A 68,645-nucleotide genomic window follows, 5' to 3' on the forward strand; every position below is an offset into this window, starting at 1 on the left:
CATTGCCAATAAAGACACATTCGTCATATTGAAGGAAACGGATCGGGTGTGTAGGGGCCTACACATGGCTTGCGAAACGCACGCAGGTAATTCCAAATAATGGTGTATACAAATTCAGGGAAATTCCCGCGCCAACCCTGGGCGTGGCGGTGATCTCTATTCCAACAGCAAATCTGGCGTAATAATGACCCTTTGCTGACGTCAGAACAACGTTGAATATCATCTACGTAATAATCGTGTATTGAGAGGGCGCAACGTGAAAAAAAAAATGGTAATATCTTATCAGAACAAACAAGCTTAATTGCCAGGGTCAATGTACATGCACATATATATTGCTAATACTGGTTAACAAACATCCGTACAAATAGAGTATCTGACGGACAGACGGACACACAGACACAGATTATGGGTTGGTTTACGTTTCTATATTTCAATACAGACTTTGAATACAGTTACGCGAACATTTTTAAAACGAAGAAAAGAAAAACGAGATCATTGTAGAAGGGTGATTGGTCGTGAAATGGGAGTAACCTGTTGAAAAGAAGAGTTAATGTGCTACTCTCATGGGGAAGCATTAGAGGAGAAAAATACAGAAATGATATTGTTTGCTCCGAATAAAAAAAATAACAGAAACGGAAAGGAACAGGACAGGAGTACAAAAAGATTTATATATTATGAGAAGGCACTGCAAGTTGAGTTTCCCCACAAAGGATCCGGATACCATAGATCGGAACAGAATTCAGCATCTTAATTAGCCTAGTACTGAATGTACCTTCAAAATGAGGTAATATAAAGCTTTTGTGGTTAAAGGAGACCTACTGATGATTTTTATTTTTAGGTTTCTTGCATCTGAGCGTCTATAGGTTGGTTATAGGGCCTACAGAGTACAGAGCTTCAGAATGTATCGTGATTGGGATGAGAAATAAGAATGTTTTCAAAATTCGTTGCAAATCGCAACGAATAGACGAATGAGGATGATGACGTAGCAGCTTCACATAAGAATGCGTAATTGGGTGCTCTAGGAAGCAGAACAAAAGAAGGTATGCATAATTTTAGGCCTTCATACGTGAACTTGTTATAACTTTGCAAGTGATATTGCAATGGAATGACTTTGCTACATTACTGGAATTATGAGCCTCCTATGCCATAATCTTTGTTTAGCGTATCATGTGTTCTGTTTTTCAAAGTATTGGCTTATTTGCTCAAGGACCACAATAAATTAAACAAATCTTTGCATTGCACTGTATCCATTTATATAATACATGATGTGAAATTCCATAAATGCTCAATTATATATATGCATGTGTATATAATAATAATAATAATAATACATATTTATATATATATATATATATATATATATATATATATATATATATATACCTGCGTGTCCTCTGTTGATCATTCTTATTCTATGTCCACGTGGTTGTCTGGCTGGCTGTCTGTCTGCCTGCCAATCTGTCCGTAGAATGTAGCTCCATTATCATATGGTCTGTATTTGTTTGTTTGTTTGTTTGTTTGTTGTTGTTGTTGTTTTGTTTTGTTTGTTTGTTGTTGTTTTTTTTTTGCTGTGTGGTTGTGTGACTAAATGGCTTTTTGTGTCTTTGTCGAGGGCGATGGTGGTGGTTTTGTTTTTCTATGCTGTGTACATGCAGTTCATCCGCTTAACAATAAGTTTCCCACACTTTTGCACTTGCCTTCATGTGGGTGGCGCATGGTCGACGCCAGTCTGCTCGGACATGGTCAATGAACCCGACTCAAAAGGATTCATGACTGCTGACGAGAGAGATTGTCATGTTTGTGGCGATTGCTGGTATCATTTTAATACCATTTGCTGATGAAACAAAAACCCGGCTTTGGTACTTGAAAATAGCTCTGAAATGTAAGTTAGGGATAGAAACACCCAATGTAAAAATTTTAATCATGTATGATTACTGTTAAGTATTATTAAAGGCTCGGTCACAAATGCCTTTACGAACTGCTACGAACGCCGTACGAACGATTTTTAGACAATTTCGTAAGATCTTCTTAAGAAGACCATACGAAACCAGCGTTCGTAGACCGTTCGTAGACCGTTCGTAACTTCGTAGCCTGGTCGATGGTCTTGTCCAAGATTTTTTTTAACTTCGTACGAAACCCTCTCTTCGCAAGGCGGATGCACGAACGTCGTGCGAACATCGTAAGAACTACGCAAGATTTTGCAGGGTCGAGAGACAATTCTAGAAGCCTTAAATTCTTACGATGATTGTAAGAACGCCTTCAAGCCCTGGTCACAACTCGCCGTGCGTGCTTTTAGTCTGTACGTCTTTGGCGGATGCTACGGCATTCACGTTTTTACTGAAAACGTGGGGAGGGAGTGACTAGAGCAGGGAGTAAGTACGCCAACGCACAACACTCGCACTGTTGCGCAGGGTGTAAGTACGTGGCCCGCACGCCACGTCTGGCTGTGAGGGGTTACGTGCATCGTACGTTGTGCACGTGGTAAGTGAGTTGTACGTGCTTACAACGTACAATCTCCGTGCGATTGCCATGTTATCTTGCGGCGGCTGTAATTACACGTGCTGCTCACGTATGGTATCCCTACTCTCTCGCATGTTGTAAGTGCGTGCAAGTGCGATTATTTTCTTTTTCCGTCAGATGTTGGGGATAGGCCTATAGGACCACCTTCCGAGGTTCTTCAGATGTGTAATCATACGTCTTCTTCATACGTTTACATGGCAGTTTAACCTTCTGTGTGTCATATTTATTTCATGTCCATAGGTTTATGTATGTATATTTGATTCAATGACAGAGAAAGAGTTAATACATCAGATATAAATACAGAGTGTTTACAATGACATTCTATAACATAATTTTGGTTTAGATATATCGCCTAATACATTGTCACTGGAAATGAGCTGAGAATTGACTTTTGTTATTTCAGATGCATATGATTTGCTGTTATGAAGTCTGCCATCTTTACAACCCCTTGGATAGGACATAAAATGGAGGTCCCGTGTATGAGAGAGCAACAACTCATGCACGCAAAAGATCCCGCTTCATTCATTCATCGCAAAGAGCAGGGTGTTTAACCCGGTGGAGTGGTCCCACCTCACATCCAACTGGACCCCATGGAAGACCAGCTTAACGTAGCTGAATATGGGCTATCCAGCCATCTTCTCAGATGGAAAATGAACAAACAAGCATGACATTTTGGTTTGTAGAGATTTGAAAGCTCTTTCATATGATTAAACAATCATTTTTGTGTATGCAATTTTTTCGAGCCCACAATCCTTATAGGGCATTTCTGCCCGGCAGGTGAAGTATATAGAACAGTTCGAAAACCTAATTGCCAACATCTTGGAGACGAAATGATGACACTAGCTCCTCCGTCGGCTCGGCTTGTGTACATCGCATAAATGAGTGCGCACAACCTGCGTTGTAAGTGCGGAGCAGGTGCTTATTCGGTACGATCTGCGTGCTCTAATGAAGAGTTGAACTCACGAAGTGCCGAATAAGCACGGACTACGCACTTATCACGTGCTCAACACGCACGCGCTACGGTGCACAGTCCGTCGAGCAAGTGACGGTGGAAAAAATTTAAAAGACGCTCGGAGTCAGTGCGTTGTATGCACGTTTACTGTATAGAGGGCACGAACGTTGCCCGTACTTAAGGCCGTGTCACACCTTTCCGGGCAAGCCTTGCGTGCGACTTGCAAAGAGCATTTTTGACTACCCAGAGGTCCCCGTAGATGATCCGCTCATGACAGTACCTAGCATGTATCTCAACCGTAGTCGCCCGGAGGTGCGCACGCATATATTTTTACCCGCAACCGTGTTTAGGCCCTGTCACACCTTTCCGGGCAAGCTACTCGGGCTTGTTACGTGTAGGGATTTTCTAGTATACCGGACATTCCTGAGGGCGGAAAAGGATTTGAGCGAGTCAGCGCATGTGTCTTACTTGCTGGACGCGTTCTACTTAAATCATACGTGCGAGTATACTGTGTGACCTTTGTACCAGTCGCGTGGGGGCTGACAACTCAGTGAAGGAATTCCTCTGATGGAATGGCTAAAATCCCACAGAATTTCATTATCTTGGCTGCATACGGGACTGCGAAGTACCTGCGTGGGAGTTGCCTGGGAAGTGCTGCCGCTAAGGGCCTCCTACTGGCGTTCTGCGTGGACTTCTACGGGCATTCCCGCGACTCACCCGGAAAAAGTTTTGGTCATGCTCAAAACTTGGCTGCGGTTAAATCGGACTTGCGTGAGCACCTCCGGGCAACTACGCGCTAGATACTGTCAGGTGCGGACCAACTGCGGAGAGCTCCGGGGAGTAAATTTGTTTCCCCGCAAGTCAAGCCTCAAAACTTCCCCCGTACGGTATGACAAGGCATGAATGAAAATTGCAAACATTCTTGTTCGCCCGCTAAAAATCTTCTACGTGCTGGAAACTACCTCCTCGCCACAAGCCCGCGTAGCTTGCCCGCAATGGTGTGACACGGCCTTTAGGGTGAATCCGTAGCCCGAACGCAGCGAAAGTTCCTCGTGTCCTAAAAGGGCTACGGCGTGTCTGCGTGCTCCAAAATCCGTACTGAGGAGGTACTTACTACGTACGGATCCCCAAATTTTGCCCACGTTTTTGCAAGTAGACAGCACGCACTTGCAAGTACGGCGAGTTGTGACCACGGCTTAAGTCGTTCATAGAGGGCTCTTACGTCTTTCGTAACAATGCCTACGAACGGAGATTCGTACGGCGTTCTTACGAACAACTCTTGTAAGGCGTTCGTAAGGGACTCGTAAGGCGTAGATACACAATATATATGTGCAACTGTTGAGTTTTAGGGGTATAAAGCCACACGTGCGAAGTTCAAATCCTCACTTTGTTCTAGGTGTTCGACCAGAAAGCATTTCTGATGAATATGGGACCAAAAGGGAAGGCAATCAAATGGAAAAGAGGGAAGTAGAAGAAAAGAAAAGAGGGAGATGAAGAGGAAGGAGCGAGAGGGGGAGAGTTGGAGCAACAACCTCCTCCTCCTCTACTTGTAGATGCAGCTGCAGTTGTAGTCTCCTTGGCACTACTGCCATCTTGAAGTATAAAACCTTCAACTGTTACAGAATTTTTCGACAGGACACGGCAGCATCTTTTAAACACCTCGACAAAATATACAAAAGATCGTAAATCTTCTTACGAATGACTTAAGAGTGCCATGAGTTGCACGTACGAAATCGTAAGATGGCCGTAAGTCTGACGAAAGAATAACTCAAGGCATTCTTACGAAAAACGTACGAATTCTATTTCGTTTCTCTAAAAGATCTTAAGTTCTTCTTGCGAATTAAACAGCGTTCGGAATTTCGTAAGAAGGCCGTATAAGAATCTGTGCCCCATCTACGAATCTCTACGAACTCCAGAATTCGTACGAACGCATCGTTCGTACGAACCTTTGTGACCGTAGCTTAAGGCGTTCGTAAGGGACTCGTAAGACGTAGGTACACTTTGTGCAACTGTTGAGTTTTAGGGGGTGTAAAGCCAAACGCGAGAAGTTCAGATCCTCACTCTCTTCTATAAGTGTTCGACCAGAAATCATCTCTGTTAAATATGGGCACAAAAGGGAAGGCAATCAAAGGGAAAGGGGGGAAGGGGAAGAAAAGAAAGGAGGGAGATGAGGGGGAAGGAGTGACAACAAACTCCTCCTCTCTACTTTCAGATGCAGCTGTAGTTATAGTCTCCTTGGCACTACTGCCACCTTGAAGTATGAAACTTTCAACTGTTACAGAATTTTCGACAGGACACGGCAGCGTCTTTTTAAGAACCCGACAAAATATACAGAAAAAAAAAATCGTAAAATCTTCTTACGAATGACTTGAAAGTGCCGTGAGTTGACCACCTTACCACAAAAAGAAATCGTAAGATGGCCATAAGTCTGACGAAAGAATAACTCAAAGCATTCTTACGAAAAACGTACGAATTCTAGAGCCATTGTATAACTGAAAATCATTTCGTTTCTCTAAAAGGTCTTAAGTTGTTCTTGCGAATTTAACAGTGTTCGTCCGAAATTCGTAAGAAGGCCGTAAGAATCTGTGCCTCATCTACGAATCTATACGAACTCCAGAATTCGTACGAACAATGACATTCGTACGAACGTATCGTTCGTACGAACCTTTGTGACCGTAGCCTAAATATTCAAAATGTGAACAATAGTTATAATAGAATTGTTTCTAGAAAAAAAAAAAAAAAAAACCGTCAACAGCTATGGCTTATGGAGAAAAATAGTGACGTCTCCTTATATTCTATAGGCTTTAGTGTGAAATTCTTTATATGGTACGATGTTTTGTGATACAACTGACCTACTCACATGCACCAAATAGATAACTCGAACATTCTTTGAATCACTTCTCTCAATGGAAAACAAGCCATACCTTTAACACACCCCACCTTTAACGTCACCCCCAGAGAAGAATTGGGTGACAATGTTGCAGGTATAGGAGCTGTCAGTCATTAGCTGTCTGCAGCGATTCCCGTACAATGTCATTATGATCTCATTCGTCTTCATAACTTGTATTCCTTGAAAATATTTTTCTATATAGCTGTTTTGTCTTGAGGAAAGGGCTGTCATCTCATCAAGCACCATTACATACGTTTATTGTGACATCCCCTGCGCCGTGGAAGAGAAAATGCACCAATTTACTGTATATTGTATGAGATTGATTTATTGATTTTTTTTTAAAATAAAATGTGCTTTCCTTAGAAATCTTACTTTAATCAGTCTCTAAATCTATGTGTTATAGTTTTATTTTCGTTTGTAAATTACGTTCTTGAAAAAAAAAACAGAAATATATTGAAATTGAAAACGAAACGTTAGTTTATTCCACATGCAGCGTTTATCAAGAATCAGTGCGAACAATATAATTGATCTCGGGTAATGTCGGGTTTCAACTAATCACTGTTTCTTTTTAGGTTCTAAATTGTACAGGAAAGTTGGTAATCTTATACATACATGTAATCCGTTGTGAATCTCATTTCTCATACATTACTTTCAACCCAAATGGACTTGTGGGGTTTTTTCTTTTGTCAGCTTCTTTGACCAACCTCAAATTTTGTTTTCGTTAATGGATAAAACAAGCACAGTCTGCCAGGTCTAACCAGTTAATGTAAGCCGCAATTTTCAGGAGCTAGTGGCAAGAGATTGGTGGGTATAGAGGTAATTTCTAGGATGAACGGATATGGAGAAGACAATGTGTGCTGTGCTCATTTCCTTTTCCATGTCCTTTATTTCATGTACAACGTTCTAATGATTTCTAATAGACAATGTCTTTCTGCAGACAATATAGCGAGTTTCAGATTTGCGACGCGAACGCTAAACAAAGGCAACGCAGCCTCCCGTCTTGCACAATGAATTAACAATATTGTCTCGCGCATGTGCGGAACACCGATTTTTGCCTAATTAACGTCGTCGTGGCGTCGCAGATCTAAAAATCTCCATTATTATTATTATTATTATTATTATCATTATTATTATTATTATTATTATTATTATTATTTCTATCATTATTGTTTTTATCATCATAATTATTATCATTATTGCAAATAATACTGTCAAATAAATAACCCTACTCAGAGAATGATCTGCCACCAGATTGAGTCTTCAGTAGACTGGATCAATGACATAGATTTGTGACATCAGATTGCTCAAACCGACGCGTCGCCCCGAAGTCTCTCTGGACCATTATATTCTCATCCTGGCAAAGGTGTTCCTGCTCGATTACCAGTGACACGGTTTTAATGATAGACAGGATGCAATGATCCAACAGGAGCAATTAAGGTATGTCTCACATCTGACCTGATTTCAATCATTACGCCCATCAAACAGAATGTGAGGCGATTGCTTGTTTTTAAAGGTATTATTTACCATTTGAAGATGAAACAAAAACACATCTTTAGTGCTTCAAAGTAGCTCTGAAATGTGAGTTAAGGATAAAAACAACCAAGGTAAAAGCATTAGACATGTGTAATCAATGTTAAATATTTGTAAGTATACAAAATGTGAACTAGAGTAATAATAGAATGATATCTAGAAAAAAAATCGCGTCTACAGTTTAGGTTTATTGAGGAAAATAATGACATCTCCTTATATTTTAGGCTTTATTTTCGTATGGTAGGATGTTTTGTGATACAACTGACCTACACACATGCATCAAATAAGATAACTTGAACATTTTTTGAATGTCATTGCTCCCAGTGGAAAAGATGCGGCACCTTTAATACATCCCCACCTTACGTCACCCCCAGAGAAGAATCGGGTGACACTGTTGCAGGTATAGGAGCTGTCAGTCATTAGCTGTCTGCAGCGATTCCCGTACAGTGTCATTTATGATCTCATTCGTCTTCATAACTTGTACCCCTCCCCCGCACTTTTACCTAATTCCCCACCCCCTCCTCCTTTGTGAGTAAACCCTTGAGAATATTCTTTTCAAGTTGTTTTGTTACAAGGAAAAATCTCTCATCTCATCTAGCTCCATTACATAATTATGTTTATCGCACAATTATAGATTAACAAAGTCAGGCTGTCTCGCAAATGCGCAGAACACCAATTTTTGCATAATTAACGTCGTCTTGGCGTTCGCGACGCAGAGCTAAAGCTTGCCATCATTATGTTGTCAAATACATGTACGTTAACTGTTAAACACTAAATGGCCCTACTCAGAGAATGATCTGCCACCAGATTGAGTCGTCAGTAGACTGGATCAATGACATAGATTTGTGACATCAACTTGCTCAAACTGACGCCCCGAAGTCTCTCTGGACCGTCATTTTCTCATAAATGCTGGCAAAGATGTAATTCTGCTCGATTACCAATGACACAGCTTTTATCACAGAACGTGCAGGAGCAATTAAGGTGGTATGTCTTACAACTGACCTGATTTCAGTCATTACGTTTTAATATCAAACAGGGTTCTCAAACCCACGTCATTCAGGGTTCAAATGTCACTAATTCGGAGGAGTACCAGACAAAGACTAATTTTTTCTTCCTGAGCTTTATAACGATTATATCAGACTAATAAATATGTGATTGTTGCTGGTACTTGAGGAAAGAGCAAATATTGACGGTTCACATGTATATACCATGGCAGAGCATGATTAGGAAGTGAACACAGAATTCTATCAAGGTGTTTGTACAGCCAAGTTGCCTCGCTAGACTCAGAGTCGAAGGTTCATGCTTTTAAAGGGGAAATCATTCCCTTTGAAGGCATTTATTCACCAGTGTGTTTTCTATTTTTGATCATTGATCATCGATCATAGCAGTACCTATACTGTATTATGTATTTAGGGTTAACCGCAGAGATTTCGGCGCGTCTGCCCGTTTTCTATAGATTTATACAGAGACCATCTCCAACAAATTGTAGAATAGAAGTGCATGGTCGGTAGATTTTCAACGAAATCAGCCAGACGTCACGTCCGTGATACTACTATGTGAAATATTTAACTAATTCAACATTCCCATAGAATTTATATTTTGTTCTCAATAGTTTTCGTGCTGTATCAAATATACCACATCATCACTCTTGTTTGTTCATTGTTGTTGCTGCTGCTGCTGCTGTTCAAATCAAAAGACGTTATTTCCAGCAAAGGAAGTTGAGTAAAATCCTCAATCAACCTTGATAAGTAGGGTTCATGCAGCATGTTTAAAGTATCAAGAATGGGCAAGTAAAATTACGGTTATGGTGGTATCATAAGAGCGTGTAATCCTGAAATGTTTTTGTGAAATGTCTTCTTTGTAGACGTTCATGTAATAGAATTATCTTTAATCCATTAAAGCCAGATAGTTTCTTTCCCATGTGAACATAGGACAGCAGGTTCCAGTGAGCAAAAAGGCTAACATTCTTCATGTTTGTCCTGGACGTCGTTAAATTCTACTGCATTTAATTTCATCAATGTATGAGTTGATCGTAATGGCAACAAGAACAGCAAATAGCTTGACAAGTACGATATATAGGATATAAAAAAATAGGCCCTATATACCTATTTTCCCTTGACCGCGATGATGCGAGAAGCGCGCTTCCATGATTATAAAAATGAGCGCATGATACCAAAGCGACTGTGTTTTAACTTTTAATCTTTTCACATGAACTTGGTGTCCGGTAATGTGAGATAGTAAGGACATATGTATATATTTATACATATTACCATTTTTTAAATTTGATTTGTCTGATTTGGTTTATTTGTTCTTTGTGTATGCTTCAAAATTTCATCACCTTTCGGCGATTTCTTCAAAATTTATACTCATACATTGTGTACTGTGTTTGAAAATAGATTCTAGTATTACTATTTTGTATAGATTTCAACAATACACTATTCAGTTACCATTGTGACAACACTGTACATCTCTTAAGTGTATTAGTCTACATGAAAATTGTCGCAAATTCGTCGTTCCCATTCGAGAATGTGGGTCTGTTTCTTCTAAAACATCAACGCTTTGACGGATTCAAGAACTGTGGCTTTCGTTGCACATTGGTTGGTCCCTTAAAGGGATAATATAGTTTTGGTTGAGACCTAATTTCAGATTTCTAACTTTTTTGGTGAGATGAGAAACCTTTTATGAAATATGAAAAAAAAAGCATGTAATTCTATGAGGAATTCAACGTTTATTTGATGAAAATTGGTTTTGAAATGGCTGAGATATAAAGAAGAAAAAAGAACGATTCTTATAAAATGTGGGACCCACACTTTATTACGATCGCTTTGTTTTACTTTGTTTTTGGATGTTTCAGACATTTCAAACCCGATATTCATCAAATAAATTTTGAATTCCTCTTAAAATGGTATGCTCTGTACTATATCATAAGTGTTTTCTTGCTATCTTGCAAAAAGTTAAAAGCCCAATTCTTATCTCCACCAATACTGTACCATCCCTTTCACTTCAGCCATTAGAGTGCATGGATGCGATGGCACGAAGGCGCGTTTGTGCGTCGGTATATAGGCATACTTGAAAGACCAGGTAAGGTAACCAATTTATTATCAATATTTGCTCACGTAATCTACAAGGAGTGTGACATACATCCTGTTTGCAGGGGCGCTTTCCAAACTTGGTCCTTTGCCAACCCTTCCCATATTATAATGTATGTGTGTGACACCGAGAGGAAAAAAGCAAGCAAATTTGCCAAGAAAGAGACACAGAACATTATTTCATGTTAGATTGTTTTATCATATACACGTAGTTATAATATATTTTATTATGCATATATAGTGTGAAAGGTGTGTTTTCAGTTGTTAAACCCCTGGGCCGTCGCATCTTAGTCGTGTGTAGGTGAGAGAAAGGATGAGACGATAGACGTAGCTTGAATCCTCACAGTTTGATTTTTATTCTCATGCTTTCGGGCCCTGTCAAGACTGAGGATCAAAGAAATCGGACAAAATAATGATGATGACATACATTATATATGTAATACATATTCTTTCGTTCGCACATATTGTATGAAAACTTTATGGTCTAGCTGCATTACTTGACTTAAAACGTGTTAGCAATAATAGATTTTTAATGTTTAGACCCGCTTTGTATTAATACTACCTTTCTGTTGAGAGAAAATGAAAAACACTAACGAACTGAATTGCAAACATACACACATGCAGTGTGTACACATACTGCACATAAGAAACGACAGTAATATTGGTAATGAACAACTCTGGAGATAAAAACGATCATGGCAAGGCATCGGCATACGATGTATTCAGCTTGTACATTGTAACTGTGCCAAAATGTGGGGGAAAACCAGAGCCTCGTTTCATAGAAAAAAAAAAAAACGGCCATCAAAGAGGCTTGCATTAACAGGTTGATATTTTCCATCCTTTCGTCAACACCAAAGGCTTGATCACCTCTGATCAGACGCCATTTAGCTGTTGAAGCGGGTATGTCTGGTTATAGCATGTGACAGGCAATTTGTACAGTCAATGCGTAGGTATACATGTTATCACAACGAGTAAATACTTACATCAAAGTATATAGATTATGCAGGTAAGTTAAGTATGCACACTCAGAAGGTTTATGATACACCGCTTGGAACTATGTTCCACCGGGTCAAATGGACCATGCGCAATTAGTATGTAAGATTTTAACAAAGATGAAAAAAAAAAAAAAACTAACCTGAAACAACATTGTGGTTTTGAAAAGGAACACGCTCTCGACCTCATCCTTCCATTTTCATGAGATGTTAAACTGCACCTAGACAAATATTTAGGTGCCGAACTTAGGTACCTTGGACATCCTTACCGTTACTCTGAAATCTGTTCTGGATGGCATATCCGAAGGTTCAGAATCCGAAAATAAATAAGGTTCGTTATTCCGAAGGTTCGTTAATCGAAAATGAAACAACACTCGTTATTCCGAAGGTTCGTTATGGACCCTATTTCATTTCTAACCAAAGAACTTTCGAAATAACGAACCCCATTTCATTTTCGGATTAAGGAACCTTCGGAATAACGAACCCTATTTCATTTTCGGATAAACGAGCCTTCGGAATAACGAACCCTATTTCATTTTCGGATTAAGGAACCTTCGGAATAAGGAACCCTATTTCATTTTCGGATAAACGAGCCTTCGGAATAGCGAACCCTATTTCATTTTCGGATTAACGAACCTTCGGAATAACGCCACAAAATGTTCAGATTAACGAACCCTTTTTCATTTTCGGATTAACGAACCTCTAGGTATAAAGAACTTCTGTCCTTCGGATTAACAAACCTTCGAAATGACGAACCTTCGGAATAACGAACAGCATCCAGGAATACGTATAACCGTACATCAAGCACCCAGGAAACATAAGCCTCTGCCAGCATGAATATTTCCAGTTGTGCTGATCAGTTACTACTCCTCCTACCTCCCCCCCCCCCCATCGTAAAGAAGAAGATGAAGAAAAAGAAGAAGAAGAAGAAGTGGAAGGAGAAGATGAAGAGTAAACAATGTGGAAGAGGGGTTTTAGTTACCCGGAGATATAAGAGAGGAGTTCGAGGGAAGCTATGGGTGCGATCAAGGTGCAATATTTTCAAGTGGGTCATAATCTTTCACTTTGGTCGGGGTTTCATTTTTTTTTTTTAATCTCAGTGCAAACACAGATATCATACCACTTCCGATCACCTCATCCAATAACGATAATGATAATAAACGCATATCACAAAACATGAATTAGTGTCCCCATATACATTGAATGTTTAGGAAAGGAACCATAGAAATAAAGGAAGATAGACATGAGATAGTAGAGGAGACGAGACGAGATGAAAACTGATAAAGCCTTGATGTACAGCACAGAGTTTATTTCATTGTTATTAAAGAAACACATTTTCAAAAGAGGATCTTGAAACTACTTTTGTATTAGCCTGCTTAAGATTACAAGGTAGTTTGCTCTATAACTCTGCGGCTGCCGGTTGGAAAAATCTTGCTTTGTAAGTAAAACTTTGCCAATATTACTGGGGTGGCAAAAGAAAAGAAAAAACAAAACAAAACAAAACAAAACAAAACAAAACAAAAAGCATTTTGAGAGTCAAGGTTTCTTGGCGGACTATAGTTTGTTATTGCTGTAGAGAAACATGACCACGTACATTAAAGGCCCTGTTTACCTTTGGTAGCAGTGATTTCAAAAATGTTCAAGATATCACATTTGATGCATATGTGTAGGTCTGTTGTGTCACAAAACATCCTACCATATAAAATTTTTGCAATGAAGCCTAAAATATAAGGAGATATCAGTGTTTTTCTCAATAAACCGTAACTGTAGACAGTTTAGTCTTATTATAACTATTGTTAACATTTTGTGTATTTAACAACACTTAACGTCGATTATACAGATTCAAATTTTTACAGTGGTTGTTTCTATCCCTGACTCACATTTTAGAACTATTTTAAAGCACTAATGCTGGGTTTTTGTTTCATCTGCAAATGGTAAATTATGCCTTTAACAACTGTGTTAAAATCTATAACAGTAAAAGGCGAAGTTGTTGTTGTTGTCGGGGCCTTATGTATTTCCTGTTTTATTCCGGCGTTGCTGGTTTGTCTATCTCCTCCCGAGCCGTCGGCTCCGGGCCCCCGAGACCGGTGCCGTCGGCAGCGGGAGGGTCTCCTACGTGCCTTGGACCGGGTTTCGTCCGCGCTCCGCCTCCGTGTCGACGTCGAGGACGACAAAGAGAAATTAATTAGATAGATGCATAATGCATTTTTGTGCGTGACGTCAGAGCCGAGCGTTTTAATATTCACCGATCCTGCGCTGGACTCCTGCCTTTCTCGATCGTCCATATTTTAGCTTGCAGAGACAGTGGGGATACTAAAGTCAAAAAGATGATGGCGTGCAGCGAAATCTCTGTCATATTCCGGCGGACACGCACGCACGCACACAATGTACTCTCGGGTACGGTATGCCAGTGTGTGGCCTGCGCCTGTGTATGTATTGACGATGATTACACGAAACACTATCTGCGTGCGCGTGATATGGACACTCATAATGGTACAATACACGGCGCGGTCATTGTTAGTACAAGGGCATTTACGTACAGCGACGTTCGCCATTGGCGCGCCCAAATGAAAACAACGAATGCTGTTATTTTATTGTATTTTGCACAACTGCAGGATACTATGTAGCTCAGGTACGTCATTTAGTTTGCATTCAAGTCGGGTATCATTGCACTCGGACTGTTCAGGACGGCTAAATATCCACTTCAATTTTGTCCTTGCCGATCGTACCATTCCATATCAGAGTACACGCGCCTCTGTTCATTCGTTTACTGCATGGCTGCTGTAAACATGAATATTAATGAGACGAGCGGACGCGGGGGAAACCCTCGCTTTGATGACCGCCAATTTTTGAAGTTACAAGTGGACATCAAATGGGTGATTCTATAGTGCATCAAACCAAGTTTTGATGATAAAAATAAAAAAGAGGGAGCAAATGACGACAAAAATATTCTTCTTTCTCCCATAACGTGGGAAAAGAAATATCAAAGAAAAAATACGAGGCCCTGAGACTCATGGATTCCCACGGATGCCTACTTATTAAAGCTATAATGACTATCATCTCCCCTCCCAAAATAATTTTATTAAATGATGATGTAATAATAGTATTCATAATAATAACAATAATGATAATGTACAGTCTGAAGCAGATAAACGGGTGAGGATTATGTAAACATTTTGTCGTTGTGTGGGATTTTTTTTTTAATGATGTGTTAAAAAATAAGTATTATTCATGACATACGCCATTTTTTTTTTTTTAGCTTTTTCATGAAGAGAAAAGATGTGTACGTGCGTTGGGGCCAGAAAGGGCTCATGTATTTTTTTTTTTCCAACGGGCGTCGAGACTGAGGGTAAATGGCATGGGGGAGGTGAGATATGCAGGGCAAAATGTCAATGGCACCCCCTTCCCCCGTGCTTCGACGGGAAGAATCTTTGGGCAAAGAAGACAATCCTCGAATTTCCACGGGTGCTGCTAAGTTGATCTGTGATAACAGCAAGCGAGGTTATTTTAAAGTCCCATTCCATGGACCGGCTCCTCAGCTCATGTTTTAGGAGGGGATGGCCATGGGTAGAAGAGGGTGCAAAAGAAGGAAGGAGAAAATAATAAAGTTCTTTCTTTCTGACTACTAAAAACGCGGCGAAAAATAATATGAATAAATACCCACGGATGCCTACTTATTAAACCTGTAATGACTATGGGATCTCCCCTCCCAAAATAATATTTATTAAATGATGATACAATAATAGTATTCATAAAATAATGATAATAATGATAATGTACAGTCTGAAGCAGATAAACGGGCGAGGATATGTAAACATATTGTCGTTGTGTGGGTTGTATTTTTTTTTATGACGTACATGGTAAAATGAATATTATTCATGACATACGCCACTTTTCAGCTTTTTCATGAAGAGAAAAGATGTGTGTGCGTTGGGGACAGATAGGGCTCATGTATTGTTTTGTTGTTTTTTTTTCAACGGGCGTCGAGACTAAGGGCGAATGGCATGGGGAAGGGGGAGATATGCAGGGCAAAATGTCAATGGCACCCCCCCCCCCCCCCGTGCTTCGACGGGAAGAATCTTTGGGCAAAGAAGACAATCCTCAAATTTCCACGGGTGCTGCTAAGTTGATCTGTGATAACAGCAAGTGGGGTTATTTTAAAGTCCCATTCCATGGACCGGCTCCTCAGCTCAGGTGTTAGGAGGGGATGGCCATGGGTATATAGAAGAGGGTGCAAAAGAAGAAAGGAGAAAATAGTAAAATTCTTTCTTTTTGACTACTAAAAACGCGACGAATATAAATAAATTCAAAAGAATAAGAGGCCCTCAGACCCGTGGATTTCCACGGGTGCTGCTAGTTTTGAAGTAAATTCGCTCCTTGACTGGCAGCCGATCTAACACCCCCGCCATCAAAGAAGAAGAAGAAGAAGAAGAAGAAGAAGAAGAAGAAGAAACGATCAAAACAGGCAAGCAACAACAAAATCCAGGTAGCAACTAGCAACAATTCTATTTACTGACTGTTAATCAATTATTGATCGATCTTTTTATAGATGCATTTCCGGGCATGCTGTCTACTGAGGTATATGTCAGTTTACCCAAGACTCGCCTAGGACTTCCTTAGTTTAACCACACGTGGTACTGAAGACGGTCTATTTATGACGTAATTATGACATCAGAATTTTATTACTCAATGCTCATGCAGGTTGGCGAAGGGAAAAACAGTGAAGGCGGTGTGTGGTGGGGCATGTGTTGGAGTTGGCGGCTATGGTATTGTTCTTCCTGTGCAGATTATGCCTGTGTAGATACTTACGTAGGCCTATGTCTGTTATCTTAAAGAGAGATCCGTGTTTGGGATGCGGTTTGGTCGGTGCATGGTTGTCTCCGCCGATAACGAGGAGCTAATAGAATTAGCGCCCTCTACGACAGAAAAAGAACAACCGCCTTGCTTGCCGAAGTATGATCCTGCGAGCATAAAAAGAACCGCGCCAATAGGGATCCAGCAGAGATTGTCACGAAGTTCACGGAGCAGAGAGGGGAGGTCAGCAGTTCCTTCTACCCGAAAATCAATAGGGAGCCACCAAGCATTCGAGAGTACCGTTACCGTGTGAGCCTGGGAGTGTGAGGATCTTTCTTTCTCATTCTGAATCCACGAAAAAAAAAAAACATATAACGCACCGGTTCTGCCAAAATATCACTTTGTCGGCACAACTTGGCGTAGAACTTCTCTACTCATACTCTGACTGATACGGCCCCACTGATACGCGTTCATCTCCTCTTCACGTCTGTACTGCATAGAGTGGACTTATAAGTTGTTCATATTCCATCCATTTCAGCCAGAAGAAGAAGAAGAAATAATTAGAATGGAGTCCATAAAGGAGGCTATGATTTCGCAGATGATCATTTCGATGTCACACCTGGAATGTCAGGACAGCAATAAGACGGATTGTGGAAAAGACGCTAATGACAATACCGAGGTAAGAAACTATTTCCGACAAAATCTTTCCTTTATTCGAATCAGTGTCCCCCTGTTCTTATTTATCTTTCTGTCTGATTAAGATCTGATGTCTGTGCGGAGAAACATTAAATCTCATTTTCTATAAAAAAAGTGAAGAGTTTGAATGCAGAAACAGATAAATGCCATTTCAAAAGCTTTTTGTTAAGATTAGATCATCAAAGTAATAGAGAAAACTCACATTGTTTCAATAATACCGCACTCGTCACATAACAAATATATTTTGAAGATTTCATGAAAATCATCTTTATAATAGGCCTAAATATTAATCTTTTTTTGTTGTTGTTTTTTTCAGCCTCTTGAATCTCACATATCTCAGGTTGATAAAAATGGATGTATCCGCTTTAGCATTTTAAACTCTTTCCTCCTCTTCTCTCTCTCTCGTCTGCGCTGTTATGCCATGCAAAGAGACTTTACGCTATCAAACGCGCACCATTGACTCTCAAAGCACAATATCGTCAACAAAAGGCGCTAAAAAGTGGCATGAAGCTTACCTTTCTCATTTTATGATACAATGTGTTGTCATGACGCAGGCCTTTTTTTTTCAAATATATATTTCAACCATGGAGCCTTTGTAGCTCCATGTTTCAGCCATCAGTCAATGCAGGCGTGTGTGCGAAAAACCCGCGGCGCACAGTAAAGAGGTTCACGGGTCATGGCGCATTGGTGTAAAAGGCAATTCTTCCTTTTTTATTTCCTCTCTACCTCGCTCGCTCGCTCTTTCTTCTCTAGGAAAAAAAAAAGTCGAAACAATCCAAACTCGAACTTCAGAAGATTCATTGTAACAGGTGCATCTCTCAGGCAAGAAATCGATACATTATTTCTTTTCCCTTGGCATTGATCCTTTTATCTATCCCGATTATAGATTATCTCCATCTCCACCAACCAAGTTAGTATGTAGGCACAGTATGGTAAGTGTGTGAGTTTAGTTTGCGAGCTCCTTTTAAGTCACTTATCGGCCATTTCCAGATGAAATCCCATAAACGACTTCAAATCGGCAACTCCGTGTTGTTGCTTTTTTTTTCGCGCCATGACTGTCACAGTAATACATGTTTTCCTTTTAGCGCATGTTATCATACAAATTCGAATTATGCCTTGTTAGAAGAAATAGTCATAGTAATAAAATCTGTCAGCCCAACGGGAAGGAGAAATCTAAAACCCAAATACAACAATTAAGAATAACTGTGAAATGTGAAAAAGTACAGCTAGGCCACATGATCTGAACTTGCTGAGCTCGAAGCTTGAATAGAAAAATCTATATTTTACCCGATCATGGCATTGCACGTGATAACAATAGCAAATCTCTTTGTACGAATGTTGAATACTTTTCTTATACTCTTATCTATTCATCTCTTCTACTCCCCTCCATCGAGACACATTGTGCGCTGCGAACAATACGTGTCGGTTTCTGAATGGAAAGGCAGGCTAAAATATTGATGGGATGCATGAGATGAGAGCCACATAAAAATATATATCATATTTATTCAATCAGTCAAGCGAACGTGTGTGCATCCTGACCGCATTCACAAAGAGAGCGGGAGAGAGGGAGGGAGAGAGAGAGAGAAAGCATAGGAGAGATGGATAATATACCTAGAATTAGTGCGCGAACAATAATCAATTGGAATCGGGATATTTATGTGCGTGTCATGAAAAACCCAAACATAACTCAAAAGTGATCGAAGACCTGCGATCAATGTAGAGTTTTTTGAGGCTGTGCCGTTAATAACTCAGAGAGTAAGATGTCTTGTTAAGTGTATGTTTGCCGCATTCATTCTGAAATGATATAATGCTATCCGCCTTCCTTACTTTAATACATTGCTGGTAATGACACAATGGGAACATGTTCTTCCTTTTCACATGACCCAAACGCAAGTGTACCGTGTCAAATTGCTCGGATAGACATCCCATCCATGAAGTAATTACCGGATCTACCCTGGGTAATCTATTTAATCCCCGATCCAATCCTAGGCTCCAGGCTCCGTCAAATCCTCACGTCGGACCCCGCCGTTCCTCAGGTAAAACATTCCACACCGCGCTACCTACTCAAAACTAGAAAATCACTCGGAGAGTGCAACCTCCTCCAAGCAGCTTTATGTCACTTCCTCCTATTATCATCCTATACAAAGACGTTGACTCGGATCACTATCAACATTTCAAAGTCTGTTCTTTGTGTCATCAAAAAGTGTATCCAAAAATTTCAACCAAATCCGTTCATATATATTGAGAAGTTCTGCAAACAAACAAACAAATAAAAAACAAACAAACAAACAAACAAAAAACAAACAAACAAACAACAAACAAACAAACGCCGAAACAAACAAACGCCGGAAAAGACATAACATCCACGACGGAGATGATAGTGACGAGTCCGCCAGGGCAGGCTGGTGAGCGTCTCACCTCTACCCTTCCAGGTAGAGGGCTGGAACGCGCATCGCATTCCCCAGCAAACTCAGCACGAGCAGACGATATAACCCCAAAGGTTCTGCCGTGTCTTGCCAAGAAGGTACCAGGCTGGTCTGCTAGCCTTCTCTCTCGTCAGTAATGGTCCTCAGACAAAGTAGACAGCACAAATACGAATGAAAGATGGGGCGAAAATCCTACGAGACTGCCTTCTTTAGAGAAGATTCGGGCGAGTTTATTAATATGCTTGCAGTACATGTAATACAAAAGCAGAAGGTTTCATTTTGTCTCGAGATATTTTGAATATTGAGCCTGCAAATTAGTTTGTCATGCATATTCTATCTTTGGTACAACCGTGAAAACCACATTGCCATAAACATTTCGGTTTGAATGACACTGTGAAAATCTCCTTCAGTGCGGTATCAAAAAATGGTTCTCACGAATCGATTCATTCACGGTTAAGTGGTATTCTAGCTAAGAACTTCAAGAGCATCAGGAATGTAGGTATGTATGGCGTCTACGTGGAATGGATCAGTGGTTTCAGTCTTGGCAATAATAAAAGAACCTGCCTACGAAGTCTTTACAGTGTTTAAAAGCGCAGACACAAATGCCTCTATTCATAACCAAATTAATGATGACATATTGGAAAAGAGGGTACATAAAAAAGGGGGACAACCATCCCTCTGCCTCATCCACCCCCCCCCCCCCCCAAAGAAAAAAAAATCGATAAGTTTTATCGAAGAGGGGGAGGTATTAGTGAATGGAAAGCAAGCTTGTGATGGAGTGGTGTAGGAGTAATACGTCAGAGCCCCTACGCGGTGAATGGATTGACAAGTCACTGTCTATCGCGTGACAACAAAACATGTGTAGCCGCGACTCAACGCTATCGCACATGCTTCAAATAATAATAGTCCCTCTCACCCTCCCTCCCGCTCTCCCCTTCCACTGTCTCCTCCCCTCCCCTCATCCGTTCTGTTCTCCCCCGTTTCCGTATGTTCGTACCCCCTCCCACTTAATTTTTAAAGGGACTGTACAGTATTGGATGAGGTGGGGATTCATGTTTTGAACATTCCTAAGTGCGATAATGAGAAACCTCTTATGAAATATGAAAGAGCAGGTAATTGTAAGAGGGATTCAACGTTTATTTGATGAAAATTGGTTTTCAAATGGCTGAGATATCAAAAAAAAAATGATAATAAAAGGCGACAGGCCACGCCTTTTATTAGGATATCTTTGTTTCACCTTTTTTTTTGGATATCTCAACCATTTCAAAACCGATTTTCATCAAGTAAAGTTTTGATACCCCTTTTAAGAATTGCATACTCTTTGACATCTCATAGAGTGGTTTCTGGGTATCTCGCCAAACGTTAAAAGCTAAATCCTCACCTCTACCAGAACTGTACACACCCTTTAAAGGCCATACTCTGCATGAGGCAGGCTTTGCGCTTAATTAAAATGACGATATTCGGCTTTGTCAGCTTTGGCTTTGTAAGCTAGAAGTCAGGTTGTATGATTCACCCAAACAGTGTCTACCCAATAAACGCATTAGTGTGTAAACGGTAGCTGCTCATTCATGACAGTTTTCAGGCTTCCTCCATCTTTACACCCCTCCCCGATCCTTCGTCTCCCTTCTCTCCCCCTCCCTGTCTCTCTTGTAAGTTGTATTAACTATTATGTAATTTCTTATTCCTGTGACATTTTACAGTAAAAAAAAAAAAATGTCAAGCTTTACTCTAAGCTCAAATTACAAACAAGTTTATCCAATAGCAAATAGGGGCATATACCCAGATTTGAATTGATTTGATTTCGATTGTAGTGTAGTATGTATTTATGTATGTATGTATGTATGTGTGTGTGTGTCTCACACTCTCTGTGAGTGTCTTATCCATATACGCATTCTTTTGCCTCCACACAGAAGACAAGTTGTATCATTTTGTCTCCCCGTTATACTTCATAAACGATGAATAAGTAGACAGTGTGGGATGTGTTTCTTCTCGCCTCCCTGGTTCCACGCAAGGCCTCGATTTGATTTGTTTTATACGCGATGAGGAGCAGAGTTGATTTCGATGCGGACTACCTACAATACATTGCAAGAGACCCGCTATTCCCCCTTCCAAAACATCGCGATGAACTTAACGGGAAACATTGTTGCCCCACATTAACTTTTAATTGAAGTACAGATATCCTATAGGCCTACCTAATATTTCCTCTACTGCAGCGTGGGATTCGTGGGTGGTTCATTCGCTGCCCTGGGGTAGGCCTACATTAAAAAAAAAACAAAACAAAACAAAAAAAAACCACGTATTTTAGCACCGGTCAGCGAATGTTACGTATATGCTTCGAAGCGTACGCTCATCGGTAACGGTCGACTCTTTGGCTGTGTGTGTGTGTGTGTGCTTTATCTTTACACAGAGATCAGTAATAAGCCTTTACACAATTTGTCAAAGGGATTCTCGAATATATCCGAACCAGGCCGGGCCGGGCCAGCCTTCTCACTCCACGAATCCCCACTCTTTAGGGTCTTTGACATTTGGAGTGGAAAGGAGACACTGAAACAGGATTGGAAGGCGACCGAGTGACGCTCTGTGTCCTCCAGAGGGTCAACGCACATTTTTGAATGTTACACGGGTCGAACCAGAGCTGCAGCTTGAATTGTGAATGTGACACCTGCAATTTATATGACCATTTGGATCTCTTGCCGAAATTCAATGAAAATCGGTTCGGCGCGCCAGAATCACCATTGTGGCGCGCCCCGCTCTCCTCTACAATTGTGGGGTCAAATCCCTTCAGTTTGACAACGGCAAAGCTGAAGTAGACATAATTATCAGAATAAATTCAGCGGCGTCATCTCGCCTTTGGCGGGTGCATTCTTTAGCAAACAGTTCCAATCTATTCATGAAAATATAAACCATTTGTAGCGTCACAATTTCGTGCGTCAAAGTTGCGTCCAAAACTGGCAGGATTTGCAAAGAGGAATCCTGAAAAAAAAAAATCATGCCTTTGTCCCGACTTCTTGACACATCTATGAGTGACCGAGAAACTGCAATGATTTGACTTGCCCGGTACGTACTAGATGAAAAACTCCCTTTATTTACCATGCTGTCATGCTTGCGAATGAAAAGAAATGATGGCGACTTATGTCGATGGAACTCGAAAGGGCAAATGAGGTTGTGGTGGGGAGAAAAGGGGGTAAGGGATAGGGAGATGTGAGTGGATTGGGTCTGTGAAATAAGTGATACTGACGGGGGGGGGGGGGGGAATCATCGTTGCTTGTTATAGTTGTGTTTCTTTCTCGCTAGAATACGATCAACATCCACAAGTCATATTTCAGATTGCAAGCAGGCATTGCTCTCAGAGCTCGACCTGATCAGTCCACACACTGCTGTGCATCATCTTGACTGAGGCTATAGCTCCCACCCCATCCCGATGCATTTCCTCGCCTCCCCCCCCCCAATAAAAAAGAACTAAGGATGTGAAGGCAAAACGGATAGAGGACCACATGCCTTTCTCTTCATTGTTATTTTACACGGGCAAATTTTGATAGAATGCAGTGATTGTAAAGACCAGCGAGAAGTTATAGGATTGCTCACTTTCTTTTTGCAAAACTTGTGAATTCAAACAGTTCTTTGGAGATTTACGAGTTCGTTCCTATAGTTAATTCCGGTGAGTAATCACGAGTAATCCACTAAAACCAGAAGTGCCTAGACACTGGCATTCTTAACTCACGAATGCGGTCGTGGTTTTTTCACCTGCTGATCATCTCGGACAGGAAGTCAGGATAAGTAAATATTGCCGGATCGGCCAGAAATAGCATCAGTTCAATATAAAAGACAAGTGAAGACATTGAGAGATTGTTGAGTCCAGTGACATCCCTGCTGGAAAGAACACAGTGTCCCACAGTGGACGTGAGAAACACAGTGTGAACACAATGTGAACACAATGTGAACACATTGTGAACACAGTGTGAAATCTCTTCACACTGTTAAATTCGAGCGTTTTAAACATTGTGAACACATTGTGAATCATCAATTCACAGTGTGACGCGGAACATTGCCATGTGAACACTCTGTGAAAACCAAACCACTGTGTGAAATCATCTCCGTTTCTCAAAGTCGACTGTGTGACCACACTGTGAACACACTGTGGGACACTGTGTTCTTTCCAGTAGGGATCGCATGCTCATAGGCTAGGTGATGTTGTCAGCGTAGCTATATATGATGTGGAAGACGATCACACAGCTAGGGGAACCTAGATGAAATACAATCAACCTGGAAATTGAACGAATGTATTTTATAATACTTCGGAAACAGTGCGATTTGAAGTTTCTACAATCTTAGATCGAGGAGATCGAGGTCATGTGCCTGTGAAATTTTTTACCAGGGTCGGAAAGTCGTGAAATATTATTTTCTCGTCTTTGGTTACTTTTAAGTACTTTGATATTGCAAACTTTCCAATGCCTGCAAAACAAACCCTCCTTCTTCTCATGTTTGTATACCAGGCTGACTCAAAAAATTATGCTGGAAGGAAAAATCGATGTTCGTTCTCACAACAACACCCTTGACACGAAATCAAGACTTTTTTTAGTGAACACGATGCCAATGGAATTGAGGAAGATTTTGCTGTTCATTCGATTCCATTTCTTTATAAATCCAATACGTGTATATTGGTTTATCACGTGCAGAACCGTTGTATAGCTTTATCGTATGTCATGGCTCTGGTGATAGCATTACCCTGTCAGTCGCTGATTCACCTTTGCAACCCCTGTGAATACATTTTCAGTTTCTGTTTAAGATCATGAAGACACAAGGATACGGTTTCATATGTGACTTACAGCATGCGATCCAATATAGTAGGCCTACACGAGTTTTTCGTCTCAGATATGATGCCTGCTCTTATTCTAACCTTGTAGCAAACGCCCGTTTTGTCACCTGTTCAATTCATTTGAAGTAATATTGACTATAGGAATGCATGCATATTGCGTGCAGAAGTATTTGTAAGGTAGGGCTACCCCCTTTTCCTCCCCTCCCCCTCCCCTTCCCTCCGGTAGTCATTGTAACGGATATAATATGACTGATATTTTGAGCGCATTGCGTGAATGTCTATACATGCATAGCCCAACTTGTGACTGTTAAAATGCCAAATTTGACCTTTATTATAATAATAATAATGATAATAATAATAATAATAATAATAATAATAATAATAATAATAATAATAATAATAATAATAATATTAATATCAATATTAATAATGATAATATTAATATCAATATTAATAATAATAATAATAATAATGATAATAATTATAATTATAATAATAATAACTATTATTATTACTATTACTACTACTATTATTATTATTGTTATTTGATAATAATAACAAAGGACGTCTATATTGCGCAGCTACTATAATAATATACTCTACTGTATGCACATTACAACACAACACAATTATAACGTCATTTCGTTCAAAAATATGATTTTGATTTCAGATTTTTGCCCCGCCACACTTTCTCACTGCCCTTCCAACTCACAAGGTTGGACAGCAACCCTGACAAGCAGCTGATGAGACATTGGTTGCTCTGATAATAGTATCCCTGAAGGATATTTTTGCGATGTACAACAATGATCTCGAGAACTTCGAAAGTCTCATCATATGTCTTCGTATGTCTCATCAAGTAGTTCCAGATTAGGTTAACTAACGAAGAAAACCTGCCTACTGCACTGTGCTTTGTAGTTACTTGATCCAAGGCCCAGGCGTGGAGAACTACCAGGGAGGTCCCTGGAACTACGTTTGCTGAAAACCAGTTTATTCATCGAACTAATAGTTCACCCTACGTGTACTTTGCGTTCCCTTATGGAGTTCAGCGTCTTCAAGATACAAGCGCTCATGTTGGTATATTTATCTATCTATTTATATCTTTGTATATGCATATAGAAACGCTTGAGAATGGAAATTGTTGCAGCAGCTTATTTACGCGGGAAAAGGTAGACGCCTGTCTCCAAAGCAACGAATGCAAAAATCCTAGTTTCTCAGGGAATGAGGCGCCGGACAAAATTAGTTGACAACATCGTATCTGTGCGAGTTTGGATCTCAGGCAGGCAGTGAAATGCGCACTGACGGGCATACGACGAGAGCTAAACAAAAGAAAAAAGAAAAGAAAAAGAAAGTTGGAAACGTGTTCAAACAACACGCAAAAATAACTTTGAATAATCCATGAATCATGTAATGAGTGTGTATAGGGGTTACATTACATTAACACGCCAAAGGAACCTGCCACCAATGTGAAAGCTGAATGAAGATTGACACGGCTATGTCACTTTCATTAAGGGTCTTTTGTCATTGATTATTAATGAAGGTCTAGTTTGACACCTGTCTCGGCACCGCCGTGATCAATAATGGATCTAGTATTTGGCAAGTGCCGGTTCTAGCACGGTTAGTTTACCAAGACTTTATTAACTACCACCCGCCACATAACGACTGTCTTTTGAGCGTACGTAAAATAATAATGATGATAATAGAAAAATGAAACTTTACTTTCCCATGTAAAATGAATATCAGCCTTGCGCTGATTTTACTTTTGAGTTCACCTAAAAGGCTAAGGTACAGTGACGATCGGCCGCTGCAGATCATTTATTTTGACGTAATTTGATAATGTCAAATTGGTGACTTTCAACCTCTTAAAGGTACTGTTTACCTTTGGGAGCAGTAATTTAAAAATGTTCAAGATATCACTTTTGATGCATATGTGTAGGTCAGTTGTATCACAAAACATCCTACCATTTTATAAATTATAAGGAGATATCACTAAATTTGCTTATTAAACCATAACTGTAGACGGTTTAGTCCGGGATCATTTTTTATTGTAACTATTGTTCACATTTTGTATATTCAACAATACTTAACAACACTTATACTGATTCAAATTTTTACATTGGTTGTTTCTATCCCTAACTCACATTCTAGAACTATTTTGAAGCACGAATGCTGGGTTTTTGTTTCATCTGCAAATGGTAAATTATGCCTTTAACAAGTTGCACGATGCATCCTGCCGTCTTTATCTGTCGCATTGTTTTTACACGAAACATTTATATCTATATTTTATGAGCTTTGAATTCATACCATTTGAATTATCATTCTTATCGAAATGCTTAAAAAGGTCTTGAAATGACCCTATTTCACATGAGATTACATAATCGTAACAGTCATCTTGACAGTTGGAACGAAACCTCCATTCAAAAGCGTCTTCGGCGAGGAGACTCGGCGGTTTTATCCGCTTCTCCCCGGGAGCCGTGCTATAGGGCCCCTACGAGACACTTGGCGGCGTGTTTACGGGACCGTAAATATTTTCGGTAATACCTGATGTAGTTCTTATGGTAAAGCCGTATCGTTACGTGAGAACATCCTAGGCATTTGGAATAACCAACGATCAAGGTCAGTTGTTAAAGATACGTACGCGCATTTACCTTAATGTTTCTGGTATGAAAAAAATATATATATATATATATTTGTATGTTCATCCAGGTGACAAAGATATCATCATCTAATCCAGCGGGATAAGTTCCATAGGATACTGTTTTCAATAAAGTAATCAGTGCTTAACAGTGTCTTTGAATGCAGTACATCCTGCCTTGGAACTTCCTGGAGGGAAATGAAATCTTATATTCCTTTTTTTTTTCTCTAGTTCCTTCTCCATTATGAGACGAGAATTATTTGATCTATTCTGATCCGGTTATTGGACAGTGATGAAACGATTATTTCGCCCCAATTTATGACAAAACAGTCTCGTCAGTACGGCTTCATAACATCAACTTGGTTGAAATCTCAGCAGTTACTGTTTGATATTCATCATAATGTATAACAGCAGAGTTAAGATCAATTAGCAACGCCAGACACTTTTAAGGGGCTCTGATCTCATCTTCAAAAAAGAAATGAACAAGTGTGGCAGTTCTGAACGACTGGGCTTGCATTTATCGAAGATTAGCAAGTAGTGGTCCGACTTCGATTTCATTTGTTGAAGTACACAGTCTGAAGTTCGAACCACATGAAAAGTTTGATAACTGTATAATACCTTTACAAGCTCATTGACGCTTGTATTCTCTCACTCTACACAGTCCTGAAAGAATGTACGCGAAAAAACTAGTTTAGCGGAACATTTTCTCCGATCATCTGGCTTGTAATTCTGACTTGACGATTACGTTTGAAATACAGCCCTGAGAAGCGGCCAGGATATATTTTCAGGTACATGAATGGAGTTCTTCAATAGCGCATGGATCAAATATCGTTTTACACGAGGGATTTCATGCTTTGCAGATATAGCTTCCCTTTCTCTCACTCGATCACTTTCTTCAAAGGCCATGCCCGCACATTTCCATTATCACTTATCTTTTTAACGGAACGGATACTTGCTTGGACATTTAAGCACACCCGAAGCACAGTTAATGGGGTAAAAAAGAAGAAGACCACATCCCCTTTTACACGTAGATTTTTTATTTATTTATTTGTTTTTATTTTATTTTTTTTATTTTTTTTTTGTAGATAATCTAACCTCGAGACGTTCCTGGTTATGCAACCAAAGTTTTGGCTTCTTGGTGCCTGGGACATGAACTTGTAATTTTTGATATAGCGAAGAGGAACATTCGATGACAATGTCCTTCCTGCTAGGGGTGGAGTTTCGGCGCAATAATTGGACCAAGGAAGTATCATACACCTCGATATGAATCAATAGTGGGCCGGAAGTGTAAGCAAAGAAACAGCCAAAGAAGAATTTGAGGGAAGGATGGAATAGGAATGAAAGAAAGGGAAGGAGAAAGGAGGTGGAAGAGGAGGAGGAGGAGAAATTCAAAACAAGCATACAAACTTTTTGTTCAGTGTATAGCTAGGCTTTGAACAGGGGATTGTACCTGTATGGTCGAAACCTTCCCGACACGAGTAAATTGTCACGTGTCATTTGGCGTCTTGTTTCAGTCTCCTTGGTCCCAGGTATAAAAATGGGTGTAATGGCAAAATGCTCTCTGTATAAGGACAGATGAAATTGAGGAGGCCAACACGAAGGAGGGGGTTAACATAGTTGCAACTGGTGACACACACACAAAAAAAAAAGAGGGGAAAAAAAACTTAAGTACCCATCAATGGAAGTTATTAATGTTTACAAACAGAAATCACGGACTTTGGTCCAAACTGGAAGGCACCTCCCTGGTCCTTGCAAAGCAGCGCAAGAATATAAAGGTTTATCCAAACCCTTTTTTGATATATCATTGATACATGCGTGCGTATTTCAATCTGACTGTCAAGTCCTATTGTTGACAAGGTCAACGATCTGTAAGTGAGTCAATAGTCTTTGTTGCTTCAACATCTCACCTGGGAGAACTAACTGACCGCTTGGACACGTGTTCCCCCACATGTCAAGTTATAGCCCATTACTCACACAGAATAATCCGCATCCTCGGTTTAGGGGTCTCGTGGGGGTACGTAGAGATGTCCGACAGTAGTCCGTCCAGATTTTCTCTGGTTGTGCCGAGATTGTTAAATTGTCGAGAGGAGATTTAACGCAGGGTGATCATCAATTCACTAGGCAACCTTCGCAGAATTATTGAGGTTGTTTTCTCGATCACGCTAACTGTAAGACTCGTAAAAGGGATAAAAGGATTTATCTGATAGCAAAATGGTATAATCGGTTTAAGGGATAAAATCATACAGAAGTTTACTTTATATGTGCCGACACTCAATGTGATGCCCTAGCTCTTACTGCGGAAAGCAGTTTAGCGCAATTATCTCATTACCTGATTTCTTTCGCCCTACAAACCTCTCAAATTTCTTTTTATTTGCCGCAAGAAATAGATATAGCTCTGGATGAGTCCTTGTCGGAGAAATTTAATCATCTCACTCACGTCTCATATGATTATTTTCGCTAGTTGAAGTCGAGAGACAGTAAAGAAAACTTGCGCTATATACGCTATTTTCAAACTCCGATAATCAGAACGTTACTGGTATCTCCCCTCGTTACTATATTTTTGTATACAGACACCCACATTATTATACATGTATAGTTTTTCTGCGTAACTGTTATATATTCCATCTTAACTTCCACTTTCAAGGTGGAGAGAAACAGTCAAGAGGAGAAAAAATGATGAATAAGATGAATAACAAACCGGGCATTCACACGTACCGAGATTTCTTAATTTGAAACAATTTTGTAAGTAAGCAAACCCAAATAAAGTTTATGATTAAGCAAATTTGCCGTGTGAATTGAAACTGGAATCGCCGAGGGTGATTTGAAACTTAATTGCAATTAAGTTTCATCACGATCCAGAGGTGGTTTTCAATCACGTTTCGCCGGAATTAAGCAACAAAACTAGCGTGTGAACGTGATTGTCCTCCAATCATTTTGTTGTTGTGGGGGGGGGGGGGGGTAGCTTACGTGACCCTTCAACCATTTCCGGAGAAAACCCGCGTTACCACACAGGCTACAAGAGTGATTGACAAGAGCGTGGAAAGAAGTCACACCTCCCTTCCTCGCTCTGATATTCAAAACTGCAGATTCCGCGAAGCTTTTTCCTGCGTGTGAACGGACGGTGATTTGAAACTTAATTGCACAAAGTTTGTAATGAAGTTTGTAATCAAGCAACTGGGTACGTGTGAAAAGGCCCAAGGACTCATAATCGCGAACTGGTGCACATCATTAGAATTCCTTGGCTTTCATGCGATCGTCAGAAATGTTGCTTTTTATCTCAGTTCAGTTCAGTGTATTTCTGCATTCCGTGAATTTTCATTACAGAATTTAACAAAATGTCATAGTTTTTTTTTTTTCACAAACACAAGTTTGCCTCAATGTGGTTGATTGAAAAATCAAGTTGCAAAAAAAGAGAGAAGAAGATACATGCAAGCACTGCGACCAATCAGTAGATAGAAAAAGATGCCACAGAACTGGAAGCTGGAAACGATTGTCCTGTCAGAATGAATATGTCGAATCTTTTTTTTTTATGACTCCTCCACGGATTATCCAAATATTTTGCCTATGCAAGACTTGACGAGAGCTTAAACAAGAGCAAGGACAAATAGACGGCCGTGCCAACCTCTGCGAAATGATTTCACTGATGGCACAGGAGTTGTTCCGGATGTAACGTAGGCTACATGGATCGTTTACAATATATTATATATATATTTGTCGCACTCGTGTCGCACTCTTTAGAAGAGAACGAGACAACAGTAGTGAAAAGACAATAAGGACAATATGGAAGGAATCTTATAAGTCTTCATCATTTACTGGAGCGCTACAAATGTTCCTTCTAGTAGAGCAGAAGTTTTACTCTTTAGTGAGATATGTTAAAGTAGATACAATTGATCTAATCCTTGTCTCCTATGTAGGCCTATAGATTATATACCTAAAGTGCCTCTCCAACCTAACAGTTTTTTCCCTTACTTGTGATGAGTATGAATATGAATATAAATGTTCATGTATATGTACATAGTGTGCGTTTCGGGTGTCCCTTTAAGGTATAGTAATTTGCCCGGTGTGAGCCCAGTTAGCGTACACTCGTATACGTTGAAGCAGGGAGGTTGAAGGGATGCAGCTCTTCCATTGTAGTCTTGTGATTGTTTGTAAACAATCCTGGACCGTCTCATCACTATCTACTTGAAACCAAAAGGAATTAGGTAAGAATGGCTGTTCCCTCGTCCGTAAAACCGGTATTCAAAACTTCCGAGTCCAAGGCTTTTCACTTGACACTGCTTGGGGGAGTGCAAAGGAAAGAAAGTGCTAGTGCAAGGTGAAGTGGGAAGTTTATCAGATTTTGAAGCCAGTCACCTTTCCGATATTTTCGTGTGCCGTGTCGCGTTCTATACACCTGGTTATTCCATTACAACAAACAGAGGGTTGCTCTATCCCACACAAACAAAGCAAAACGCAACGGCAGACTCGAGATTTCTCAGCCACTATGGGACACTGCATGGACAAATATTGTAACTGTATTGCTCTTTTCAAGGTATGCGTATTTTGTTCTTTCCAAACATTCGTCTTTCTGCATAGACCGGCGTACCATAGTTTTTTTTAAGTGTTTTTGTTTTCGTTTTTCTTTATCAATTCTTAAATGTATTCGCAAACGCTTTCCGAAGCGTAGGTGTAAGAGTTCGTGTGTGCGCATGTGTGTGTGTACGTGTGTGTGTGAGTGTGTGTGTGCGCGCGTGCCCTTTTAAAGTTCTTGCGCGCGTTGATATCATTTTTTATATTTCCAGAACTCAAAATTATCTGTCTGGATGTGACATACCTGAATATAGCCAGTATTGCTTCACCGGAGGTCCCTACCCTTAGATTGCATATGGTATTTGCACTCTTCCTCTGAAAAACAGCGACTGGTCACTTCCCTGGACTGGTCGACCTCACAAGTCTTTCCTTTCTTATTTTCTGGACATGGACAGAAATTGGGCAGGGTGTTGAGATCATGGAAAAGACATACATTTGTTTTGTTTTAGTTTATAATCAGTAACATGCTATCGACTGTCAATTCGTGCCATATACCTTATACACTGTACCTGTTATTTTCCCGTACAGATGTTTTCGTGAATGAGGAGGTTACATTCAGACATTTTTCGTGAGTTGTTGTTTTCGCTATTTGACAAAGAGGCTATAGTAAGAGCAAGGATGTGAGCCAACTAGTGTACGTACCTTGGCGTGTTGCGATATTATTTTCGCATATTGTTAAATTCGCAACAGCGATTCACGAAATTCGCGAAGATTAAATCCTCACGAAAATAACAGCTATTCGTAGTATTTTGTGTATACAGTGAGTGCGGCAATATATCGTGGCGGCCACTGACCAGGGAGGTACCACCTCCCTGCACTGACAGCGTAGGAGACAAAAGATGATAGTGGTTATGGTTGTATAATGGGCGTTGTTGGGTGGTGCGTGTATATCGACTATTCGGGATTTCCTCGATGTCTTTTGAATCACTGGGATGAGCTCTCTTTCCCTGTTCGTTCCAAAGAATGGCTGCAAATTACTGACTGATTGTGACAGCCTGATCCGACTCTCCCGTGGGGATCACGTTTTATAGTCAAAGCTCAGTAATCGGTCGTAGCTGGTGTTTAGCAGATTACGGGTTCAGTTCCTTGTTTATAGAGGAATACTTGCCAGACACGCATTTGGACGCGAACAATGCAAGGATTTAAAACACAGACATCACCTCTTTATAAAGGGGCTACAACAAAGGGAAACGATCCATATAGAATCGTTTTAAGATCCAGTAGACGCGAGGGAATTGAATTAAAATTTTGGTGTCTTCTTGATTGCAGCCAAACATTCGAACACTGGAAAAAAACAGAAAAAAAAACAGAAAAAAATCCTAGAGCGCCAAATTTATCTTGGGCGGGATAGGCGCTTGAGTTACTTCTTCAAAAATCGAACTGGATAAAGAGTTGAACAAACAATAAGGACTAGAACAGGGTATGTCCATAAACACGACTACCAATAACAATTTACTGACTTTCAGAGACAAAAAAAAAGGGGGGGGGCATGTGAAAGAAAAAGACGCACAGCAAAAGACTTCCGAGGCAAATTGGATAAGTCTCTGTCGTATTGGATTAGAACACATTCTCCCTACAGACGATCGGCCCGGATCTTCACTCTGACGCAGTAAATAGGACCTGGTACTCATATCACTTCTAATGGGGTACACCTCTAAATTGGATCATTGCGATGACTTTGCAACGTTCTGTGGCAATCTCCATTAACGCTTCAGCGACGCATCCGCATAGCCTTGGGTAAACGCGTTCTGTCGAGTTATTTCTGATCCATCCAGCACTATCTCCCTTTTTTTTTTCTGTTCTCCGTAATGGCATATAAGATCTTGGGTACGGACGCCTGATAACTCGTAATTTCGGTTGATAATTAATCTTGCATTATGAGCCACCACATTAGCGTTGGAGGTGATGAGAAAAGTATTGAGAGAGGAAATAGTGGATGTGGTAATTTGAAATCACCGATATGTGTTCCACGATGCCATTCCCATTAAATGAATCAGCTCAGCGAGGATGTAAATAATAGATCATGTAATATGATAGAGATAGACATACTGAATGAAACAGCAAGCCCCACGCTAGTAAACGATGACCTTCATTTCTGACTAAACGAACTAATAAGAACGCATTACTAGGTGTCGAATCTTCAGGCTCGTTACAGGCGAGGCCCCAGTGATGATGCGAGAAAATTGTCACTGAAATGTCACTTGCTCGTCTCGTGCGGAATGTATTTATTATTTTGCTTTCATCATCTTCAGTTCTTCACTTCTTCTTCCATTTGTAGTGTATCCTTCAAGGCTAAAAGATGAATCACTTTGAACTCTTCACTTGAAAAAAAAAATTATTGTGTGAGATTATTATTTAACTGCTTGGGGAGTTTTCACGGAGTGTTCTCAGAGAGCAGGCGGCTGCTTCATTCATACTCTCGTGCTATTAGCTCTCTCACTGCGTAACTGTCTGTCTTTCTCTCTCTTCCTCCTCCCCCCCCCCACACATACACACCCACACACACACACACACACACGCGCGCGCGCGCGCGCATTTGATATGTTATCATTCTCCCTCTTACACAAAAACGCAAAATCTCTCTCCCTCGATCTCATTTCCTTTTGTTCTTGAACACTAGGGCATTTCGCTCCTGACAAATTTAGTAAAGCCCCTTCCATAATCAGAGTCAATCCGTAACCATGGTAACGCTCTCCGAAGCTTTCCACGCTTGTTTTCATCTATGGAAGTTTAATCCCATGATTTTGGCGTCCATGTAAATGGTGTTTGCTTTCACCGCCGTTCACGAAGCGAGGAACTTAGCTCTGTTCCGGATTTGTGTGATGGAGCGAGCGGTGGGTTAGGCAGGTGGATCAGAGAAGAAAATCACTCAGGGTCAACGTCATCCCATACAGGGAGTACCCCTTGCTGGTCAGCTCATCTTCATCATCTTCATTACTAGTATGCACAGTGCAGATTTTGGCAGAACGCGCAAGGAAGGGACTTCTGCGAACCTAATGCTGCCCCGATGTGTTTCGAGATTGCTGGAAATTTTGACCTCATGTTCGTCATCCGTCGTCATGTTTAGGCCATGTCAAAACGAACATGAGAAAACATAAATGTATATTTTCGAAAGACCTTGCTTTATAGCACTGACATACACATCTACACACAACGCACACTTAGAGAGAAGGAGTAAATGGGCGTGGTTAGTTGTGAGACAGAGCAAGAAGGCAAGCTATACCTTATATAAGGTTAATAAAGACATTGAGACAGCGCAAAAGGGAGGGCGTGTCTGTTCGCGAAAATAAACCCAGATGCTCGTCTCTCTCCCCCCTCCCTATCTATTTTCCCCCGATTATTTACCCTCTTTATCTATCTATCTATCTATCTGTCTATCTATCTATCTATCTATCTATCTATCTATCTATCTATCCCTCTATCTATCTATCTATCTATCTATCTGTCTATCTATCTATCTATCTGTCTGTCTGTCTGTCTATTTATTTATCTATTTAGAGTTATCTATCTATTCATCTATCTATCTATTTATCTATCTATCTCTCTCTCTCTCTCTATTTATCTATCTATCTATCTATCTATCTATCTATCTATCTATCTATCTATCTATCTATATATCTATCTATCTATCTATCTTTCTATCTATCTACATGTATCTATCTATCTATCTGTCTATCTACCTGTCTCTGTCTCCCCCATAAATGTTTCCCATGGATCATAGTCGATCCTGTTTGGCATCTCGCCCCTGTACAAGCGAGGATGACATTTTTACCTGCCTCTTTTTCGACAGCTCTCGGTAGATATTAATAATACGCAAACCTCACGCGAATGTCCCCATATTATATACACGTCCCGAGCAAGCTCCCAACTGTAATCCCATTTTCCAGCAGAAGGCAATCTGATTAAATGCCTCATCGCTCAAGACAGGGCAAAGGGGTGATGCCCGGGTAGATCGCGTGCACCATTTTATCATGAACATGACCTTATGTGGTACAAGGTGACCCCAACCAGGGAGGTGGAAGTATCCACCTCCCTGTCCCAACCATGTCATAGTCCTAAGAGTAGGTTACTAGTATTCTATTTCCCATCAGGATCAATGATAGAGTCTCGACATAGTGTTCTGTGTAATATAATATAATATTTCATATGTTTCTAGTACCATTATTTTGATCTAATGAGCAGTTATTGACTGTCAGCTTTATCGGCGTCTTTGTTACGGTTGAAATGCTTTCTTTCTAGATGAAGTTTCATATATGGAGACAATAATTTATTGGGATGAGCTCCCCGATGAAGACATTCTATTGGCACAAGTTAATGTACTTGAACATTTGATCTGCTTGAAATATCGCTTGATTTGATCTCAGTATTGTTTTTGGCAAATCATTTTTGATGGGGTCCCATTTACTCTTGTTTTCCGTAAACAACAACAAATGAGAAAGAGAGAAAAAAATAATCGAACTAATGACATCAATTCCGTTTTTAAAGGAAACCAAAACCCAAAGAGAAATGTAGATTGAGTGAAACCAGCAACATTAGGAAATCACATCAGTGAAAGTTTGAGGAAAATCAATTGTTCGATTTTCCTCAAACTTTCACTAATGTGTATCTATTGGAAAGATTCACGTATCAAAATAAAAATGTGAAGGAAAGAATTGTGCGGATGAGAATAGGACGTAGTACGAAGAATAGACACATAGCGAGGTGTTATACGGCAATACGTGTGAAACAAGAACATCGCTCGGAAGAAGATGAGAGAGCCCAGTGAGGCGGATGATACAGGCACCTAGCACCTCCAGATTGTATCGACATACCCAGAGGAAATGGCTTATCCCAAGGAGGTATGATACCTTCTTGCTTATCCTATATCAATGAACCCCCCCCCCCCCCCAAGAGTTTGCACACCACGATCACTCTCGCTCCAGTAACCACTTTTCTTCGAGCTCGGTGTTCCGTTATGGTTTAGCGCCATCACAACCCTTTGCTTTTTTTTCGACGCCAATTATTAAAGTGATTATCTCAACTTCTTGAATGGTTCCGTGAAGATAATACCCAATGTACATCACTACGGAAGGCTCTTTTAGTCGCCAGCGTTGTATAGAACTTAATGACTTGCATAGTACCTGTATTAGACAAAGCTCAAGCTGTGAAGCTACAATGAATCCCTCAGCCTGTGGGGCCAGTTTAAAGGCTTCAGTTTTGTATCAGAGGATCCAATAAAGCCATTATCTCCGCTGCCGAGCACGACGAGTAGGGTCCTACACAAGACAACGCAATTACTTTCTTAGTATTATTCTTGTATTCCGTGGGAAATTGTAATAAGCGTGCAAAAAGATTCAAGATGACGATCAAGTAAATTCCTCCAGATTAAAGTATCCGATTGCTCGAAACAAGACGCAACCCTTTTGCTACATTGCTATACGTTTATGTAGACTTTGTAATGATGATATTATTGTACCATCTACCACTGATGTAGATATAATCCACATCTAACTCGAGGTATTACAGTTCAATCTACAGGCTTGCTTGACGTTCTTTTGTGGAAGGATTAAAGACGGCCAAAAGTTTTGGGTCAACCTCACAGCAGCAATGGCCAAAAATTACATAAATCTTATGTATAGGCATATGTTATGGATGCGGTGTTTTAACGTGGTGATATGTTCTTCTGAAAATGTCAAAAATGGTTATCAAATTGTGGGATGCAAGCACCACGACGTAAAATTACACTGTTATACTGCCTTCCAACTGAATTGAGTCGTGGGATTACCGGATGATGGACAAAGAAGTGCAGGCCCACGTAAGCCAGACCTTTCGGCGATAAGTCAGTGATCAATCTCCTTTAGTAGAATATGCTCTTATCAAACGAATCGGAGTAGAATAGTATTGCAAATTATACTTCCGCTATGGAGTAAACTGAAAGGGAATTATATGCTCTGGTTGGAAAGAATGGAGGGGGGGGGGGAGGGGAATATACATATGATAACAATGAGAAAGTACCAAGCCACCCATCTGGGCAGAATTTAACACTGGTGTTACCATGCAGGAGTATGAGCGTGGCTATAAATAAGATCCAAAAACCTAGGCATGTAAGCATTTGTAATTGAAATTGGCCTTAATGAGAGCGCTGGGGGGGGGGGGGGGGTTCATCTCATTAATCTTAATCTACTAACAAGAAGATTACTCCTCCTTTCTTTTTCATTCCTAAATATAGCCTCGTGGGTAGGTACAGCTGACTCCCACCCTGCCAAGAATTGCGAGCTTTTAAGAATTAAAGATTAGTTTTAGCTGGCACCTGGATAATTTTACGCCTTTCTCAAAATCGTATGGTATATAGACATATATATCATTCAGAGTGGTCAAAATTAGATGTGAATTCCAGATGGATGAAGAATACGTAAACATCACTTTAATTTCTCTCACATTTTTCTAATAACTCGACGGAAGTGTGACGTTGTCTTTGTGACAAGACTAGGAGAAGATGTGGAGTCATAAATAATATGGCTCGATTACATTAATTGAATAAAGACAATATAACTGGGGAAACAAAATTGAAAATAAAGAAAAAAAAAACCCAAATCATGTCGACTCTCGATCTTTCTTCACTCCTCAAAGCTCGACTATGAATTTTTACAGTTGAATCCTCCTGTGCGGTTTTTTTTTTTTTTTGCTTCTCTGTTAAGAACGCAGGCGATTTTCACTATTAAGTGAACTTTGAACCTTGAACTCCGACAAATTCACCAGATAACTAGTTATCCCATTGCTGTTGTTGTTCAACTTCGTTTTGATTTTCGTTTGGGGAAGTGGAGAGGTCGGTGAATGCTTTCGTCTCCCGCGAGTTCATTTTGCCGCCTCAAAATGAGACCTTTAAAGTGACTCATAGTTATCATGGTTATTGTCCTCCAATGAATCAGAGGGCAAATTAAGCATCATTCTTCAAAGGAAATGCTGCCCTGGACAAAAGTTACGTGTGATTTGTTGTAGAAAGTATACAAACGCGACGCGACGCGACAGCTCAACAAAAATTGGATCAAAATCAGAGCAAAATCGTAACGAAGTTCTTGCCGTCCCAAAGTCAGTAAGCTAGTCAGCAGCCATTTGTTTTTTCTCCAAGGTCTTGAAATAGCCGTCAAGGATTCATCAACAGGACGTCATTTGGGTATAAGGTTATTTCAATTATTTGGTAAAAAAAAAGAAGTTGATACATTTTTTTTTTCCGATAATAAAAAAAAGATCTCCATGTTGTTGTTATATTTGTTTTCGTAATGTATAGAGAACTGTGTTCATGCTCATTGCCCGAAATGAAGAAAGGCCGTAACTTCGGAATTCCAGAAAACGTGCATTTTGGACATTTACGTTCCAAAGTAAGATAATTGTTCAGCATAAGATATCTGGGAGGGAATGTGCGATGGTGTACCGAAATATGCACAGCGGTATCTTTTCTCTTTCATTGACAATCCTTGATCTCTTTTTCTATAAACGAAATAACTCAACTACTTGTGGTAAACTTTTCAGGTCTCATAAAGCGTCAGGCTCCCATTCACTGTCTATTCGTGGGGTTTTTTTCCCGCAATCTGAGAGATGAGAGTTCGCATTCTGAACATCTTAATACAGTATTGCATGTCATAATGAAACTAACACGGCATAAGCCGCCATGCTCAAAACCACGGAAAGACACCCACACGATTTCGGATTATCTGTGGCTATTCAACACTTGAGAGAATCAGTTCAAAGCACGTGTGCAATTTCTTTTCCTTGGCCCATGGTTTTTCTTCTTTTTGGAAGCGCTCTCCAAGAGGGAGAATAAGATGTCTGTTTGTTAGTGCAATGGCGCAAAGGCAACTGCTTGGTCAACTTTGAGAGGAAATGTACAATCACCGAGAAGGTTATTACCGTCTGAGTGTTAGTGAGTAACAGAACGACGTAACTCTGACATCACCCAAAACGTCAACTTACTGTTGGTATTTTACCCAGCTGAAATATCTGTGCAACACCACATGCCTACTCATAGCAGAATTAACCCGTCCTGTCTTTATAATCAAGTATGTCTCATTCGTTCATCAATTATTCATTCATATTTGTTCTTTTTTTTTTATACACGCACACAAACAGGAGAGAAACTATGATTAGGCGAATCTACACTGCCATGATTAGGTCGAAACTCATTAAGACGCAGTGTCAGCGGATACATGCCACCACGGAGTCATTCGTCTCACGCGGCCAGCACGATGTCATTCAATTACGTCAAAAAAAAAAAAAAAGAAAAAGAAAGAAAGTCAGTCAAAATAATCATATCAGCCTGCATTTTGCACATGACCAATGTACAGATGCCAAGACAGCAAGATGATAACAATCATAAAGATATCTGTTTTGAATGAAAACGTGATGTAGACACAGGATCATGCGTCATGAGCGTTTGCTGTTGTCATTATTTTCAATTAGCGGTAGCCGGCCACCTGCCACAGTGACAGTTCATTTCCGAAAACAAAACAGAGTGCCGTCAGCTGTTAACACTCTCAGAACAACGATCTCAAAATTAACCTGACGTTGTCTATGAACAGGGTGCCCCTGGAAAGAAGAGGGTTAAGGAAGCTAATGCTCTTGAACGAACCGCGTGCCTGTGAGATCACGTGAAATGAGAGCATCCCAAAAGACATGTCCCCGTCCATACACCGCCTTCCTTTGGGTAACAGGCGCGCTGTCTCTTCGGTCAGTCGCCGACGGTTTCACGGCCGTGTTTGTGGGGATAAGTTTTTTTTTTTTTTTTTTTTTTTTTTCCTGAAGTCAGTCGGATGTTACAGGTTCGAAACCCCCAAACCAGGAAACCACTATCAACCAAGGATGGATTTAACTGACTAGGAACGGAGAGTGAGAGTTAATAACCTGATTTAAATCCGTTCCCAGGCCTGTAGATTATTTTAAATAAAATTGCACCAGGAAGCTCAGATTCCGCTGGGAATGACCGCAGCTTACGCACGACAGACCTTTCCGTCGTCGCAGTGACCGTGGACCAAGCTGTGACTAGTCATGTTGAAAGCTTAAACGCGCGCGTATTCACGAGGTCATTTCCCTCCATGATCGACAACACCAAGAACGCGATGTCTGTAATTTTTGTCGCCCATCACCTTAAGAAGGCTACATACAATCATGTACTACATTACGCCAACTCATTTGATTTTATAAATGAAACCCCTTAAAGGTGACCATCGTATGCTGAGTAAAATCAAACAAGTCATGATATGGTAGAAAAATCGTAATGCATGAAACGTGCCGCGGTACTTTAGATAAAAACGTTTGTGCTTTTGCAAATCTCACGTTACGGAACAGTTGTATCCTTTGCTAAAAATATCTCTTAGTTAAAACTTTCTCTGTGGTTTGTACATAAATGAATTGAAATTGGCGGTATCTTCTTCCTGCTTGTGGCGCCGCTTTTTATAATACGGTAATTTTGTATGGCAGGTTCTGCATTCTGCCCTGTGCATGCAGGTGGCAGGCGTTACATCGGCCCAGTCAGTAAATCGGGGGACGCAACATAAAACCCACAACCTACAAAAATATTTTGATTATTTCTAGCTTGATTAAATAGCTTATGATCTTACCTCCTTCAGAAGACAAGGGGAATAACATAATATTGATATATGCCAGGAAAAAGTCAAGAAAATGTGTATGATTTTCACTATTACAAAAAAAAAAAAAATTAAGATTGTATGGGATTATCTCGTTCCCCGACATGACGGATTGTTGTAGCTCAAATCAGCGTTGACGCCACATGAAGTTCACCGAAAATTTTAAGAATGAATAAGTTTTGAATGGATTTCCTCAAACTTTTTGTGAGATACTGAATATTGATTTCACCTCTTTTATATGTTTAGAGTAAATTTCCCTGTACGAAGTATACACTGGCCGGTTGCAAAAATTCCAGGGCCCATGCTTTAAAGGAAAATGGTATAGATTTGGTTTAGGTGGGGGTTCAGATCTCAGAAAGAGCACACAATTCTAAGGGGAATTCAATTCTAAGAGGAATTCAATTTATTTAATGAGATCGGTTTCAAACGACTGGGCTATCCAAAAACAAAGTAAAACAAAGTGGACCTAATAAAATTTGGGTCTGTGTTTAATATATTAGGACCTCTTTGCTTTTGGATATTCTCAGCCAATTCAAAATAAATTTTCATCAAGTGAACTTTGAATGCCTCTCAGAATTGCATGCTCTTTCATATTTCGTTATAGGTTTCTCATTATTTCACAAAAAAGTCGGAAACATGAAACCCCATTTCAACCAGAATTATGTCATTCCTTTAAGGCTTCCTCGATAAAGTAGTATACAACTTTCACTTTCCACCACAGTAAGGGATATATGGATATATATATACATTTTTTTTTTATTTAAAGGTGCGGTAAATATATTTGAAATGACGTACGAAAAATGATAATCTATAGAAATGTCGCTGGATATATGAATGATGCTGAAATTTTAGATCTTGTACCTCTCGCACTCCATGCGCTTGCTCAAGACGTACAATGTACTTGTATTTCGAATTAGTATACCAGACCGTATCACTGACACAATGTATGTATACAGAGCCTACTAGAAGAATCAGCGTAAGCGACCTGTTGGATTACCACTCCTTCGAGAAGGGAGAAAAAAACAATCTTCCATTTCCAATGTAAGCAGATTATCTCGACAAATCCGCAAATTAGATATCCATTCGATTCCTTTCGTGTCGCAGCAAACGATTAAAATCCTTCCGATCAAAATTCTGCAGATTAAATCCTGGCATCACTTTCTAAAAAACTATTGATCTGCCTTCGTGATAGCATCCAGCGTATGCGCATGCCCATTGCTCCACAGCAGTATTGCTACATAGATCATGCATATCCTGGGGGGGGGGGGGGATCAGTACACCCCTCCCCCACTTTGACCAGCGTCGACCGAATGAATCTCGGATGATACCTTCGGAAAGTGATGGATTTTATGGGGGGGGGGTATCCTTTCTTCTTCTTCTTTTTTTTGCATATTCTTATTAAATGCTCAAGAACTTTATCTTGGAATTAGCAAAATTTCACAATTGCATCTCTTCCGTTAATCTCATCCGAGTTTTATCAGTTCTTCATTGTTGCGGACTATCTTTCAACGGAATACCTATTTAAGAGAAAGGAGCGAGACCAGAAGAAACGACCGCCCCTATACAATTCATTTTAAAAAGATGACCGAAAATTGTCAACAAACATCTTGGGGAAAAATCTCACAGTAGATTTCTTTAGCTGACAATAGTAGCTGCATGCCAATACTTCAATGGCTAATTCAGCATTTTGCTACCAACCGTGAATGCAACACATCACTCCCGGGTCATTGGCAGCACTTGTAAAGGCTAAACTCACTACTTGTCTAAAACGGGGGGTATATATCAATTTTATGTGGTATTCAAATCACATTTGTCTTTTGTCCCCCTGCCATTCACCCCATTGTACATGTCATACGTCCCCTAAAGACACACTAAATCCATTTTGACAGTGACTTTTTCAAAGGTTTCCCCAGCCGAAAAGACGGGCTGTTACTGAGAAAGCGCGATGCCTTTTAAAAGGCCAGGAAACAACACCAATCCTGCTTTAGACGCGGATTGATACAGTTGTCATGGTGCCACAAGGGGGCAGTGTTTACACAAACAACTATATACTACCAGTAAACGATATTTATTTCTCACAGCCCTGGAGGTAACAAATATTTATTGCAAATCCTTCCTGCTTTATCGCAATGTCACTGTAGTATGTCAATAGCTACGCACCGAGAGCAACAAAGCATTAATGTCAAATCAGACGGAAGAGATTTCAAACCTGACAAAATGACAACCTTTCAAAAAATGACAATGAAATCTACCCATTTCATGTTTTTCTTTTCACAAAATCCAAATAGTCACCCGGTTAAAGAACCTTTGGTGAAATCGAGCGGGTTTGAGAAAGAGGGCTTCTTCAAATGTTCGATTCCTTCCGATCCTTATTCAGAGTCCAGTAGTACCTTTATGCTTCATGCTCTTGATATGTTTGTATAATATATGTATTTGTTTCACCTTAGATGTTATATTTTCAAATCAAACCACGTAGTTTTGGCAACAAAATTCCGGTGAACATATAAAACATTCTGCAACAGCTCGTATACTTTATGTTTCATATTTTGCAAAATGCCCCATAAACAATATAACTGTTTTGTATCTATTTGGACTAGTCTCCATGATACCTGGCTATCAAAAATGCTCGTGTTTCTATTGGCATTTGAGATGTATAATGTTTATAGATCACAAACAAAGTGACATTAATAAATAAAATGAATACACCTAATTATTGTTTCATGATACATGTATATTCGAGCTGATATTCACTCTCTGTCCATCTATATCTCTCACATTATTGTATGTCATTTTCTGTATTATTTTTTTCACAGGACCTGCACCTTTTAGGTGCACATCTGTATAAAGTGCACTCCCGTTTTAACGAACACGGTTATAACGAAATTCCCGTTACATGAAAATTTTGATATAACGAAAGAAAACTACCGGTCCCGGGGACTTCGTTATAACGAGAGTAGTCGCCTTTATCAAGTGCATCACCGTATCGCCGCTATCACGCATTGTGTCTCGTTGAATGTAGAAAAATTTCGTCCACATACATGTTTATATATTTCTCCTAAACAAATTTTCTTTTGATGGTAAACTGTGATGACATAAGAAAATTGTTTCCTTGTTCTTGGTGTACTCTTCAGGTCGATAGTCCGGCCACTGTTACCACAAGGTATGTCATCCGAAAGGGACGCGTCGAAGACTGTCCTCAAATCTCAGTGCTCATGCGAAAGTTGGCGGCCAGTGAAGACTACGGAGACCGAGTGGAGGTGACGGAGGAAGGTGGGTTCGGAAATGGTAAAGGTTGTACTAGTGGATCAATGAGAATTGGAGTGCTGCTGCCGACCCTGCACTTGGGAAAAATCATCATTTCAGAACTGCTCTCTAATTTCTGGGTTTTTTTTTTCGCATATAGAATATCTTAACGCTGACCATAAAGTCTGGTGGCTTGTTGATGAGCTATTGCCTCTTCTCCAATTTGGTGTTTCATGATTCATAAGATTGTATTCACGCAATGTGTGTAAACAAATCAGATTTACTTCTTGACTAGAATACATTTCAATGTTCCCTAGCGTGGTAATACTCACGCTCTTCGTTTAGAAATCACTCACTTCATTTGGACAATAACATCTGGGTGGACATGGCATAACGAATACTCAGATCCCATAATCATCCCGAGAAATAAACAGTCGAGTTCAGGTTCAGGTTCATTGACATTGAGCTTTAACTAAAATCTGCGTATTTTCATCTGGAATTTTCGTCAACATTCCAAAGATACTAGTCGGGTGGTGCAGACTGATCGCAATGTTGAGCGCTGGCTTCATTTTCATCTCCCCAGATCTCCGTCGAGATGGCTTCGGAGAGAGCCCCGTGTTCGAGTGTATCGTTATCGAGGACAGGGAGTCGAACGAGGAGTCCTCCATCTTGGGTTACGCCCTCTACTTCATGGGTTTCTGTTCCTGGAAGGGACGTCTGCTTTACCTCGAAGATGTCTACATCAATTCTGAATCTAGAGGTATGTCTTGTGCACATTCTGTGCGGTATGAGATCATCTGACATTTTGAATGCATTGACAAGGGACAAATCATGAATCGCCAAAAGGTTCTTCCGTAATTTCTCCCCTCCGCAATTCAACAAAATTATCTGTATTGCGATCGCCCTTCGTCCGGCGTCCGTCGTGCGTCGTCCGTCGTCCGTCGTGCGTCGTGCGTCGTGCGTCGTGCGTAAACTTTTTACATTTTCATCTTCTTCTTGAAAACCCCAGGACCGATTTTCATCAAACTTGGCAGGTACCATCCCTAAGGGGTTAGAAATTCAATTTGTTAAAATGGGCACCATGCCCCACCCAGGGGGCCCCCAGGGGGGCCCAACCCCCCCCCCCCCCAAAAAAAAAAAAAATAAGGAATCTGTAAAAATCTTCTTCTCTAGAACCAGAAGTGATAGAGCTAAGTTAATACTATGAGTTAGTACATTGATGACTGTAGTTTCAAGTTTGTTCATAGCAGGATCAGGGGTGCCCCCCTTGGGACCCAGGGGAGGGGGTGGGGAGGGGTTCTAATGGGGCCTAAATTGTACATTTTCATCTTCTTCTTGAGAACCCCATGACCCATTTTCACCAAACTTGGCAGGTAGCATCCCTCGGGGGTTAGGAACTCAATTTGTTAAAATGGGCACCATGCCCCACCCAGGGGGCCCCAGGGGGCAACCCCCCCCCAAAAAAAAAATAAATAAATAAGGAATCTTTAAAAATGTTCTTCTCTAGAACCAGAAGTGATGGAGCTAAGTTAATACTATGAGTTAGTACATTGATGACTGTAGTTTCAAGTTTGTTCATGGCAGAATCAGGGGTTCCCCCCTTGGGACCCAGGGGAGGGGGGTGAGGAGGGGTCCTAATGGGGCCTAAATTGTACATTTTTATCTTCTTCTTTAGAACCCCATGACCCATTTTCACCAAACTTGGCAGGTAGCATCCCTAAGGGGGTAGCATCCCTAAGGGGTTAGGGTCTCAATTTGTTCAAATGGGCACCATGCCCCACCCAGGGGGGCCCTAGGGGGGCCCAAACCCCCAAAATGAAGGAATCTTTAAAAAATCTTCTCTAGAATCAGAAGTTATAGAGCTAAGATGATACTATGAGTGAGTACATTAATGACTGTAGTTTTGAGTTTGTTCATAGGAGATCCAGGGGTGCCCCTCTTGGGGGCATGGGTGGGGGGGGGGGGGGTGGTTGGGAAGGTCCAAATGGGGGCCTGAATTGTACATTTTCATCTTCTTCCTGAAAACCTCATGATGGATTTTCGTCAAACTTGGCAGGTAGCATCCCTAGGGGGTCAGGATCTAAATTTATCAAAATGTGCACCATGCCCCACCCAGAGGGCCCCAGGGGGCCCCAATCCCCAATAATTAAGGAATCTTTAATAATTGGGGCCCTTATTGTACATTTTCATCTTCTACTTGAGAATGCCTGGTCAAATTTTGGTAGAGCTGTGAATAATTTAGATTAGTGACTGCGTGAAAGGTGAACTTGCGATACTCAGGTGAGCGGTAGACCCGCGGGTCTCTTGTTCTGCAAGTTTTCAAGTTATCGGAAGTACTTGTTGGAAATATTGCCGATGCTACCATCATGGAAATAAACACCACCATGACCAATACCACCAAAAAGCAATACATTACAAAAACTTTTGAGAATTATTTCCTTTTTGTTTCAGTTTTCTGAATTGCTGACAGATAAATCTATCCTAGACGAATGGAAAACTTTCCTTGAATCTCGTCAGCATAATTTGACATGAGCATTCCGTACTGAAAAGGAATAGAGTTGAGATGATATTTATCTCTTTTTTGACTTGTTCTGTAAACAGGTACTGGACTTGGATTGGCACTCCTACACACAATTGCCAAGGTAAGACAGTCATCCATTCAACCTCATGGTTAACGAGGAAAATAAGATCTTGGAAGTTAGAAGCAATCTTGATGAAAGCAACCTTTTTGATCAACCAGCATCTAACAACCCGTCATATCTTACGCATTTTAATAGTGTTCTTTACTGCAATAAGACAAACTTATTGGTACTCGTTGTTAGTGAGTTGATTATTACACGTTTAAACCAAACATTATACTTTGATTTGATATCATTGCACGATAACAATTTATCGTCTCCTTATGTCAAAAAGCCGATTTCTACCATCCGCTTTGTTACTGGATTAGATAATTTCAAGTTAAACCAAAGTGATCTTTGATTTGATACTATGATCATATTATCATTTTAGTACGTTAGTAACAGAATCTATCGTACTCTTCAGTTCTATTGTGATATGAGAATGGTAAGACCATCGGGGAATCATAACATGCGTGTTGTAAGCATACGTGAGTGTCAGATTCCCGTTCTGCCGACTTTTCTGAGGCAAGGACTCTAGACTATCATCAAGTGGCAGAACTTTGAGTATTTGTATCCTTCAAAATTATTAGATAGGTAGTGATAGTTTTAATGTGTTTGCCTTCTTCAATAGATTTCAGAGGAGAGAGGCTGTAAGGCCATTCAAGGCACAGTGGTGGAGTGGAACACCGACGTGATGAAGCTTTACAAGAGGATAGGAGCGCGAGACATGACCGAGAACGACAAGTACCATCTCGTAGCCATCAGCCGCGGGGAAGTCGCCCGGTTCTCCAAGGCCAAGATACCCGTCCTCAACAACGGCTCGCAAATTGTCACGTGCGAATTATGAGAGCACAAAAGCAACGGGATGGAGTTGTTTGTTCTCAAAACTTACCGCATGAGGGTGCATCCTATCAAAGTCAGAAGAAACTCGGTGGGTCACGTATAGAGCTTTGCACAGCCACAACAAGCAAACTGAAGGACTGAACTAAAGCCCATTTAGTCCTTCGCCTTCGCGGCTGACACATTCAATTAATCCTTTCTGTGCCATGCAGGAACTTTGGACAGTGTGTATGATAACAATGGTACATTCTATGAAGATCGGTACTCAAAGCACACAAAGGGTTAATGGCAATGCAGCGTCATTCTTCCAAGTCTCTACGCGCAAAGCTACACTATGACGTCATCTTCGAAGACGGAGCAGACATTCGTCTTTAAACGTGGTGTAAATACTCGTGTGCAATTCTATTTGTAAATAAACAACATAATCAACTGCCTGAACAAGTTATAGAACCAAGGAGTGCTCACAATACAATAAGCCTAATTTTGCTGCGTTGTAATGATGTCCGTTTCTTGGACTGTCGCTGCACAAAGGTTGTTACCAAGGTATTTGTATCCTGGAGAGAAAGATGTAGAGTGACAAAAAGAGGAGAGAAGGGAGAGAGAGAAGGTGTGTGTTTGTGTGCTTGTGTGTGTGTGTGTATGTGTGTGTAATGGTGTATGTGTGTTTAAGAGAGAGAGGGAGAGAGATGGAGAAAGAAGGAGGGAGCGAGAGAAAGAGCAAAGTTCTGTATTGGACAATGTTGGATGTCTCGTTATATGAATTAAAAAAAAAAGACTTGCCCCATGGTGGCGCATGCAGTTCAATGAAAGTAATGTTCACGGACGGAAGCTGCATAAAAGAAAAGGAAGGGATTAACTTAATTTCAAGAGGATTACATAGCCGCAGGTTCCATTCTTTTGGACCCATAGATGTGACTAATTTGTATTTTCCGTAACATTGAAACTTGTTGATGCAACATCGATGTCTTTCCTTGGAGATTCTTGGAGACGGAAAGTCGTTATTACGGTTGTTCGCCTTTTATTCGTGAATGTTGGGTAGTAAGACAAGAGTGAAAAAAAAAAGGAGAACAAGAAGGTTCCGTTTTGAAGAGGTGGAGGCACAAAGGGGTAAACAGAGGTGAAGATAAGGTCAACAAGACCACTGGTTTCCGACGCGCTGATGAACTGTGAAATTCTAGATGCATGCATTGTTGGAAGATCTTGTGATAATATTCTACCTCCAAATGGTTGATTGAATACTGATTCACATCCTTTGTCGCGTTGGACTCAAGTGGGCATTTTCTGTATCGCATACTCCACACTGTTTGTGCCACAGATTTCCTTTTGTATAATTATGTGATTCCAAATTTAATGGAAACTGTTTTGTTTTTCTATCAAGGATAAACGCAGAAGTTTGTAAATATTTTCAAGTTATTTATCTCACGAGGCATCATGTAAATGAAGCGTAATCTTCGTCAGAGTAAATGTGCTTAATTAATGTAAATAGCACAACTGAAGTAAAGCACAATGTTTAAACAGTTGATATCATACCTTCTTCCATCTTTCCACATTTCATTACGTTGTATCTGTGATCACTTCAAAGGGCCTTTCACTCTTTAACAAGAAAATGGTTTGATTAGGCAAGGAATCGTGCTGTTGCTACATCAAGCCACCTTTACTGATTGACTTTGATAAAGTGGCGATTGCCCTGACGGTCTCCAAAACGAAAAAAAACAACAACAAACAAACAAACAAACAAACAAACCCGGGTTCGAATCATGTTCTGTACATAAACCCCTTTGTTTACCGGCACACAAAAGGACCAAGTTTTATAAACGGGTTCCTGATCATTCTCAAGCAATGATAATGGCAGGGTTAAACCTCAAAGAAATCATAGCTATCATTGTTGGGGCTGTCCTGGACAGAGAGCACTGCAATAACAGTTTTATTTCATTAGATTACAGTTCATTTACTTATTGCCCTGATTATTTCATTAGGCCCTACTATATTCTCTCGAATCATCGAGAGCAATTTCAGCGATAATTCAGTGACGATTATAAAAGGTTTGCTAAACGTGACAGATAATAACAAGACTCATCCCTTTTTTTTTATAAATGTCACAGATTGATATTTATCAAATTTGATTAGAGGGTTTATCTCATTACTTCTGCTTAAAGGCAAATACGTTTTCTCTCTTGGTATTGTGATTTTTTTTTTTTTTTGGGGGGGGGGGTGTGTGTGTCTTTATCGCCATATGATCATGAAGATAATGACGTTTTAAGAAGTATACATCGATGACATTCTGCCAGTAAAGCTGTGCCTAGGGGATGATTCATTAGAATGAATTTACAACCTTCAAATGGTTTTAACAGATTAAAGACTTCAGGGTTGCTATAATTATTTTGGTGTTACGAAGTGCGCTTGCATTAACATGCTACAAAGCTGCACTCTTCTTCAACAAACGTTCAAGGCTACAGAAATGGGAATGTTTTCTCCTACAACTATTCAGATAACACATTTTGCGTCTCGCGATAGTATACTTGGTTCGGTTAGGTTTAGTTGTACTTGTTCATCGCGATATCCAGAAAGTTGCGGTAATGGCAAGTTTGGGGATTACGACGAAAGGATTCAAGTATTCTTACCTTCGTTTCTTTCAAACAACTCCTTGAAAATTTTTGCTTGATGGTGTTTATACCTATTGTTGGACATTTTAAAGAGCGGTGGAGGGGAGTGGGGTGGGAGAGAAGAAAGGGCATACAGAAGAAGAAAGGGCGTACAGAAGAAGTAATTACGGCAGCGACCAAAGCAGCCACTACTTTCGAAGAAAATGCTATTTATACCAGAGCTAACCATCGTTTGTTTGTTTCGCACACGAATAATCTTAATACCTAAGGGTTTATATGAAGGAGTGAAGGAGCAACGTCTCGACATGGATTAACACTTTTCAGTTGCAGCAGTTTCAACCATGGTCTGTACTGTGATATGGGTTGACATTCAGTAAGAGTCAACGAACCAAAATGTTGCGTTGTATCTTACAATATTTTCTTTTTCCTCGGTGTTCCCCTCTCTTAATAATATTTGTTTGTATGGTCTTTTTGTTACAAATGTGTTATTAACAATAATCATGCCTCAAAATCAACAAACAATGTATTTAAGGCGGTTTATCAATGAACGCTATTTCATTCTTTAATCTACTTTTGACAGTTCTACTAGTACATGTATACCTTTGCCCCGGTGGTGATTCAAATAACGTGAAAATACACGAATACTAGGCAGCAACCACTTCTGATGTGTTGCTTTCATCTACTTAATATTTCTTATGGAATAACTCATGTAGCAGATTCAACTTGTTTTTCTACGATATTTATATAATGCAAACACATTCAACGCGATTTATTTTCTTTTTTTATTCTGTATGATACCTCCTTTTACAAGAATGTGTGATACATGTACATATTAAGTTGATTTCATGAAGCAAATTTGCTTTGTAAATATTGTGCATCGCCAGAGAAATATTTATTGGAATTTTGATCTAAACAATCTCATGACTATGAATAAAACCATTTCATAATCCCAAAACGCACCTCTTTTTCTGCGATGTTTATGTTAATGCGTGTGAACTTTAACATGTTTAAATATGTTTTAAATCCCTGAGGCACTTGGCCCTTCTTTTTTCTTTCCCAATCTCGATTCCTCTCCATTCACATGAACCCTGTCATTGGATGGCTTCAGCGAGCAGATCAGCATGCTTTATTTTCACTTTAATCTTCTCGCGATCACACCCCGTGACATTTTTTTTTTTTCGTGGCGCCAACAGCCCCCTCCCCACATTATATAGGTCTATGATAAAAGACATAACTATGTGTGTGTGTGTGTGTGTGTGTGTGTGTGTGTGTGTGTATCTAAGTGCGTGTATCTGATTCCAGATTTTTCATCTGTAATTTCTGGACTTAAAATCACCTGGGTGAAAAGATTATTAAATGATCAAAATACAGGAAAATGGAAATGTTTTTTGAATATTATTTAGATAACTTAGGGAACAATATAATTTGATATTGTAATATGGCCGGAACAGAAAAGAAAATCAATTTGATTCAAAGCAGTTTTATACGTGAAATTCTTAAGGCTTGGTCGTGAATATACCTTTTCCCCCAAGTTATCCGTAGAACAAGTGAAAAACCAGGTAATTTGGTTTAATTCATTAATTCGTATAAATAATGAGATTGTTTTTAAGAAAACTGTTTCAAAGGAGTATATTACAGATTAAGCAATTATTGAGTGATGATGGTTCATCTTTTTTAAGTTTTGAACAATTTCGGGCTAAATGCGGTGATTGTTTTAGAGTATTTTTCAGTTATTCATGCAATCCCCTTAGAGTGGAAAAAAATATATTGAAAAGAAATCAGTAAATGATAATGAAATAAAGACGCAACAAGAAGATACGATATATAATTTGTTTAAAAGAATTAAGATATGTCGATATATACATCGAATGTTATGTGATAGGATATTTCAACCACCTAAATCAGAAAGGAAATGGGAAGAAATTTTTAACCAAAACTTAGATTGGACTAAAATATATAATGTTCCTTATATATCTACTTTTAATCAAAGACTTCGTTATTTTCAGTATAAAATCTTACATAGAAATATTGGTGTTAACAAATTACTTTTCGCAATGGGGCTATCTGACACACACCTTTGCACGTTTTGTTCGAGCTCCACAGAAACAATTGCACATCTGTTTTGGGAATGTGACGCTACCCAAAGGTTTATCGCTCAAATACAAGAAATTATGTTACAGAATAAAATCCAAATTACTAAAAGTTCCTTTATGCTTGGTTCGACAGAAAATCCAAAATGTTACAACGTGGTTTATTTGTACGCAAAATACTTCATATTTTCTGTAAGAAATAAAAAGAAATCGTTACATTTTAGTCAATTTTGTCAATTTTTAAAGAAAGCAAAGAAAGTAGACGAACATATGTCTGAGAAAACTAAAGGTTTTGTATCTAATATTAATCGGAATCGCATTTACAATATTTAATTGTTTTACAGTTGCCTGTCAAATTTCGATCATTTGTCTTTATGTACTGTATGTGACATTTATTTTGTACCTGAATGTTTAAATGAATAAAATTTCTTTGTGAAAAAAAAAGTCTAATTCCAGCTGTTCCTGCATAACTTCACCCTATATAGCGGCAATGTACAAATTTCAGAAAACTATGTAGAGGGTTTCCGCCAGTCTGTTCTATGCCAGAGCCAAAACCCTGATGAGTATCATATATAGTAGTGGTTGTGACAGGACACTTGCTCCTGCGATAATTGCCCCTGTCTTATTTTCTCCAAAGACCTATACAGGGTTAGTGTTATGATAGGGTTTCAGGTTTAGTTTAATGTGAGGATCCGGATTATGGATATGTTTGGCTTAGCGTACAGATATATCAAAGCAAGTCGCAGGAGCAAATGTCATGGAACCAGTATTCAAGCAAGGAGCTTAACTTGTGGTTGAAGGTCATCATGGTATTAGTCAAGATCTGGATGAAATAGATCCACGTAAATGAAAGCAGCAGGAATCCTTTATTTTATTACCATTCCCTATGAGTTTCAGAGTTTGATTTGATTTGATTCCATCTTATTAATTTTTCCATAATGATTAAAAATGATATGATTATACAAACATTGAAACAACTATACAAAACGATAATTTCATAAACAATACACATTTCTTCTTCTTGAACTCGCAAGTGTAAAAAAAAATTAATTACTATGGATGGAAACCTAAAGAATCATAACCTGTAAGATATATGTTACCCATCAATGACGTAATAACAAAAAGTACTCAAAGTAAATAGTACTAATTACCAAAATATTTTACCTTCATACAATAACAACGTGATTTCATACATACGCTGAAATTCAATTAATTCTATTAATTGTTCTTGCAATGATTCTCACAAGGAAGATCAACTAAAATCTTAAACTGAATTTATTGGCAGGGAAAATTATACACCAGTTTATCTATTCAATATTCTTGAGAATATTTCATTAGTATATATATGTATATATATATATATATATATATATATATATATATATATATATATATATAAATATATGTATATATATATAATAGTATATATATATATATACATATATGTTTATATATAGGCGTGCACACACATATGTATATAATTATATACACATACACTCACGTCATGTCCTTAACAATTAACTTTTCATTATAATAAATGGAATAGCATTGATACATTGTAAGAGCTCTGCTATCGTCAGGAGATGTAATAATGTATTTTCCCCACGCGCTGTACCGCTTTCATCGTGAAAGAATAAAAAATGTTCTGCGTTGTGCTGTATAATTTTTTTTTTTAATGTACCATGACGAGGGATAGAGGTGTATGAATGGATATCATGCAATCCAGGGGATATGAATTTGAATGACAAGAATGCATTCTTTTATTCTAACGAAACAGCACGCCGAAATTACCGACAAAAGGGGCAAAATACCATTTCCAAGAACTTTTCTTAAATCATGGGGAGAATTTTGTGAAAAAGAGAGAGAGAGATACACACACGCACACACACACCCACTCACACACACAAACACCGCCTTGCCCCCAAAAAGAATAATCGCGGCCTATAGAATTCAATAAAGATTGAACGAAATTTCCTTGTCAAATTCAGTCGATTTTTTTTTTCACATCCCCTTCCGGTATTAAAGTCTGCCTCCTTCAAATTAGCTGAAGATTCTTGCAGACTGGGTGTGTTTACCGTAATTACGTCCATCATCCGAGTGTTATTTACAATGTAATACAGTTCATTTACAAGTATTTACAAGCACATAGTAAACATAGCAAATAGGAAGAACAAAGATCAGCCACTGTAATCAACAGTCAGTGATCGGGGAGTGATTGACGTGTTCCTCTTGTTAAAGGACAAGTTCACCTTCATAGACATGTGGATTGAGTGAATGCAGCAATATTAATAGAACACATCTGTGAGAGTTTGAGGAAAATGAACCCTTTCAAAAGTTATGAATTTTTGAAGTTTCTGCTCAGTCACTGCTGGATGAGAAGACTACTAGTACTACAGCTTGTGATGACACATGAGTACAACGATATAAAGAAAACATAAAGAAAATTCAACATATTTTCACTTTTCTCGATTAATAAAAAAACGCTTGACTTGCCTCTTTTAGAAGGCAGGGGGAATAATATTACCTTTAACATACATCAGTGACAGGATGAGGAAATGTGCACTTTTTTCAAAAAGTTAAATTTTGTGAAATTCTCTTTATATTTTCCTTATATCGTTGTACGCATGTGACATCATACACTGTAGTAGTCTTTTCATCCAGCAGTTACTGCACAGAAAATTTAAAAAATTCACAATTTTTTAACGGATTGTCCGATTTTCCCAAAACTTTCATTCATGTGTTCTCATAATATTGCTGCATTCACGTAATCCACATGTATATGAAGGTAACTTGTCCTTTAAGTTCTGATTGGTTGTTGTCGTTGTTTTACCTAGCTTTTTCCTTTAATCTGCGACAAAATGTCAATAAAATGTAGTCGATGTGTATTGGCATTGCCAACACGGTGACAATCAGAAGTACTTTGAAGAGAGGTAGAAGTTGAGTTCGGGGGCAGTCACGCGAGAATACATGTGTTTGATGCTCTGGTAGTGCGCTCCGCAGCAGGGCAGGGAGGTGAGAAGAAAAGACCTCACCTCCCTGAACAGGGTGTGTTCCTCAAACGTCAGCGCATAAACCTCAATGCGTTATGAATAAGCATGAAATGCATGATATAGTTTAGAAGTTAAACCCGACTCCATGCTCACAGTAAGTTGCATTAATAAATAAATCAAAGTAAACAGAACATTGTGCAGAAGTTTCATCAATTTCAATGGCACTAAAAAAACCCTGATATACAGTATATTCATCCCCCCCCCCCAGACCGCCTCCTTGATATCATCCAGGGAGGTGGAAAGAGGTCTTTAATACATCTCCCTGATTCCACGTCCTCACACACTCGAAAATAATAGGGTTAGCACCTTTCAACTTTGCACCTCTACTTGTGATACAATTGTAGCACCTTTACGGGTGTCTTTAAAGGTTAACGGTGCTCATAGGTCTGGAAGGTGCAAAGTTACACCCGTATTAAAGGTGCTGCAATAATTATTGTGCCACACGTGAAGGTTGCAGAGTTAAACCTATTCATCTTCAAGAGCGAACCATCCACATATTTGAATGTATTAGTCAATCTGTCCTTTGCCTGAAGCATCTTTTCTAACTTTCTGAAGTTGGCGTCGTAAAGTTTTCCCCTTCAGATTATGTGACAATGATTCTCAATCCGTGCAGACCAGTAGGTGTGAAGTTTGTGCCCCCAATGGCATCGACAACGCAGACTATTCGCTATTCGTCCCAAAGTTTGGCACGTTTGAAGACGAAAAAAATTTTTCCTTGACAAAAGCAGCGCCTTGACAGCTCAAAAAGGTAGAAAAACTTCATCTGTCAATCTGCAAACACATATCTAAAATCACCTCAAACAGACACGAACACGCACGCGCGCGCGCACACACACACGGACACACACATTTTACGGGATAGGGAAAGGATTCCCTGTACTAACAAAACTGTTTAGAAAACCGTGCAGGCATAGGCATTCAAAACACATTAGTATGACTGAATTACATTCTCGAAAATGAAGACAATCAAAAAATCTCGAAAGTATTAATGCAACGGCTTGAAAGAGAATGAAAGTCCGGAAAAAAAAAGCAATTTGGAGATTAATCAAAATGAAGATTCCTGTGGAATGAAGTGAGACAACGAAGCTGTTTCTTATAAAGTTGTGTCAGCAATTTCCTTGGATATTGGACAACAACAACAAAAGTGCAAGAGAGAGAACGAGAGAGAGAGAGAGAGAGAGAGAGAGAGAGAGAGAGGAAGCGAGAAAAAAAAAACCCGGGAATTTGAAGAACTCGATTACACACAAGACAGTGTTTGATGTTCCTTAGCATTCATTCAGTTACATTAATTTACATCGTTTTGTATTCTCAAAATACAATTACTATAGTATGCCAATATCATAGTTCTTTGCCACGGTCAAAATAATTAGCAATGATGAAAATAGGTCATGTTTTGTTGGAATATCTCTAATGTTAACAACTTTAAAACCCCCTGCCATTCAAATCCAGGCTAACATCTGCTTATAGGATCATTCTTGTAAATCATAAATTCGGGAACTGCTTGATTAGATTGTAGATCACAAGATTATCAATAGTTTAATTGTTCATTTTCTGCACCCTACTATCTGACTATTGTGCTAATACCATACACTCTGCCCCCACAACTCACTCCTCCACTCAAAATAGGACATTTATTGGAATTTTGGTGATGTCATAAGGAGTAAAGCGAGCCGGAAGAAAGAGAGAGAGAGAGCGAGAAAAAAACAAAAACAAACAATTATCGCCATCCCGAGACCTATATGCCTCTTACCTTTATTATCTTTAGTAGATATTATAGCATGACTAGAATGATAGAATAGAGTAGAATAGCACATGACAAGCCTTATGGAGTAACACCTTTGAATCTGTAAATAATTATGACAGTCATTGCTACGTGGAAAGTGTTTCAGGATTACGTGTAGATCAAGCAAATGTGTGGAATTTTGTTATATCATGAAACCCGTCCTGCTATAGTGAGCTGGCGCACTTGATCGGGACAAAGTTCATTCCGTTTTGGTATTGTTACTGGTGATAGCATTGCATGAAACCACAGAATCTTTAGGAAAACGAAAAATAGACGATGAAAAAAAAAAAAAAAGGCAGACACATAGGCCCGAATTCACGAAGGTGGTACAACTCCACCTTGGTTTAAACCATGAACATGATGGACAATTTGTACGGAACGCCAAGTGTCGCATGGCCTATTTCGTTACGAAGTCAGTAATTTCGTCGACGAAATGACCATAACGTTGACGAAACTTTCATTTCGTCGACGAAATGATTGATTTCGTAACGAAATAGGCCATGCGACACTTGGCGCTCCATACAAATTGTCCATGGTTTAAACCAAGTTATTGTACCACCTTCGTGAATTTTGGCTATTTTGTATATTCAACAATACTAAACATCGATTTTACCAATTCAAAATTTTACAGTGGCTGTTTCTATCCCTAATTTTAGAATTACTTTAGAACTATTTTAAAACACTAATGCTGGGTTTTTGTTTCATCTGCAAATGGTAAATCTAAATCATGCCTTTAAAGGGCATCACAGTAGGTCTGATAAGAAAAAGTAAAATGTCATAAGCGCTGCAATCAGGAGGGTGTTTCATAAAGCTGTTCGTAAAGTTACGAATGACTTACGAGCGACTGGTGATCAGTTCTTGTGCTGAATTATGGAAATTCTGATAAGTATAGCACATCAGAACTGATCACCAGTCACTCGTAAGTTGTTCGTAACTTTACGAACAGCTTTATGAAACAGGGCCCTGATCTTTTTAATCAAAATTAAAAAGAAGCTATGAAAGTAATGAAAGTTTGAAGTGTCGCTACCGTTTATTAAGCAATGTTTGAACAGTGTACATGAATATGCAACTAAGTGAGCTGATGATGTGGGGCCTAATAACATGAATAACCTCACAATGTTCCGTTGTTGGTGCGCATAAACCTGAAAAGAAGTCTGCGATAAAAGTTCAATCATAATGTTATTCTGCTCTTAATATCTTCACGATACTGATCAGTCAGATAATTTAGGAATTGATACCGAGACATAATTGTAAAAAAAAGAAGAAAATTACTTCTACGGCAATGAGGGGTGATAACGTTATCAACTCACTCATTTGCATACTGACATTATTCTTCAAGAACTGTTGTATACAAATTATAGCTAAACTTCATTATTTCTAACTTGCCTAAATTTTATCAGATTTTTATCAAATTTATTAGATTAAATTATCCAAATCAATGTTGTTAGATTAGATTTTACTCTGTTTGTTTTTTGTTTTGTTTTTTGCAGACTAACTTTTAACTTGTCTGCAATACCCGTGTAGTCGATATCTGATTGTATTGAGTGGATGCTGTTCATATATGTGTTTCAACGTTGAAATCCTTATTTCTTTTCGTCTTTTTTTTATATTTGAAATGGGTAAATGACGGGGATTTTAAAGCTCGCCATGATGATGATATTGACCTAAATACAAACTGTAGGAGGAGGACCACTGTATCAAAAATAAATGTTTGGCGCCAAGGTGACTGAGTGACGTCATATTGGGCAAGATTGCAAAGTACGCAAGAATCAACAAGGGCTTTGCATGCAAAGCAAAATTGTTGAAAATGAAGCAGTAGTCCCTAAGTTTGTTCCAATTGCTCGTTTTGTTCTGTCTTTCCAAAGAAACATTGTTTATTCTAGCTATTTATATATTACTAGAGAACTTCCTAGGGAAATTATATAATCTGAAAGTTTACAGCATGGATTTCTCTTCTCCCCTAACTGCTATCACCGTGCACATCACATACCTGTGTAAAATGCTTTTTTTCCTCTCTCTCTCTCTGCCTTGGTATCCCTGTGCCAAACATTTTATAGCCATCGAATGCTGTTCCTAGTATATTACGAAGTATAGTTATTGTGCACAAATTATTCAAATGTCCAATGTTGTGTGTGTCTCGTGCATTTCTTTTTTCAAATAAATGATTGAAAATTGCATTGATGAATGCATTTTCCTGGTTCGTTAACCACACTGGTGCGAAACAATTGTGGTGGCGGATGTTCGTGCAGCTGAATGATCAGACTTATTCCGGTGTTGTTGCCGTTATTGTATTTTCTCTTGCAAATCAATCCAAACGCACATTCTCTCCTTAACACATATACACAAAAACACACCCACACAAACATACACCCACACACTATATCAAAGACGCCCTTGGAGAGAAAGAAAAAAATACCTCAATTGCAGCAAGAATTTCGTCACAGAAATGAAAGAAAAACTGACAACGAAATCATTTTATGGTATAGCTTATCCCTATTTCCCCTGTCGATCCGCGATAAGTATGTGGTTCTGGGAATGCCACAAAAAGTATCCATCACTGACAATCATTTTACTTTTTTTCTTCTTCTTAGGTGCGCAATATGCCAGTTCGTAGTTCCACTTTGCCCATGAGCGGAAAAATGGTCATTTTATACGAACAGTCATGATGGTTTTTAAATTAACTGAGATCAGCATCTGTGATGCAATGGTTATTCATTTTTGTTTATGTTATCCTTTTAAACAGTGGTTGACATTACATACACCTGACGGTGAAAAGATTAAACAGAAAAAAGATTTGTTATGGCATGCATTGCACAACAGAGAAATGGATGCTTCCCCAAGTTTATGAACCATTCTGGTCACTTGGCCTATATTTTCTCTGTTTGAACATGAGTTCTATAAATTGTTACGTCGGGCATCAAGCTAACACTACAGTATGCATTATATCACTTTCAAAACGAGTGAAGTAGGCCCTACCTCTCTACCTATAGCAGGTGGGCTAATTACAAACTGGCTTCCTTCGATTCGCGAAGGAGCATGCCCATTTCGCTGTCTCCAGGGATAATGGCTTCGTTTGACGACACGGCGCAAAGAACGCGCAAGGCGGATAGAGTGATACGGGAGCATCTCGACCAGCGAGTCTCTTATGCCATTCACAGAGTAACAAGTCGAGCCATGGAGCTACAATATACCATCTTCATGGTGTTACCAGGGAGGCCCTGGTCTAACATTTTAATAGAGGATAAGTAGTGGTGTTGGTGTAAGCCGAGTCTGGAAGAATCTTAACCTAATTGAAGGATGCAGATTTAATTTCAGTAGTAGTAGTAGTAGTAGTAGTAGTAGTAGTAGTAGTAATAATAATAATAACAATGATTTAATGATAATAATAACAATAATAATAATAGTAAGAAGAAGAAGAAGAGGAAAAATCGTTGAATTATCGTGAGTCGGTTACCCCACTACTGAGAGAACTGCATATGTTAAGAATCCGGGAACGAATTAATTTCAAGATTCTTTTGTTAACTTTAAAATGTTTGCGAAATATTGCACCGGTTTATCTTCAACAGTTGATAACTGAGTACCTACCCTCCCGGAATTTGCGGTCAAACAACAAATCACTTTTAATACCTCCTTCTGTCAATACACAATCTTATGGTTCACGAACTTTTCAGTTAGCATCACCTCAACTCTGGAACAGTTTACCTGAATTCGTGAAACAAACAGACTCAGTAGACAAATTTAAATCCATGTTAAAAACTTATTTGTTTATTGAGTAGTTCTATGACTATGACTTATGTCTTACCGTCTCTGATACTGTACCTTCTTTTTCTTTCTTTCTTCCTTTTCAATTTTTTTTCCATAGCGCTTAGAGACATTTTATGTGGTAATGCGCTATATAAATGTTGTGAATTATTATTATTATTACTATTACTATTATTATTATTATTATCTTAAGTCTAGACCTGAGAGAGAAAAATCAAATTTAACCGTGTCTCTCCCCACCTACCTAGTGTCAGGAAATCATGTTTCTGTTTTTGTTTTTTGTTTTTCTGGTTTTGTTCTTTTTTTTTTGAAGGGTGTGTTTTCGTTGATCACTGAAATAAATAGCATGAGCTATAAAAGAAGATATGATACGACCATGCTAAACTTCATGCAGTAGGCCTACTTGTAGAAAGAAATGTTCCCTCTTGCTTTTTTTTTTGTGTGTGTAGCTGTGTGATCTAGCACACGCCATATGATATCGTCCTACATCATTGCACTAATATAGGTCTGAGCAGATATCGTAGAAGTGCAGTAGCTCTTGTGCAAGCAAGGGCAATGCTACTATCGCCACCGGCTTTTACGGTAGACGGCGCTTCAAGCAGGCAGCAGGGAGGTGACACCTCTCTCCACGCAGTGGAATACTCGCTCTGTGCACTATAGACATAATTCTAATGCTGACAATCGTGAACAAAGCTAGCTGAAGCCGAATCGAGTGCGAGGACCTTTTGAAATGTATGAATGACTTGTGAATTGTGATTATCATTTATGAGCTAGTAGAGAAGTCACCTCTCCCACTGAGTGATTCTGTTGCCGAATAATTAGTCACTTCGACCAATGATATGTTGTCTGGGTGCTTAAGTCATATTTGGGGCCTGAACTTGTTTTACCGTCCATATAGTTTTTTGGTTGTTTTTTGTTGTATTGCTTTGCCTTTTTGATAGTTTTGCGGTATTTCGAAGGTGCTGAATCCGAATCTGGATGATAATTGATATGTTCAAGATTATTCGGTTGCCATTTTGGCGGCCATCTTCTATATCTCAAAACCCTCAATGAGGCAAGAGTTATATCAATCAGATTCGGATTCGAAAACCTCGAATCGGGCTGTCTACACCCATCATAATATTTTATCTTTTCAATTTAACATTTATATCATTTTTACCATTCATAGGGAAATATATGGGAATTTCCGCGTTCTGCGGTAATCTTGAATATCTAAAAGTCCTCCACAATGTAAAAATTGTACCATCCGAATTCAGCATTCTGGAAAAAAGGTAAAAACCTTCAGTTTTGATTCAAAATTTTCACTCTTATATCAGAAAATATTTAAGTGATTTCATATTTTGGCGGCCATTTTGGCAATTATCTTGAATATTTAAAAACCTTCAGGATGTGAGAGGTATATGATAGGTATATTACCAAGTTCAGATTCCGCACCCTCGAAATATAGGGAAAAACCATCAAAATGAACATTGGGCGAAGGGAGTAAGGTTCAGCCTCTGGCACCCAGACTAATAATATTATTGCTATAATCGCCAGTCGACGTGGTCGTGTGTAGGTGCGAAATTATGAGAGTTTTTCAGAGGTAATTCAAGTTAAAAATGTTCAGAAGTGTCTCCAAAGCCGCCCCCCCCCCCCTTCTCCCTGCTCTTGTAACGTGAAGACCCTTTGGTCGCTTCTCTGGCCCGGACCCTTCCCCTGGCAATGCCTGGCCCTAATCCTAATCCTTAACCTAATCCTAACCCTAACCCAAACTCCTAACCATAAACTTAACCCTAACCTTTACTCTAACCTTACCACTAGCCAGTATTTAGCCGGGGGGGGGGGGGGGGTAATTTTCCTCTGGGGGTAATTGCCCCGGTACGCCAGGGAGATATCACAGAGCGCGAGAGTCTTTGAAAAATATAATGCGTCTTCACGGGCGCGAGAACCGAACAACAACCACATTTTGTTCATTCCCACACGCGGGAAAGACTTTAAACTTTACTAAACATTTCAATAGGCTTTGTGAAAATGTTTGGCTACCAAGAGATTTTTTTTTTTTTTTTCTCAAGAAGAGCTAAATGACAGCCGAATATTTTCTCCTTTTTTTTTTCATGCTGGATTACTTTCAAAAATTAGAACATTATTGAATGCAAAAGTTTCTGATCGGCAAGGTGTATGAGTGCCGGTAATTTTTATTGTAGAATGGGCCACTTCATGAACAATAAACACACTTCTCAACTGGTTCAGAAGTTTATAGACCCACATTGCACACTAGTTATTAGATGCCCTACACAATCTGGAGGTGGGTGACAATTTCATGAAGATTGAAGTAATCGGTTACAGTTCGTAATTCCATAGGTTCGTTCATACGAAGGTGAAATAATGTTCATTATTCCAAAGGTTTGTTGTTCCGGACATGTCGGAGGTACGTTACTCCGAAAATCAAGTAAAGTTCGTTATTCTGGAGGTTCGTTATTAACAAGGTTCAACAGAAACAAAGTTTTAAGATCTGTCCAACAGAAATTACATCATACAATAAACGAAATTTAAAAGTTTGCAAAATATTTTGAGCATATTGAGAAAAAAAAAGGTCGTTATTCCGAAGGTTCGTTAAGCCGAAAAAGAAGTAAGGTTCTTAATTCCGAAGGTTCCATGCCCACCTTCATTTTGTTATCGGTTAAACAATTTTTTTTTTTTAACTTCACGGATTTGCGAATCTTCGCATAAACGATTTTTTTTTTTTTAAATCTCCGGATTAAAAAGAAAAATCTGAGTTTAAGGAATTAGTTTCGGAGTAAAGGAACATCACTCTATTCATCAATAACCATATAGCCCTCTGCGTTTGTAGTGCAATTTCAACACGTGGATGCTTTTGCTTTGTTATAAGTTTCCAGTAAATAAAGCGTATAATTTGTATATCAAGGAAAAACATCTTAGCATGTCTTACACATATATACATTTGTATGCTGTAAACTTACTCTCATAGATTGCATGCAATGTGTTTGTGTGCGTGTTTGTTTACTTAGGCAGTCACATACCAAAAATAGGAGTACAAATATGTACCCCTAGGGGTACATATGCTTGTCCCTATACAAGGAACCCTAGAAGTACTCATCTACCCCATACAGGGGTATTTATATGTACCCCATACAGAGGAACATATAAGTACCCCCTAGGGGAACATATAAGTACCTATGATGATACAAATGAGTACCCTTAATGGTACAAATAAGTACTCCATAGGGTACATATCTGCACCCCAGGTAGGGGTACTTATATGTACCCCTGTATGGGGTACATATAAGTACCGCTAGGGTTCCTTGTATAGGGACAAGTATCTGTACCCCTAGGCGTACATATTTGCTCTCCTATCTTTTAGTGTGATAATGGTTCGAAAACATTTTTGATTTAAGTCCCATATTTGCCATGTGATCTGCTTGCATCAAATTTGTAAGCCTATTATACAATCGTTACAAAGACTGTGGTTGGAGTTGGAATTGCATTTCAGATTAGGTTTCCTTAAAGGTTAAAATAGAATGGGTCTTAACATTTTGTTTGACGTGCGAATTGAGGCTTCAGTTGTAATTTTGAGAGCTTAACATTCACTCGATCCTGCCACTCGTAAATATTATCTTTTCCAACAAGTTTCATTCAGATTATGTCACAAAGTGAGATGAAACACGAACACCAGTAAAAAGATCAAGAGAAGAATTTCAAATTTTGAAAAAAAACTATCAATGAATATGATCAGACAACAATATTGCCAGGAATGCATAGCAATATTGAATGACATCTCATAAGGTGAATGTATTGGAAATAACGAACTCCAATGGCTCCTAACCTGAAGGTCTGTATAAGAAGAGAAACATATGCGAGGATGAAAACTACTATTTTTCTAATTCTCTTTCACTCCATTTCTACCAGCGCTCCAGTGAGATATTGCACGATGCTTTAACCTTATCATATTTACCAGCAACGTATTGATTTGAAACCTTGCTCTATGGAGAGTTGTATCTCCATTCCCCTCCACCTTTATCTCTCCCTCTCTCTGTTCACCCTCCTGCTATCTGTTTTTTCGAAGAGCTATTGTAGAGTAAGCTTTGACCGCCCCTACATCCCCCTTTCCATCGCTTTCCCTTTTTCTTTCACAGCGTAGCGACCATGGATTGTGGTTAAGGGGGGGAACGAATGTCTAATTTTGTCGAAACTTTTAAAGTTGTATTAACTATGATTATCCCCTAATTGTCGATGCAAGCCAATCATTGTAAAGGAGAGAAGGCAGGGTTTAAAGAAAACTAGCCTTTCCAAAGGCCATCTCCTTGTTATTGCCAGAGAAGTAAGCTGAAGGCTGTCACATAAGACTATAGTTAAAGGGGAATTCCAGGTCAGTTGGAAGTTAGTCTAAGAAAAACAGAAGTAAAACTTAAAGCACAACAGTGAAAATTAAATCAAAATCGAATTAAAAACAGGGAAGTTATGGAACTTTAGCTAGCTTTTGCAAAACAGTTCTCAAGCAGTTGATATGAATATGCTATCGAGTGAACTTAAAGTCATCAACCCACAATTTTCAGTTAATTGTGTACAACAACAAAATATTAACAAAAATTCCATTTTCTGCCATAAAAGTGTAGAATATAATGTTTTCTCTTGCTGAATGATTACAAAATGATAATCAGACAGATATATTGGGATTTAAGGCTGCGGTCTAATTGCGTTTGAACCAAAATAATTCATTTACAAACTATATACATGCTATATGGCGAGTTTTGCACCGATGACATCATCAACCCGATATCCAAATATATAAAATTATAATATATTGACTGTTGAAGAACTGTTTTCGTGAGAAAAAAAAAGGAAATTTCATGATTTCATAGCCTTCCTAATTTCATTCGATTTTGGTCAATGTAATTTTCACTGTTGCGCGTGCAAAATTTTTCTTTTCAGACTAACTTTTGTGCCGGTCCGGAGTTCCAGTTGAACTATACAAGTGTGCCTTAATGGGAGACCCGCCTGAAGTTTTAAACTCACAAAGTAATGTTAAATATAAAATGTTGCTATCTACGGTTGATAGCGAAAGAAATGTCTGTTTCACAATAATGGCCGATTGACGATTCTAGCATTTGCATTGGTCAAAGTGACTGACTGAATGTATTCTTCAGAAAACATTATGCACCGGCATAAGTTCTCTCCCAGCTTACGAATAATGATCACTCATTTTCAGCTCTCATAACGCCCCTATGCTGACGCCCTCGGCTTCGGCTCGTTTGGCACGCCGAACTAACGGTGGTTTGGCAATGTTTGGTGCGCTATTTACACCACGAGGGCATCCGAAAAAGGCTTCCCTTTTCACATTCCATGTGGTCAAACGCGTGACCTGACGAACTGTATCGAGTATGATGCAATGAAAGTACAAACACCATGTAATGAGATGGCGTTTATCAGAAAGGAAATGAAGGAACCATGTATGCTCCACATCTCAGTCCCTCGAAAAACGAGGTTGCCATGTTGGTACTCTAGGATACAGTAATAAGAATGGCTAATCATGCATATCAAAAGAACTTGTTATGTATGAAAATGAGTGAGGATCACAGAGGTAGATTGAAAGGAAACTGCTTTACACGTGACACTTCTTCACAGCGGGTTCATAAAAGTACTTATATCACATACGTAACTAAATGCCTAATAGTAGGGCCTAATGAAGCATCGTGCTAAATTATTTTTGGCTTTGTGTAATGAACGAATGCCCTAGCTCAGTCTTGATCTATCTATCTATAGTACGTCCATCTATCTATCTATCGATATGTCAGTATGTCTCTCTTTCTTTCTATCTTTATGCATATATATACTGATCTAGCTTGAATGTATGATGTCAATAACAATTACTATAATTATTATCTGCATTTACACAAAAAGGGTGCGTTGTGCTTCTATGTGGTAAGATTATAAATGTTCTCAGAGACGGCGATGTCTCCGCAAATGCAGGGACATTAGTAGAATTCTTTATTGATGGCTGAAAGAGATCAGTTAAAGGTACAGACACACCCACCCCTTCTCACACCCACATTCCTATGGGTTATTTATACAATGTGATAAGAGTGAGGATGCTTCGTAAAATATTTCTCATGATTCACCCCTTACCCAACCTACGAATGATATCACATGTAACAGTCATGCCATATAAGGAGCTGTTGTCAATTTTACATTCAATAGTGATGACCCTGCATTTATTCACTGTTGCAAACAGAGTTTCCCTGATTGTATATCTGTCATTAAATCATCACTCAATTACCTGCACAATTCCGTCGCGTCGCTCTGCCCATGTGGTCCAGACCGATCTTTTCCTTTCCCATTGTTGGGTTTAACATGTTTAATGTTTGTTTTTTAAAATTGCACACGACTTAAGTGCCATGTGCAACTTTCGCGTAAACACATAAATGAACCCCTTTCACAGTCATGTAATAGATGAATGATATCCAATAAGATGTGTCCTTGCTCTATTCTCTGTTACCTGTATGACTCATCCAATTTAGTCGGCAAATACAGTGAACTGACCTCTTGGCAACGCAATTCCATATGTTGAAGTTGAATTATTTATTTCTATTTTTTTTTTAAAGTAAAATCGGACGAGCATGTTGCTAACAGAGAGGGTGATATAACTTTGAAATGTCCCAAGCGTTCACAGACTTTTCCCTTCATTATTATCCATTAAAGGGGAAATCCAGTCCAAATATAAGTTAGTCTGATAAAAAAGAGTAAAATCTTACGAGTTCATTGGTAAAAATTTGACTGAAATCGGATGAAAAATAAGGAAGTTACGACATTTTGAAGTTTTGCTAATTTCTGCAAAACAGTTTTTGTACAGTGGATATGAATATGCAAATGAGTGAGCTAACCATGTCATAACCTCACAGTTTTCCATTAATCGTGTACAAAAAAAAAAGTGACAAAAATTCAATGTTTTTGGCACTGAAGTCTGAAACATGATGTTATTCCTGGTTGAATAACTTCATAATAGTGATCAGTTAGATATACCAGGATTCGAGCCTTGGACATAATTCCATTTGAATGAAAATTTGAAAAATTTATGTACAAACTATATGCAAGTTGTGAGGAAATGATGCTCCCTTCGCTATTTACATATTCAT

General features: G+C 39.3%; 1 protein-coding gene across 1 annotated transcript; it reads left to right on the top strand.

Annotated features, from left to right (window-relative positions):
* The first annotated feature begins 17,223 nt into the window (after positions 1-17,223).
* LOC140244771 (thialysine N-epsilon-acetyltransferase-like) lies at positions 17,224-48,234 on the top strand. The gene is made up of 5 exons (XM_072324390.1): positions 17,224-17,446; positions 44,658-44,796; positions 45,353-45,529; positions 47,371-47,411; positions 48,019-48,234. The coding sequence occupies exons 1-5, from the start codon at positions 17,333-17,335 to the stop codon at positions 48,232-48,234; spliced, it is 687 nt and encodes a 228-aa protein (XP_072180491.1). The 5' UTR covers positions 17,224-17,332.
* The last annotated feature ends 20,411 nt before the right edge of the window (positions 48,235-68,645 follow it).

This window comes from Diadema setosum, chromosome 21 (assembly GCF_964275005.1).
Source record: "Diadema setosum chromosome 21, eeDiaSeto1, whole genome shotgun sequence".
In the NCBI taxonomy this organism is placed as follows: domain Eukaryota; kingdom Metazoa; phylum Echinodermata; class Echinoidea; order Diadematoida; family Diadematidae; genus Diadema; species Diadema setosum.

Bases quoted from the DNA above. Each gene is read 5' to 3' on its own strand.
- LOC140244771 (XM_072324390.1), top strand. From the start codon at position 17,333: ATGGAGTCCATAAAGGAGGCTATGATTTCGCAGATGATCATTTCGATG. The intron at 44,797-45,352 runs GTGGGTTCGGAA...TCATCTCCCCAG, and splicing joins AGTGGAGGTGACGGAGGAAG to ATCTCCGTCGAGATGGCTTC. The intron at 47,412-48,018 runs GTAAGACAGTCA...CTTCTTCAATAG, and splicing joins TCCTACACACAATTGCCAAG to ATTTCAGAGGAGAGAGGCTG.